We start from the raw sequence: 72089 nt of genomic DNA, 5'->3' as shown, positions 1-72089 counted from the left end.
TTCAATCTTGCGGTGTCCTTACCCAGTGACAGCAGGGGTTGCAAGGCACGTATTGTATTGTTGCCATCGAGGATAAAAAGATGAGGTTTATATCATATTGCATGAGTTTATCCCTCTAGATCATGTCATCTTGCTTAATGCGTTACTCTGTTCTTTGTGAACTTAATACTCTAGATGCAGGCAGGAGTCGGTCGATGTGTGGAGTAATAGTAGTAGATGCAGGCAGGAGTCAGTCTACTTGTTGCGGACGTGATGCCTATATACATGATCATGCCTAGATAATATCATAATTATTCGCTTTTCTATCAATTGCTTGACAGTATTTTGTTCACCCACCGTAATACTTATGCTATCTTGAGAGAAGCCTCTAGTGAAACCTATGGCCCCCGGGTCTATCTCTTATCATATTTGCTTCCAATTTACTTTTATTTGCATCTTTACTTTTTGCATCTATATTATAAAATACCAAAACTATATTTATCTTATCATACTATCTCTATTAGATCTCACTTTCGCAAGTGGCCGTGAAGGGATTGACAACCCCTTTATTGCGTTGGTTGCGAGTTCTTTGTTTGTTTGTGTATGTGCGTGGGACTTTTGAGGAGCCTCCTACTGGATTTATACCTTGGTTCTCAAAAATTGAGTGAAATACTTTCGCTACTATTGCTGCATCACCCTTTCCTCTTCAAGGAAAACCAACGCAAGCTCAAGACGTAGCAAGAAGGATTTCTGGCGCTGTTGCCGGGGAGGTCTTCGCTCAAGTCAAGACATACCAAGTACCCATCACAAACTCATCTCCCTTGCATTTACATTATTTGCCATTTGCCTCTCATTTTCCTCTCCCCCACTTCACCCTTGCCGTTTTATTCGCCCTCTCTTTCCCAATCTACTCCTCTCTTTTTTGCTTGCCTTTTTCTGTTTGCTTGTGTGTTGGATTACTTGTTGCCATGGCGCAAGATAATACCAAATTGTGTGATTTCTCGAATACCAACAATAATGATTTCCTTAGTACTCCGATTACTCCTCTTAATGATGTTGAGTCTTTTGAAATCAATATTGCTTTGCTGAATCCTGTTATGAAAGATCAATTCGCCGGCCTTCCTAGTGAAGATGCCGCTACTCATCTAAACAACTTTGTTGATTTATGTGATATGCAAAAGAAGAAAGACACGGATAACAATATTGTTAAATTGAATTTATTTCCGTTTTCAATTAGAGGTCGTGCTAAAGTTTGGTTTTCGTCTTTGCCTAAAAATAGTATTGATTCTTGGAACAAGTGCAAAGATGCTTTTATCTCTAAATATTTTCCTCCCGCTAAGATTATCACTCTTAGGAAAGATATTATGAATTTTAAACAACTTGATCATGAGCATGTTGCCCAATCTTGGGAAAGAATGAAATTGATGATTCGCAATTGCCCTACTCATGGTTTGAATTTATGGATGATCATACAAATTTTTTATGCCAGTTTGAACTTTGCTTCTAGAAATCTCTTAGATTCGGCCGCGGGAGGCACATTTATGGAAATTATGTTAGGAGATGCTACAAAACTCCTTGATAATATTATGGCTAATTATTCTCAATGGCACACCGAAAGATCTTCTAGTAAAAAAGTGCATGCTATAGAAGAAATCAATGTTTTGAGTGGAAACATGGATGAACTTATGAAGTTGTTTGCTACTAAAAATACTCCTCTTGATCCCAATGATATGCCTTTGTCTACTTTGATTGAGAATAATAATGAATCTATGGATGTGAATTTTGTTGGTAGGAATGGTTTTGGAAACAATGCTTATAGGGGAAACTTTAATGCTAGACCGTTCCCTAGTAATTTCTATAATAATTATGGAAATTCCTACAATAATTCTTATGGTAATTTTAATACGATGCCCTCTGATTTTGAGAATAGTGTGAAAGAATTTATGATTTCTCAAAAGAATTTTAATGCTTTGCTTGAAGAAAAATTGCTCAAAGTTGATGATTTGGCTAGGAACGTTGATAGACTTTCGCTTGATGTTGATTCTCTTAAACTTAGATCTTCTTCTCCTAAGCATGATATCAATGAGTCTCTTAAAGCAATGAGAATTTCCATTGATGAGTGCAAGGAAAGAACCGCTAGATTGCATGCAAAGAAAGATTGCTTTATAAAAGCGTGTTCTTCTAGTTTCCATGAAAATAATGATGAAGATCTTAAAGTTATTGATGCATCTCCTATTAGATCTTTGTTTTGTAATATGAATCTTGATAATTATGGGACTGATGATGATTCAATGTTACCTAGAAGCCGACCCAAGAATTCGGAGTTTTTAGATCTTGATGCTAATTTTAGTAAAAGTGGGATTAGAGAGGTCATGACTTTAAATAGTATTGAACCCACTATCTCGGATTTCAAGGAATTTGATTTTGATAATTGTTCTTTAGAAGGTTGTATTTCCTTGTTACAATCCGTTGTTAATTCTCCTCATGCTTATAGTCAAAATAAAGCTTTTACCAAACATATCGTTGATGCCTTGATGCAATCTTATGATGAAAAACTTAATTTGAAAGTTTTTATACCTAGACAACTTAATGATGAGTGGGAACCTACTATAAAGATTAGAATTAAAGATCATGAGTGTTTTTATTTGTGTGATTTGGGTGCTAGTGTTTTCACGATTCCGAAAACTTTATGTGATATTCTAGGCTTCCATGATCTTGATGATTGCTCTTTAAATTTGCACCTTGCGGATTCCACCATCAAAAAGCCAATGGGAAGGATCAATGATGTTCTCATTATTGCAAATAGAAATTTGGTGCCCGTAGATTTTATCGTTCTTGATACAGATTGCAATCTTTCTTTCCCTATTATTCTTGGTAGACCTTTCCTTAGAACGATTAGTGCGATTATTGATATGAAGGAAGGGAATATTAGATTCCAATTTCCAATAAAGAAAGGCATGGAGCACTTTCCAAGAAACAAAGTCAAATTACCTTATGAATCTATCATGCGAGCTACTTATGAATTGAGTGCCAAAGATGGCACTACTTAGATCTATCTTCGCTTTTATGCCTAGCTAGGGGCGTTAAACGGTAGCGCTAGTTGGGAGGCAACCCAATTTTCTTTGTGTTTTTTGTTTTTGTTCCTGTTTAGTAATAAATCTTGCATCTACCTTCTGTTTATATGTGTTTTTATCTTTTAATTAGTGTTTGTGCCAAGTAGAACCTATAGGATAACCTATGATGATAGTTGATTTGATTCTGCTGAAAAACACAAACTTTGCACGCACGAATTTAGTTTTGTTAAATCACAGAAATATGCTTTTGCGTTGATTCTTCTTGCTGCTGATCAATAGAAACATTTTCCAGGACTTCCTATTTTAGTAGGATTTTTAAAGTTCCAGAAGTTTGCGTTAGTTACAGATTGCTACAGACTGTTCTGTTTTTGATAGATTCTGTTTTTCGTGTGTTGTTTGCTTATTTTGATGCATCTATGGCTAGTAAAATAGTTTATAAACCATAGAGAAGTTGGAATACAGTAGGTTTAACACCAAATTAAATAAAGAATGAGTTCATTACAATACCTCATGTGGTGGTTTTGTTTTCTTTCACTAACGGAGCTTACAAGATTTCCTATTGAGTTTTGTGTTGTGAAGTTTTCAAGTTTTGGGTAAAGCTTTTATGGACTATGGAATAAGGAGTGGCAAGAGCCTAAGCTTAGGGATGCCCATGGAAACCCAAGATATTCAAGTATAGCCAAAAGCCTAGGCTTGGGGATGCCCCGGTAAGGCATCCCCTCTTTCGTCTTCGTTCATTGGTAACTTTACTTGGAGCTATATTTTTATTCACAACATGATATGTGTTTTGCTTGGAGCATCGTGTATTACATTAGTCTTTGCTTTTTAGTTTACCATAATCATCCTTGCTGTACACACCTTTTGGGAGAAGCCTACTTGATTAGGATTTGCTAGAATACTCTATGTGCTTCACTTATATCTTTTGAGCTTGATAGTTTTTGCTCTAGTGCTTCACTTATATATTTTTAGAGCACGGTGGTGACTTAATTTTGAAGAAATTGCTAGTCTCTCATGCTTCACTTATATCTTTTTGAGAGTCTTTTAGAACAGCATGGTATTTGCTATGGTTACAAAGTTGGTCCTAGAATGATGAGCATCCAAGTTGGGTATAATAAAAACTATCATAGAAAGGAATTGGATGCTACGATCAATTTGATGCTTGATAATTGTTTTGAGATATGGAGGTAGTGATATTAAAGTCATGCTAGTTGAGGTGATTATGAAAAATAATTGTGTTGAGGTTTGTGATTCCCGTAGCATGCACGTATGGTGAACCGCTTTGTGATGAAGTTGGAGCACAATTTTATTTATTAATTATCTTCATTATGAGTGGCGGTCGGGGACGAGCGATGGTCTTTTCCTACCAATCTATCCCCCTAGAAGCATGCGTATAGTGCTTTTGTTTTTGATGACTTCTAGATTTTTGCAATAAGTACATGAGTTCTTTTGACTAATGTTGAGTCCATGGATTATACGCACCTCACCCTTCCACCATTGCTAGCCTCTCTTGTGCCGTGCAACTTTCACCGGTACCATACACCCACCATATACCTTCCTCAAAATAGCCACCATACCTACCTATTATGGCATTTCCATAGCCATTCCGAGATATATTGCCATGCAACTTTCCACCATTCCGTTCATATGACACGCATTACTTTTGTCATATTGCTCTTTGCATGATCATGTAGTTGACATCGTATTTGTGGCAAGGCCACCTTCATAATTTTCATACATGTCGCTCTTGATTCATTGCATATCCCGGTACACCGCCGGAGGCATTCATATAGAGTCATATCTTTTTCTAGCTTTGAGTTGTAATTCTTGAGCTGTAAATCCATAAAAGTGTGATGATTTTCATTACTAGAGCATTGTCCTAGTGAGGGAAGGATGATGAAGACTATGACTCCCCCACAAGTCAGGATGAGAATTCGGACTTTACAAAAAGAAAGAAAGAAAGAAAAAAGAAAGGCCAAAAAAATAAGGGCCAAAGAAAAAAAAGAAAAAGAAATAAAGAAAAAAATAAAGAAAAAAAATAAAATGAGAGAAAGAGAGAGAAGGGACAATGATACTATCTCTTTTTCCACACTTGTGCTTCAAAGTAGCACCATGATCTTCATGATAGAGAGTCTCATATGTTGTCACTTTCATATACTAGTGGGAATTTTTCATTATAGAACTTGGCTTGTATATTCCAATGATGGGCTTCCTCAAAATGCCCTAGGTCTTCGTGAGCAAGCGAGTTGGATGCACACCCACTTAGTTTCTTTTGTTGAGCTTTCATATATTTATAGCTCTAGTGCATCCGTTGCATGGCAATCCCTACTCACTCACATTGATATCTATTAATGGGCATATCCATAGCCCGTTGATACGCCTAGTTGATGTGAGACTATCTTCTCCTTTTTGTCTTCTCCACAACCACCATTCTACTCCACATATAGTGCTATGTCCATGGCTCACGCTCATGTATTGCGTGAAAGTTGAAAGAGTTTGAGATTATTAAAGTATGAAACAATTGCTTGGCTTGTAATCGGGGTTGTGCATGATTAAATACTTTGTGTGATGAAGATAGAGCAACAGCCAGACTATATGATTTTGTAGGGATAACTTTCTTTGGCCATGTTATTTTGAGAAGACATGATTACTTTGATTAGTATGCTTGAAGTATCACCATTTCCATGTTAATATGAACTTTTATTTTGTATCATTTGGATCTGAACATTCATGCCACAATAAAGAAAATTACATTGAGAATTATGCTAGGTAGCATTCCACATCAAAAATTCTGTTTTTATAATTTACCTACTCGAGGACGAGCAGGAATTAAGCTTGGGGATGCTTGATACATCTCCAACATATCTATAATTTTTGATTGTTCCATGCTATTATATTACCCCTTTTGGATGTTTATGGGCTTTATTTTACACATTTATATCATTTTTGGGCCTAACCTACTAACCGGAGGCCCAGCCCGTATTGCTGTTTTTTTTGCCTATTTCAGTACTTCGAAGAAAAGGAATATCAAATGAAGTCCAAATGGAATGAAACCTTCGGGAGCGTGATTTTTGGAACGAACATGATCCATAGGACTTGGAGTGCAAGTCAAGAAGTAGCCGACGCGGCCACGAGAGGGTAGGGCGCGCCCCCCTATAGGGCGCGTCCCCCTGTCTTGTGGGCCCCTCGGGTGGCCATCGACGTACTTCTTCCTCCTATATAAGCCTACATACCCCAAAAACATCTAGGGAGCCAACGGAACACAATTTCCACCACCGTAACCTTCTGTATCCGCGAGATCCCATCTTGGAGCCTTCGTCGGTGCTATGCCGGAGGGGGAATCGACCGTGGAGGGCTTCTACATCAACACCATAGCCCCACCGATGCATTGTGAGTAGTTTACCACAGACCTTCGGGTCCATAATTATTAACTAGATGGCTTCTTCTCTCTTTTTGGATCTCAATACAATGTTCTCCCCCTCTCTTGTGGAGATCTATTCGATGTAAACTCTTTTTGTGGTGTGTTTGTCGAGATCCGATGAATTGTGGGTTTATGATCAAGTTTATTTATGAATAATATTTGAATCTCCTCTGAATTCTTTTATGTATGATTGAGTTATCTTTGCAAGTCTCTTCGAATTATCAGCTTGGTTTGGCCTACTAGATTGATCTTTCTTGCCATGGGAGAAGTGCTTAGCTTTGGGTTCAATCTTGTGGTGTCCTTACCCAATGACAGCAGGGGTTGCAAGGCACGTATTGTATTGTTGCCATCGAGGATAAAAATATGGGGTTTATATCATATTGCATGAGTTTATCCCTCTACATCATGTCATCTTGCTTAATGCGTTACTCTGTTTTTTGTGAACTTAATACTCTAGATGCAGGCGGGAGTCGGTTGATGTGTGGAGTAATAGTAGTAGATGCAGGAAGGAGTCGGTCTACTTGTTGCAGACGTGATGCATATATACATGATCATGCCTAGATAATCTCATAATTATTCGCTTTTATATCAATTACTCGACATTAATTTGTTCACCCACTGTAATACTTATGTTATCTTGAGAGAAGCCTCTAGTTAAACCTATGGCCCCCTGGTCTATCTCTTATCATATTTGCTTCCAATTTACTTTTATTTGCATCTTTACTTTTTGCATCTATATTATAAAATACCAAAAACATATTTATCTTATCATACTATCTCTATTAGATCTCACTTTCGCAAGTGGCCGTAAAGGGATTGACAACCCCTTTATTGCGTTGGTCGCAAGTTCTTTGTTTGTTTGTGTAGGTGTGTGGGACTTTTGAGGAGCCTCCTACTGGACTGATACCTTGGTTCTCAAAAACTGAGGGAAATACTTACGCTACTATTGCTGCATCACCCTTTCCTCTTCAAGGAAAACCAACGCAAGCTCAAGACGTAGCATATCCTCTTTCGATAAGTAAGAGTGTCGAACCCAACGAGGAGCTAAAGGTAGAACAAATATTCTCTCAAGTCCTATCTGCCACTGATACGACTCTACGCACGCTTAGCGTTCGCTTTGCCTAAAACAAATATGAAACTAGTAGTACTTTGTAGGTGTTGTTGGATAGTTTTGCAAGATAATAAAGAACACTTAAGTAAAAAGTAGGGGCTGTTTAGATAAAGAAGCAATAAAGTAAATATAGAGAGTGTGGAAAAGTGGTGGTAGAAGTTGTGGAATTGTCCCTAAGTAATTGACTACTTTACTAGACCGATAGCAAGTTTTATGTGGGAGAGGCATAAGCTAACATACATTCTCTTCTTGGATCATATGCACTTATGATTGGAACTCTAGCAAGCATCCACAACTACTAAAGATCATTAAGGTAAAACCCAACCATAGCATTAAAGCATCAAGTCCCCTTTTTCCCATACGCCACAACCCCCTTACTCGGGTTTATGCTTCTGCCACTCAAGCAACCCACTATAAGTGAATCATGATCGTATTGCAACACCCTACAGCAGGAATCCCTCACGCTTGCGCGACACGGAGGGCACAATAGGACAACAACATAACCACAAGCAAATTAAACTAATCATAGCAATTCACCAATCACCGATAGGACAATGAAAATCTACTCAGACATCATAGGATGGCAACACATCATTGGATAATAATATGAAGCATAAAGCACCATGTTCAAGTAGAGGGTGCAGCAGGTTGCAGGAGAGTGGACCGCTGAATATAGATGGGGGAAGATGATGGAGATGTTGGTGAAGATGATGGCGGTGTTGGTGTAGGTCGCGGTGATGATGATGGCCCCCGGCGGCGTTCCGGCGCCACCGGGAGCAAGGGGGAGAGAGCCCCCCTTCTTGTTCTTCTTCCTTGACCTTCTCCCTAGATGGGAGAAGGGTTTCCCCTCTGGTCCTTGGCTTGCATGGCGTGGGAGGGGCGAGAGCCCCTTCGAGATTGGATCTGTCTCTCTGTCTCTCTCTGTTTCTACATTCTTAGATTCTACCCTGGCACCGTTTCTTTTATATCCGGAGATCCGTAACTCCGATTGGATTGAAACCTTCGCCCAGATATTTTTCCAAAAGATAGCTTTCTTGCCGCCAAAGAAGAGCAGCAACTGCCTTACGAGGGGCCCACGAGGATCAGGGGGGCGCCCAGGGTAGGTAGGCGCGCCCCCTGCCTCGTGGCCACCTCGGGCACTGTCTCGCATTGATTCTTCCTCCCATTTTTCCCAAATATTCCAAAAATATTCTCCGTCTGTTTTTATCCCGTTTGGACTCTGTTTGATATGGGGTTTCTGTGAAACATAAAACATGCAACAAACAAGAACTGGCACTGGGCACTGGATCAATATGTTAGTCCCAAAAAATAGTATAAAAAGTTGCCAAAACTATATGAAAGTTGTAGAATATTGGCATGGAACAATAAAAAATTATAGATACGATGGAGACGTATCACTTGGGAGCTATTGTGGCACATCGCCTCCACCTTAACAGATTCAAGGGTAAAATACATGGGGGCATTTACGCTACTCGTTTGGCTACTCATTTCAATGTGCAGATACGCCAACATGATCACCCCTTGCCCAAGGTCTACCTTGACAGAGCATCTATGTTGGACCATCATTTTCTTGATGTCGATAGCCCTGATCTTAACTTACCTTATAATTTAGTTTTTAGTGAGACTACTCGTGATGTTATCCCTTTGCCTACACTTGCTTTGTTTGATTATGTTGCCAGGAATGGATACAGACTCATGCCTGAGTACATTGTCGCTTACCAGAACAACCTGGCGGCAGCACAGGCGGAGCCCCAGCTGTGGGACCCTATGGTGCCTGCTCCCCAGCACTTCAACATTGGACCTCACGACTTCTATGACTGGTGATTACCAAGCTAGGCTAAAAGCCTAAGCTTGGGGGAGTACGTATTCCCACCGACATTACATTCATGTTCACATATTTCATTCCAGTTGTCGATGTCCACACTTTTTCATTGTATCATCCATGTTTAATTTATTTTCTTGCTTTCTTCTTGTGCGTTTGAAAAACTTTGAGAAAATCCAAAAATATGTGTCTTGCTTCTTTTTAATCTGTCTTTTTAGTTTAAATTGCTATAGTACTAAAAATAAAACCCAAAAAGATTTCCTTGTTCTTCTTTTACTTGTTGGGAGCTTTCTCGTGTAAATAGTTTTTCTCGTTTTTGCTTTTCCTTTTTCGTTTGCTTGCTTTCGAAAAACCAAAAACTCCAAAAATAATTCAGTGTGTTTCTCTGAATTTCCTTTTCTTTTTATCGAGTCATACCGAGGAGAAGACCACGATGAAAATGTTGAGTGGCTCTCATTTGCATTATTGTTGATCTAACAAAGAGCCATAATACCTTGCCTTCTCCTCTTGAATAAAACGTTTGCAGATTCCAGCTTAGTCCACGACACTCTTGCACTATTATTATTTCAAATTGTTCGGTCGTGCAAGTGAAAGGCAATAATGACAATATTAGATGAATTGGCCGTGGTAGAGAGAAACGGGTATGGACTCGACTTGTTTTGTTTAGTAAATATGTTTAACCTAGTATCCATGTTTCAGCCTATTATGATTAAACATGTTTGCAATGACAATTAGAGATTATAGTTTCTCATGCCATGCATAAGTAGCTAGGAGTGAATAATGATTTATCTTGGATATCAACATTGTGTTAAAATGATTGTGATGTAATATGATCGTATGGTATCCTCCTCTGAATGTTCGAGTGGCTTGACTTGGCACATGTTCATGCATGTAGTTGAATCAAAACCAACATAGCCTCTATGGTATTTACGTTCATGGTGTTCATATTCTACTCATGCTAGTATCCGACGTTACTTATGCATAATGCACGTTATGACCGTTGTTGCTCTCTAGCTTGCCGCTTCTCAACCTATTTTCTAGCCTTCGCCTATACTAAGTGGGAACTCTGCTTGTACATCCAAAAACCTGAAACCCAAGTTATTCCAGATGAGTCCACCATACCTACCTATATGTGGTATTACCCTGCCGTCCTAAGTAAATTTGCATGTGCCACCTCTAAAAACTTCAAATAAATATCCTTTTTGTGTGCCCGGATCGTTCATGGAATGGCAGGAGGTGGTCGGTATCTTCCATGCTAAGCGGGTTATTCTCAGGTCGAGTGTTTATTTACTCGCCATCGCACGAGAAAAGAGTGGTAATAGGGATGCCCAATCCCAAACTGCAAAAAGAAAAGAGCTTACAAATAACCAAACAAAAACTCCCAATGGAGTCATAACCTTTATCTTTTCACTTGGGAACCGCCACTAGCGTGCTTAGCATGGAAGATATTGATAACTGATGGTCGTGAAGTGAATACGAAGGGTGCATGTCTCAAAATATCATTTACCTCTGTTTTAAAAACTTGAGCTCTGGCACCTCTACAAATCATTTACCTCTGTTTTAAAAACTTGAGCTCCGGCACCTCTACAAATCACTGCTTCCCTATGCGAAGGGACTATCTATTTACTTTTACGTTGTGTCATCACCTTCTCAAATAAGCGCCAGAACTTGAGAGCACTGCTGTCATGCTGATGCATTGTGTATAGCTAATGTTGGGTGCATCATGACTGGATCTTTTCTACCATGAATTACAATGTTTAGTCGTTGCTTGAACTTTGGGGGTGCTCTGCATTTATGTTTTGCGGTCTCAGACAGGGCTAGCGAGATACCACTATTGTCATATTATATCATGGTTGTTTTGACAACGTGTTGATATTTGAGATATTTTATTATTGCTCTCTAGTTGTTTATGTCATTGATATGAGTTAATATAATCTTTAAGAGTTATTGTCGACATGGTTAGTTATAATCTTTCCTGAAAACATGGGTGTTGTTTAACCTTATTTATGAAACAAGAGCAAAAGAGTTCATAAATGTTTTTCTTTTTCACTTTTAGTTTATCAACTGAATTGCTTGAGGACAAGCAAAGGTTTAAGCTTGGGGGAGTTGATACGTCTCCAATGTATCTACTGTTCCTAACGCTTTTCCTCTTGTTTTGGACTCTAATTTGCATGATTTGAATGAAACTAACTCCTGACTGGCGTTGTTTTGAGCAGAACTACCATGGTGTTGTTTTTGTGCAGAAATAAAAGTTCTCAGAATGGAACGAAACTTGCAAGGATTTTTTATACAATAAAAGAGAATTTCTAGAGCCAGGATGGACCTGAGGGGGCACCTGGGTGGGCACAACCCACCAGGGCACGCCCAGGTGGGTGATGCCCACCTGGTGGCCCTGCTGACCTCCAAACCTTTGCTATAAAATCCCATATTTCCATAAAAAATCAGGGAGAAAGAATTGTTGCATTTCACGAGACAGAGCCGCCGCCAAGCCCTGTTATTCCTCGGGAGGGCATATCTAGAGTCCGTTTGGGGCTCCGGAGAGGGGGGGGGGTCTTCGATCTTCGTCATCACCAACACATCTCCATCGCCAATTCCACGATGCTCCCCACCGAGAGTGAGTAATAACTTCGTAGGCTTGCTGGTCGGTGAGGAGTTGGATGAGATTCATCATGTAATCGAGTTAGTTTTGTTAGGGCCTGATCCCTAGTATTCGCTATGTTCTGAGATTGATGTTGCTATGACTTTGCCATGCTTAATGCTTGTCACTTTGGGCCCGGGTGCCATGATTTCTGATCTGAACCGTTTATGTTATCACCTTTATATCCATGTTCTAGATCCGATCTTGCAAGTTATAGTCACCTACTATGTGTTATGATCCGGCAACCCCAGAGTGACAATAGTGAGGACCACTCCCGGTGATGACCGTAGTTTGAGGAGTTCATGTATTCAGCAGGTGCTAATGCTTTGTTCCGGTTCTCTATTAAAAGGAGGCCTTAATATCCCTTAGTTTCCAATAGGACCCCGCTGCCACGGGAGGGTAGGATAAAAGATGTCATGCAAGTTCTTTCCCTAAGCACGTATGACTATTTACGGAATACATGCCTACATTATATTTATGAACTGGAGCTAGTGCCGTATCGCCTTAGGTTATAACTGTCTCATGATGAATATCATCCAACGAGTACCGATCAAATGCCTACGAATTTATCATATATTGTTCTTTCTAAGTTACTATTGTTGCTACTGCTACCATACCACTACTATCACTGTTACTATTACCGTTACTACTGCTGCTATCATCAAAACTATCATACTACTTTGCTACTAATCATTTCGCTGCAGATAATTAATCTCCAGGTGTGGTTGAATTGACAACTCAGCTGCTAATACCTTCAAATATTCTTTGGCTCCCCTTTTGTCGAATCCACAAATTTGGGTTGAATACTCTACCCTCGAAAACTTTTGCGACCCGTATACTTGTGGGTTATCAGCGACCAGAGCACAAACTGAAGAAGCCATCATAGAACCCGCGGTAGTATCTTCCATGCGTCCTTGAGTAGCGGCTATAGGCAACACATGCGCTGACCCACACACAGAGGAAGCTGCCCGCGAGACGCCTGCTTGAGTGCAGGCAATCCATGCATCAGAGGCAGCGTGTTCGTACATGGCTGCATGGGTGCACATGCAGCTGAGGACCGCACCCGAGTGGTTGGCTGCACATGCGATAGTGCTGCTTCAGTGGGCATAGCAGCCAACACAGCCCTCGCTGGCTCGGTAGCTGCCCCATCATGCATGTCTGTTGGTGCAACGTGCACATGCAACTATGCAGCTTCATGGCCAGAAGAAGCAGCAGTAGCTTGAGTAGTCTGCATAGGGGCCGCAGACATAGAATGAGCCCGAAGCGTTGTCTTATGACCCTTAGTTTGCACGATTTTTGCTCTCTTGCTCGCATCTTTATCTGGCATATCCGTATCTTGGTTAGCACCGTCATCATGCACGTCATCACGATTTTCCCAGATCCTAGTAATGAAGTCATCATCTTGTACAAATTCCTCCTGCTCTAGTACATACCAAAATGTATAGCCATTGAGCTTGACATAAACATCTAAACGGACTGAGGTTTCATTAGACCCATCATTTTTCATAAAAATATCCAAGGAGTGCATAGCCACCTGGATCCGCACAATATCGTGTCATCGCAAGCATACCAAGTCAACGTCCTGAGTGGCACCAATAACTGATCCTACCGCCCACAGACCAAGGAAATGGCGGAGGGGTGGGGGAACACCGATGACATGTACCGAAACAGACTGCAAGGGATGGAGCGATGAGATTTAACATGGACATCATAGTGGTGTTGGACGGCGCTGTCGTGACCTTGAGCCACCCCATGGCCAGGTGATCGCGGTTAGCTTCCATTCATCCCCCAATATCTCGATGTCCCTCTTCTTGTGTTCCTGGGTTTCCCCGGATTTCCCATTTGATTTTACCGCTTCCCAACCTGTGATTGTTCACTTGGATACATCGGGGTGGGCATCTGTGTCTCATTCCATCCCCCTTTCATCCTCTCCTCCGGTGAATTCATCGCAGGAGAGTCAGTTTCCCATGCGACCTATTGTTTTAGATCGGGTGGTGAAAAGTCAGAAATGCCTTGCACGTGGCCTGACTGCATCCTCACCGCTCGTTTGTGGTCATGTGGTTTGATTAAAAGAGGTTTCTCACTTCCTGTCTTCCGGGGGTGAAAATCTAGAGGCTGTAACTGAATTTTTTTGTCAACTTTGGTTGATCCCATTTCCTCCCATCCCCACAATCGTCCCTCCTCTCCAACCCTAGTGTGTCTTCTTCCTATTTTGGCCAACTTGTGTGGATCCATAAAGATATTTTTGCTACCCATTGCTTCTATGTCAAAGATTGTCATCATGTTGCTCGTCGGAGTCGATTTGACCCTACCTCGACACAATTTTGCATCTTGTGTCAAAAACTTTGGACCAGGGAGTTAGTCCTTCGTTGACATCGTCCACAAGCCTATAGCGCACAAGGGGGCATCTGCTGCTGGTGGTGGAGGTCAGGGACAACGTCCCTGCCCCAGGGGGAGAATAATATCAGGCCACATCTTCGCCAACCCCCAATTGACTGACAATCTCGCAAGCAACAAGTGAATGCTCCCCAGGTTCCTCATGTTACCTTATAGTTTCTTTTGAGGTTGAGCAACCATTAGACCTTAGGCATAAGGACATGCTTTTGTTTCAATTGTGGGTGACCTAGGCACTATGTTGGTAATTGTGTCAAGCCGAAGAAATGTTTTATCTGTGGATAGGTAGGGCATAACATTAACAATTGTGCGCCTGGTTCATATTCATCCCGTTGCAACATACTTTCGTAGTGTTGATGTCGGTCTCGGTTTTACATGTTGGGGGACATAGCATGCAATTTCAAAAAAAAATCCTACGATCATGCAAGATCTATCTAGGAAATGCATAGAAACGAGAGGGGGAGAGCGTGTCCACGTACCCTCGTAGATCGAAAGTGAAAGCGTTAGTTAACGCGGTTGATGTAGTCGAACGTCTTCACGATCCAACCGGTCCAAGTACCGAATGTACGGCACCTCCGTGTTCAGCACACGTTCAGCTCAATGACGTCGCTCGAACTCTTGATCCATTAGAGGGTCTAGGGAGAGATCCATCAGCACGACGGCGTGGTGACGGTGTTGATGATGTGATCCATGCAGGGCTTCACCTAAGCACTACGACGCTATGACCGAAGGAGGAAACTATGGAAGCGGGCACCACACACGGCTAAGAGAAATCTTGGTGTTCCTTTGGGGTGCCCCTGGCCACGTATATAAAGGAGGGGAAGGAGGAGGCCGGCGGCCAAGGACGGCGCGCCAAGGGGGGAGTCCTACTTGGACTAGAGTCCAAGTAGGATTCGGCCCCCCTCGTTCTAATCAACGTAGAGGGGAAAGGGGAAGGTAGAGAGGGAGAAGGAAAGAGGGGGGCCGCGCCCCCTCCCCTTGTCCAATTTGAAGGAAATATGCCCTAGAGGCAATAATAAAATTATTATTTATTTCCTCATATCATGATAAATGTTTATTATTCATGCTAGAATTGTAGTAACTGGAAACATAATACATGTGTGAATACATAAACAAACATGGTGTCACTAGTATGCCTCTACTTGACTAGCTCATTGATCAAACATGGTTGAGTTTCCTAACCATAGATAAGAGTTATCATTTGATCAATGGGATCACATCATTAGAAGAATGATGTGATTGACTTGACCCATTTTGTTAGCTTAGCACTTGATTGTTTAGTATGTTTCTATTGCTTTCTTCATGACTTATACATGTTCCTCTGACTATGAGATTATGTAACTCCCGCTTACCGAAGGAACATTTGTGTGCTACCAAACGTCACAACGTAACTGGGTGATTATAAAGGTGCTCTACAGGTGTCTCCGAAGGTACTTGTTGAGTTGACGTATTTCGAGATTAGGATTTGTCACTCCGATTGTCGGAGAGGTATCTCTGGGCCCTCCCGGTAATGCACATCATTATAAGCCTTGCAAGCAATGTAGCTAATGAGTTAGTTGCGGGATGATGCATTACGTAACGAGTAAAGAGACTTGCCGGTAACGAGATTGAACTAGGTATTGAGATACCGACGATCGAATCTCGGGCAAGTAACATACCGATGACAAAGGGAACAACGTATGTAGTTCTGCGGTTTGACCGATAAAGATCTTCATAGAATATGTGGGAACCAATATGAGCATCCAGGTTCCACTATTGGTTATTGACCGGAGACGTGTCTCGGTCATGTCTACATAGTTCTCGAACCCGTAGGGTCCGCACGCTTAAAGTTTGGTGACGATCGGTATCATGAGTTTTTGTGTTTTGATGTACCGAAGGTAGTTCGGAGTCCTGGATATGATCACGGACATGACGAGGAGTCTCGAAATGGTCGAGACATAAAGATTGATATATTGTATGACTATGTTCGGACACCGGAAGTGTTTCGGGAGGTTTCAGACATATACCGGAGTACTAGGGGGTTACCGGAACCCCCCAGGGGGTTTATTGGGCCTCATGGGCCCTGGTGGAGAAGAGGAGGGGTAGGAGTACTACTTGTGTTAAAAAAGAAAGGCGAGGCTTTCCTTCGCGGAATTGATCGATACAAATCCTCGTTTGATGTGTCAATTAATGCGTATTTTTTCTCCAACGCCCAAAGAGCTAACCATCTCACTCATCATCGCTTGATTAATGCAGCACCATGCAAACCAACCTTCTTACTTCGGCATGCATGCAAGGGTATATTAATGTCTTGGTAGCTAGTACGAGGAAAACCCCATCAATTTTGCCTCAATTAGTGTTAGTGGCCTTCTGCAAATTGTAATTTTGATATACTGGCCTTGTGTACAAAAAAATGGAAGTAGTAACTATTTGACTTCCTTCCCCATCGCGGTGACATCGACAATATCTCGAACTTTGTGGTTTGGCGAAGTGCATTCGACGGAGAACACCATTGAGGGAGACAATGGTAAGTCATTCACAAGTGCCGCCTGCAAGACGAGACAACCGCCTTATTTGCATCCAGGAAGTCCGTTGAACCAAAGGACGCGTAAATGTACTAGTACTACACAATAGCGTCGTCCGTCCAACTTAGTGTTGTAAGGTGGTTTATCGAAGAAGACGATGGATAAGTGGAGTCAGCGAAGAGTGAAATGATGGTTGCTTCATCCGTGCTTTGTGATTTGATGCCTCACTGCTTTGTGATTTGTGATAGAAGGGACAAGGGAGTAGACTCTATGCTCTATACTGTACATGCGTCCAAGCACTGGAAAAATAGGAGAGAGGTTGCATTTTTCTATTCCTTCAATCAATCAATTAGGGAGCTTTGGTTCCATCTTTTTGGCTTTGGCAGCACCATCCACAATGGTTCCCATCGATGCCAAAAGCTATTTTCACATTTGGCTACACATTGTGGATGCCCTTAACCGTACCACTTGGTTTTGCTCCTATGTGCTATCTATACAAATCTTGATTATATTGATCTAAAAAATTATAGTATCAGGATTAGTAAAAAGGAGGTGATTTTACCGCGTGGATGGCGGGGATGTTTCTTATTTTTAGAGGACGTTGGCCTGGCGGTTTGCTAACATGCGGTCCCATGTGTCAGTGCTTTACTAAGCCGATTCGTGTCCCACATGAGGCAGAACAATGGCAGAAGCAAGACATGGTTAACTTGAAGAAGATGAGGGAGAAGCGGATTCATCAACGAGTGAAATGATGGTTGCCTCGTCCCTCCAACTTTTTTTAGCATTATTACTTCGTCCCTCCAACTTAACTGCGGGAAAGGTGCAACTTTGTGATTTGACGCCTCATTGCTCATTACTACGACGGCGCCATGACTGGGGTGCTTCACCCCTGCTGCTCTGCACTATTATTTCGGTATGGCACGTGGACCCGGTTGCTTGATGTCCCACATGTCGGTGAAAGGGACTAGAACATTTATGAAAGCGAGTGCTCCACTCTTACGACGGAGGAGTACACGACACGATGGCCCAGTGAACTGTTACTTGTACTATAGTGCTACTATAGTTTTGCTGTTTCGCATGATCCATCGGTACAAACCCGATTAAACATGCAAGGGCAGGATTTTTCCTGCCTAGTAGATGATACTAGCCGTATATTTCAAAGGCAATTTTAATGTATGCAAACTGAATAATTAAGTAACAATATGAGATTTAGTAAAACTAAAAACACATATGATTTATTATGTTAGAGTGTAGTAGTAGTGTTGTATTGCATAGTTGTTAGATGTAACATGCGAGAACGTGTAGAGATGTACATTTAGAGGGCCTATAGAGAGAAATTGGGCATAAAGTGGATTCAAATATTTGTATTCGTATTCATTGCATTTGTAACTCATATCTACAGTTTGTACAGTAGACGTGAATGCTTGTTCTCTCTTACGAAACCAGTACAACAATAATGTGGTGGCGTGCACCAATTTAGTCACTTGTCACGTTGGCCTACTCGACTCCTCAGAGAGAGCGAGAGAAGAGATAAATACACGGGCGGTCAGTGTATTTCAAGCGAGAAGCGTAATACGGTCACCGGACTTCATAATACGCTTATTACGGTCACTATATACATTTTGTGGTGATTATATGGTCACTTGCTCACCGTTCGGCATCAGATTGCACTCTGTTGACATGCCAAATAGTCTATGTGGCACTATGTTGACTAGTTAAATTGACCAAGTTCCTTGTGGGTCCCACCTGTCAGTTTGCATAGGAAAAAGGTCAGATAAACATAAGTTTAGGTAGGCGCGACAAGACTCCAACCCGTGCGCGGGAACCACCTGGTTGTGTATGTGTCTGTCAGGGCCTGATGTGTGCGCTTGCACGTGTAGGTTGAGCACTTGAGCATGAGGGTGTGTGTTGGTCGTGTGGTGTGTGCATGCATGTGTGTGTGCGTGTGAGTGTTGCGTGCGTGCGTGGCTGTGTGTGTATGTGTGAGTGTTGCGTGCATGTGCGGCTGCGTGTGTTCGTGTGAGTGTTGCGTGCATGCATTTTGTGTGCATGCGTGCGTGTGTGTATAATCACCACACCAGCTCATGTGTGTTAAAACATACGGCTCAACATACCAATACAAGACCACCTTGTCCGCTGTGCCCACGGTCATGACTTCGAACCACCATCCAATATTTTTTATCGTTTGTTTTCATTCTTATACACGCCGACAAGTGGGCCCAATGGTAGTGAGATAATGTGATGCAACACTAGAGGTGCCACGTGGAGCGTTTAACTGGTCAACTAGTCGTGTCTTGAGCAAATACAGAGCTGTACAGTGAGCCCGTGATTGTATAATAACCACAAAACATAAATGGTGACTGTAATGAGTGGATTCTAAAGTCCAATGTACGTATCGTGCTTTCACTTCAAATACAATGATCGTCGCTGTATATATCGCGATAGAAAGATGAAATATGCATGATTGTGCTGGGGGCATACTTTTAGAGGATGAGGAGATAGTTTGTGTGCGTACGTGAAAGGGGCGTAAGGGGGTGTATGCGATGGAGAGAGAGATGCCCTTCGTTTCTCTTTATTATGACTAACTTTATATATAGTATAAAAATATAAAAAATCATAGTGCAGAATAAATATCATTGGGGACACCATGCAATGCAAATTAACGTTCAAACTCCTCCATATAACTTTGTAATGTTGTATATATGTAGAAATTCTAAAATATTTTTTTGGCCACACTTTGTGTAGTTTTATTCAAAAGGAATGTAGTATGCCAAATAAAAGTGAATAGAGGGCCTTTTAGATCAATGGGGTACGTGATGTAACATGTGTGAATGTGTAGTTGATGTATTTGGCAGGGCATAGAGAGGTATGTGTATGTATTACGTATTCGAGAGAGGCATGGATAGAGGGGCCGGCGGGGACGGGGGGCGGGGGAGAGATAGCACGAGAAATGAGAGAGAGAGAGAGAGAGAGAGAGAGAGAGAGAGAGAGAGAGAGAGAGAGAGAGAGAGACGAATAGGATATCATGGCGAGAGATGCCCTTGAGTGTGTATATGCAAGGGGGGAGGGGATAGAGGCACGAGGAGAAAATATTTTGTGTGGTGTCTGTGTTGGTATGTGTGAGTGTAAGAAGATAATGAGAGTTGGGGCAGAGGGTGTGTCACCGCGTGTGAGGTCCGGTGGGTCGAGGTGAGGCCCTTGGTTTGGTTCTGTCCTGCGCTGCATTGGTCGGCCTGTGACGCATTAAGGGAGACCCATGGAGGACTAGTCGTACAAGACAAAGATAGTAGACTCATGAAGGATCCTATGTCCACTGACAAAGCCGGCTAGGATTTGTAACCCTAGGTCCTCGGACTAAGGTAACCCCTTATCTCTGATATTACTATTCATCCAACCTAACTTTAAGGGGCATCCTACAGAATGCTCTGCTAGAATCATACTCGTCAATTAGGAAGAGAGGTGGAGACAATGCGTGATAGATAGGACTGAAGCTAATCTGCATGCGAGAGACACATAGGCAGGTCTATGTATATAGAAAGGGTCGATGGGGATTGTGCGTGTGTATGCTTGTGAGAGGAAGAGTGCTTGTGATAAAGGTTAGCGAAAACAGTCGTAAATGGTTACAATAGGGAGGGAGGAGTTATATCGAGAGCATGTCTGTAAGAAAGACACCTCGAGAGAGAGAGAGAGTGTGAGCATGTGTGAGAGACCACTGATGGATATACACCGTGTGCGCGTATGTGTGAGAGAGAAAGTCAGCATGTGTGTGAGGAGGGGCCTATGGAGAGTGAAACTACATGTAAAATACTGATGTACACATTGATTAAAAATATAAATTGTACCCAAATATTAGGATGGGATCATGATATTTGCAATTTGCATAAGGAATGGTCATTGATCCATCAAACATCTATATTTTATCGAATTTGAGCATGTCTATGTTAGTATTCGACATAATTGATCCATGGAGTTAGTATTTTGAACTCCAGATAATGCATTGCTTTAGCAATCGAATATAAACGTGCGTATACACTACTGCAGGATGCTGCTAAAACGTCACTACGATCAGAGACCCTTTGACGAAACTGTATGTGACGCATTAATCGCAGACGGGGATGTAAAAAAACGTCAAAGAGGTGCAAAACGTTTGTGATGGCGGAGCCATCAAACACGCTCCAGATTTTAGTTGCATGTGTGATGCACGGCACACGGTTAATCCATTCGAACTGGTCGCGATGTGGCAGAACAACGGAAACAAGCAGCCATATCAATGTGTGTGCGATATACGACATACAGTTTGCTCTGATGAACTGTTTGCTATTAGGGAGTGCAACAAAAACGGTTAGGCAGATCAAGGTGTGTGTGATATATGGCATATAGTTCACTCGGACGAACTGTTTTCGATTAGGGAACACAACAAAAATGGTTCAACTTAACAAGATGTCTGTGATACGTGGCAAACAGCCAACTCGGATGAACTGTTTGCGATGAGAAATACAACATAGACGGTTAATACAGTTAGTTCGTGTGCGATTCTGTGTGTACAGAAAACTTTGAAAAATGCAAACCAGTTGCTAGCGTTGAGTAGGGGTAACGCACACAATGTGTCTGCGAGTACTCGTGTGCGATGATTAGTAAGTTACACAAACGTTTCCTTATGTTAACACGTGTGTGATAAATAACACGTGGCACCGGATACGGTATTCGGGTTGTGTGTGTGCTCCACTTAGTCTTCCCGCACTCCAGCGAATGCTTCTCACGCTCCACATGTGTGAATTGTAAAATCCGTGCCTCTTCCCTCAACGGTTTCCCGCCACCAGCTAATGGCTTGTTGCATATAACCTAGGCGGCAACACACCGTCATGACACTCTGCACAGATCTAGTCCTCACCCATCTACCATTAGTTATTCCAAGCATGCCAGGAAATGACCAAAGCTTCGACATTGACGCCTACCTGTGTTACATCTTCAACGAGGAGAACGAGCCGGAGCAGGTCGGGGAGCATGAGCTTCATCGGCCGGTGCAGGCACCATGGCCCATCGGCAGCGATATCGGCATGATAGTCCTTGGGCGCACAATCGACATATTGCAGAAGAGGTGTGATGAGTAGTTTGCCATCCATCGTGCAAAATATCCAGAGCTGCTCGGCGGCATGATCGACGACCCACCCGAAGAGACGCCGTCACCAGTGCTCATCGAGATCCTGATACCCCGCAAGGAATGGGCAGAGGACCTCTGCGATTCGGTCAAGAGATAGGTAGCCTGCGGCTTCATCATTGCCCACGGCGGGCGTGTCAACCTCGATCCCGATGATGTGGTTGCCAGGCTCGAGTGTATCCTTGGTGGATTTGATGTCCCCGACGAAGTATAACATCGCCAATGTGATATCTTGAGGATGCAGGTGATGGACGGAATTTGCTACTAGGCCAGAGACATGGAAATGGAGCGGTTCCACGGAGATATCATGCGCGCGATTGCACGCTGTCAAGCTCTTCTCGAAGAGGCCCAGCAGCCCCAAGAGCCTCCCAGCGCCAGCAGCTCCGTAGGCGGAGGCGGGTCGGGACACTTGGAGTGAATGGCCGCAAGGGTGCTATGCTGATCATGGAGTCCAAGAAGACCGTCGTCGAAAGGCCGCCAGCTCAGCCTTTTAGCCTATATTTTATTGAAATTGTATGCATATGTAGGCCGTGACTGTTCTAGGCCTTACCGCATGTGGCATTTTAAATTATCCTGAATATGTAAGAAAATTATTAAGAATTATTAACCGTTGCCATTGTAAATTTGCCTCAACGGCGAGCAGAGCGCGCGTAGGGATGCCAGAGCGGAGCGCACCGCGGCCGCCTCAATGGTGAGAAAAATGCATGGACGGACGCGAGCAGAGCGCGCCACGGCCGCCTCAGCAGCGAGCAACCACGTGGTCAACCTTCTGCCATCAATAAATTTTGACCTTGTTTCTCGTCACATTGCAGATTACAACGCACTAAGTAATTGCAAATCTGTTCACACCTATCAAACTAATATGTGTTCACACTTAGCACCAGGCTATAAAAACTACCCACTCAAAAATTACTTCACAGTTCCTCTCCTCATCACCCACAAAATTGGTCTTTCCTGTCAAGTTGTTCCGCCATGACCGGTAGGAGGAGTTTCGGGTGGAAATATAACCAGGCAGCAAAGACCAAGGCCGCGGAAGCACTAAAGAGGCCCGCAGCAAAGCCGAAGCCATAGCAGAGATGTCCCTGCGCGTCGCGGAGCCCTCGAACAAGCTCTCACGGGCACGCAAAGGCTCTCACAAGCACACTCACGGTGTCGCCCATCGCTACAAGCTGGCGTTCCTGAAGTCCTTAGTTGGAGACGAAGACATTCTCGCTAGCGTCATTAAGCAGCAGGAGCTGGTCGATGGCTTGACGAAGCTGCTGAAGATCAGCGATGCCTCGGCTGACAAGGTGACCGGCCTCGTCAAGCAACTCATGGGTGACAATGCGAAGCTCCTCAAGGTGCTCTCCGAGAAGGAGGAGGAGGCCGCTGGCTGGAAGATGTTGCATGAGCAGAGCAGTGCCTCGAGGATGATGTTGAAAACGGTCGTCGAGGAACTGATGGGTGACTTGAGGAAGCTCCGGATCAAGCGCGAGCAGGAGGTGGAGGAATCCGTGGCTGCTTTCAAGCAAAGTCGGGAGGAATTGAAGGAGCTGGAGGATGGCGTCGCCCGGCGATCCATCGACGAGTAGAGATAGTAGCGACCCAGATCTTGTCTTCCATTTCCTTCTTCTCTTGCCCTCGTGTCTTCCGGGATTTGCCGCATGTGGCATTTTAAATTATCTAGAATATGTAAGACAATTATTATCCGCGCCATTGTAAATTTTTCGTCATATTATCTGTTGCCATTTTATTTGTCGTCATATTATCTGTTGCCATATATGGCAATTTAAATTAGGCCGGAATACGAGTTGAAAACATGAACAAAGCAAATGCTGCCATGGGATCACAAGCAAACACCCTCCGTCCAGGTGCTTTAATTAATCCATTAATGGAGAAGTTGTGAGCGAGGCGGGCGGCCGCTGGTGCATGGAGGTCAAAGAGCACGCTTCCCTTGAGAATGGGCGGCCTTGCTGCTCGCGCGTGTCCCGTCGAGCCCGCGAGGTGGACAGGATGCACATGTCCCATCAAGCCTGCATGGCGGACTGCTCGCACGCGTCACGTCAAGCCGGCACGGCGGACTTCTCGTGCTCGTCCCGTCTAATCAAACAGTTGCACGCACGCCACTGAGTATGGTTAAATTTTGACACGGTTCATATAATACAACCGTTTGTGATATTAACATGTCAACTATTTGTTTCAAAAAGGACTTCGTTAGCAATTAATGTGTGCGCCTTGTCTCAAACTGGACGATTTTTTTTACCACGGCATATATGTGCCATGTCATGAAACCATGCCAAGTTTCATGTTTTTTGGGTGAGTTTTTGATTTACTAGGATTTAAAAATCAAGATTCTCAATGTTTCAAGACGACGAGAAGTTTGTAATTCATTCCCATTCCTTGAATCAAACCTAAACATGCACCCAATGACACATGTACGATTTCCCACCCATTTTGCTTCACCGGAGCATGTGCTTGTAGTTCAAATTTGAATTATGCACTACATTAAATGCCTAGAAAACTTAATTAATATATATATAATGGCCAAACGAACCCTGAACAATTTCAAATTTCAGCATGACACTCCTATTGTTCTATGTTGCCTGTAGAAAACAAAGTTCAAGGCGAGAAGAGGCAACGATTATCGGTTCGCCCATAAGAGGGGCATGTTTCCCTACCGGAACCACGAGGGTTGCGACAGGATCCGGTTTGTAAGAGGCTTTTAATATAGCTTCGCCCAAATTGGACAATTATATGTACCATGTAGTGACACCATGCCAAGTTTCATCATTTCCTAGTGAGTTTTGGATTTACAAAGATTTAAAAACCGAGATTCGCAATGTTTGTGGCCAAGCCAGGATGGCGAGACGGTTGAATTCATTCCCATTCGTTCCATGGGACCTAAACATGCACCCCAAGGACACATGTACATTTTTTCTAGCCATTTTGGTGCATTGGAGCATGTATTTGTAGTTCAGATTTGAATTATGGACAATAAATGCCTAGAAAACTCAATTAATGAATAAAAAAGGACAAACGAACCCTGAATAATTTCAAAGTTCAGCGCGAATCTCCCGTTGTTCCGTGTTGCGTGTATAAGAAAATACGAGGCTAGAAGAGGGAGTGATTATTGTTTGGCCCACAAGGGGATACATTTCCCTATCGAAACCACGAGGGTTCTTGCGACAGGCTCTGGTTTGTAAGAGGTTTGTAATAAAGCTTGGCGCAAATTGGCAATGTTTCTACCATGACATATATGTGCCATGACATGACACCATGCCACCTTTGATGACTTTCTGGTGAGTTTTCGATTTATGGGGATTTAAAAACCGAGATTCAAAATGTTTGAGGACGAGCCAGGACGTCGGTACGGTTGTAATTCCTTCCTATTCCTGGCAGGGGACCTAAACATGCACCCAAGGACACATGTATAATTTTTCTAGCCATTTTGGTATACTAGAGCATGTATTTGTAGTTTAGATTTGAATTATGGACATTAAATGCCTAGGAAACTCAATTAGTGTATAAAAAGGCCAAACGATCCTTGAATAAGTTTAAGTTTCGGCACGGATATCCTGTCGTTCCATGTTGCCCGTTGAGAGACTCCTGGATTAGGGGGTCCTCGGAACTTATGCCGGACCATTGGACTATGAAGATACAAGATTGAAGACTTCGTCCCGTGTCCGGGTGGGACTCTCCTTTGCGTAGAAGGAAAGCTTGGCAATTCGTATATGTAGATTTCTTTTTGTGTAACCGACTCTGTGTAACCCTAGCCCCCTCCGATGTCTATATAAACCGGAGGGTTTAGTCCGTAGGACAAGAACAATCATAATCATAGGCTAGCTTCTAGGGTTTAGCCTCTACGATCTCGTGGTAGTCAGCTCTTGTAATACTCATATCATCAAGATCAATCAAGTAGGAAGTAGGGTATTACCTCCATAGAGAGGGCCCGAACCTGGGTAAACATTGTGTTCCCGCCTCCTGTTACCATTAGCCTTAGACGCACAGTTCGGGACCCCCTACCCGAGATCCGCCGGTTTTGACACTAACATTGGTGCTTTCATTGAGTGTTCCGCTGTGTCGTCACGATAAGGCTTGATGGCTCCTTCAATCATCCAAAAGGACGCGATCCAAGGTGAGTTTTTCCACCCCGGACAGATCTTCGTATTCGGCGGCTTCGCACTGCGGACCAACTCGCTTGGCCATCTGGAGCAGATCGATAGCTACGCCCCTGGCCATCAGGTCAGGTTTGGAAGCCTAAACTACACTGCCGACATCCGCAGAGACTTGATCTTCGACGGATTCGAGCCCATGACAGGTGCGCTGTACAGTCAGGATGAGCATGACTTAGATCTGCCATCAGACGGTGTTCAGGAGAACGCACCTGCAGCTGCCCTAGCCTTAGATCCGGAGTAGATCGTGCCATCCGAGGACGGGTGGATGGACCCCGCCACGATGGCCGCACACTCAGCAATGATAGAGCCGAGCACATATCCCACTCCTAAGGAGATCTGTGTCTTCGGACCCTCGGACTCGTCTCCGACCAGGGGCTCCGAACCGTGTACATCCGTGCCCATCGGACCTGACTGGGCACCGGTCATGGAGTTTAGCTCCGCGGATATCTTTCAGCACTCACCCTTGGGCGACGTGCTAAGCTCATTAAAATCTCTCTCCCTGTCAGGAGACTCATGGCCGAACTATGTCCGGCTGAGTGGGAAGCGGACAATGAAGAAATTTGTCTCCCACCCACCACTCACTTAATAGCCACTGTCGATGACTCAACCGACATGCTTAATTTTGACTCCGAAGACATCGATGGTATGAATGACGATGCCGGAGAAGAACAGGAACCATCGCCCACAGGGCGCTGGACATCCACCTCATCATATGATATATATATGGTGGACACACCCAAAGAAAACAATGGCGAGGAAAGAAAGGACGCAACGGAAGATGCTCTTGAGAAGCAACCAAAGCACTGACATCGGTGCCGCTCTAAATCCCGCCACAACAAAATAGCAATAACGGCACAAGAAAGAGTAATGCGCCGGTCGACTCCAAAGGTAACGACGACCCCATGGACCCAGCGATGGAGCAGGATGAGCCAGGGGACGGTGAACATAGTCCGGGGCCACTGTCCGATCATAGCGATGGCGGAGATAAAACTCATAAACCTGTCTCCGGAGAGGCGAACAGTCCGGACGACGATGCACTCATCATCCCAGAAAAGCACTTGGAACAAGAAAACTTGCATAAAAGTCTTATCGCCACCGCGAGGAGCTTGAAGAAGCAGAAGCAAAGGCTTAAGGCAGCGCAGGATACGCTCAACCATAGATGGAACAAAGTGCTCGACACTGGCGAAAAATACGGTGGCGATCGCCACACAAAGAGCTACCCAAAGCGCAAGCTGCTGCCCGAATTCGAGGACGAGGCCATAGATCCCATCCCGCCGAAAAACAATACGACCGATCTGCCGGACCGACCACCCCATGGCCGAGACAGAGTGGCTAATGACGCTGCACACAAGTCAGCACACGATCTACGTGAACACCTGGGCAAAAGAGCCGGTATGGCCAGGTCCATCTATGGATCTAGGAAGCGTGCTCCTACGCAGGATCACGGCCACCAAAATGACTATACTGATCGAATACTAGCTCCGAATCAACACTGAACACTACATCCATCGGAAGCATGCCACGACACATCCAAATGCAGGGGTGCCATGCACCCCCTGTGCTTCACCGATGAGGTGCTGGATCATGAATTTCCAGAGGGATTTAAGCCCGTAAACATAGAGGCATATGATGGAACGACAGACCCTGCAGTCTAGATTGAGGACTTTATTCTTCACATCCATATGGCTCGCGGAGAAGATCTCCACCCCATCAAATACCTGCCCCTCAAGTTGAAAGGACCAGCTCAACACTGGTTGAAAAGCCTCCCCGAAAATTCAATTAGAAGGTGGGAGAAACTTGAGGACGCTTTCAGGGCTAATTTTCAAGGGACCTATGTCCGACCTCCGAATGCAGACGATTTAAGTCACATAATCCAACAACCCGGAGAGTCAGCCCGTAAGCTTTGGAACATATTCCTCACCAAGAAGAACCAAATCATTGGCTGCCCGGACGCCGAAGCCTTAGCAGCTTTCAAACACAGTGTCCGGGACGAATGGCTCGCAAGACACCTCGGCCAGGAAAAACCGAGGACAATGGTACCCCTAACAAGCCTTATGACCCGCTTTTGCACGGGCGAGGACAGTTGGTTGGCCCGCAGCGGCACCAGCGACCCAGGCACATCCGAAATCAGGGATGACAATGGGAAGCCGCGATGGAATAAAAACAAGCGTCGGAATAATCAAGACAACCCAGACAACATAGAGGTAAACGCTGGATTCAGGGGCTCTTGACCCGGTCAACGTAAAAAGTCATTTAAAGGCAGCAGATATGGACCGTCCAGCCTAAACAAAATTCTAGACAGATCATGTCAGATTCATGGCACCCTCGAGAAACTTGCGAATCATACCAACAGAGAATGCTGGGTCTTTAAGCAGGCCGGCAAGCTAAACGCCGAACACAAGGGGTGGGAGCCGCCAAGTGAAGACGAGGACGAACCTCGCCAGCCGAACACTGGGGGACAGAAAAAAATTCCACCAGAGGTCAAGACAGTGAACATGATCTACATCACCCACGTACCAAAGAGGAAGCGCAAACGCGCACTCCGAGACGTAAACGCTGTAGAGCCCGTCACCCCCAAATTCAACCCATGGTCGGCCTACCCGATCACTTTCGATCGCAGGGATCATCTGACTAGTATCCGGCGTGGATGTTCGGCTGCCTTGGTACTCGACCCAATAATTGACGGATACCATCTTACCCGAGTCCTAATGGATGGCGGCAGTAGTCTTAATCTAATATATTAGGACACTGTCCGTAAAATGGGGATAGACCCATCAAGAAATTGCCAAAGCAGTACTACCTTTAAAGGAGTAATACCAGGCGTAGAGGCCCACTGTACGGGCTCTCTAACATTAGAGGTTGGTTCTCCCAACAACTTTTGAAGCGAAGAACTAATCTTCGACATCGCTCCATTTTGAAGCGGCTATCACGCACTACTCGGAAGAATGGCCTTTGCTCGTTTCAATGCAGTACCGCATTACTCTTATCTTAAACTTAAGATGCCTGGTCCACATGGCGTCATCACAATTAGCGGAAATACAGAGTGCTCCCTGCGTGCGGAAGAATATGTGGCGGCTCTTGCAGCCAAACCACTGACCGGCCTCGCCAACCCAAGTAACTAATCGGTCATCGAAGACCAAGGACACGGCTAGATGTGTTCGGCGCACCACTATTTGTAGCAGCCCAGATAAACCTGAGCTTGACTAACGGATATATCCCCATATGTGGTATGCATGACTACTTAACTAGGGGATTCACCGCAAATACTACTTTGGCTCATTATTGCCGCGACAATGGCCTACTTCTTTCGTAGATCCATTGTAATCTTGAAATTCTATAAAAATGGTGCTAGGGGCTGCCCGCACGAGAAGAATCCATAGTTCGGTTGGATCCTATTTACACTCAAGAAATTGAATTCTCATGGTTCATTAAGAGTAACCAACTTTTCGCACGGTCACACCAGTCTCTTTCACCTGGGCTTTTCCTTTTTTCTTTTGAGATGACCATGGTGCTACACTCTTCCAGGATATGGCACAATGGAGACAAAGGCGCAGACGTGCAGCAAGGCCTCGTTCAAATGTTTCTTTTTAGACTAAGACCTTGTGTAAACCTTTTTTTCATCTCTTGTTGGTTCAAACCCTCTTGGTCGGCGTTATTGGCAAATTTATTATTCGCCGATCTAAAATAGACGTTTCAAGGGAAGCAACCAATGTGTTTTTGAGAACTATGCTCTCACCATAGCCGCTCTTTTATCACGCCAGACTAATGCACGTACCTGGAAATTTAGGGTTCATTATCGAGGGCGGTATGTAGCCCAGTATATGTTTTAAAGTCCGAATACCTTCGGGAGTGTTGGTGTTGCGACTTTGGCCTTATATGCATCAGCTCCGAATCATGTCTTTGGTCAATAGTTGGGTTTGCCCGGCTCCCATGTTTTGCTACCTTACGTTCCGCTCTATCGGCTAAGGTGGCATCGGGAGAACTACTGTGATTGTGCCCTGGTTCATCTGGATGAGCACCTCAGTAGAGAGAGCCAAAAACTGACTGTCATGATAAAGCGAGAGACTGGTCAACCACTTGATGACACAACGGAATCTTTGTGATTCCTCCGCATTAATGAAGGACCGGTTTCCCGGTCACGTATGTACACGCACTGTATTCGGATGAGCGCGGACATACCAGGGGCTATATAGTAGCCCCACCGTCAAACTCTGATGGCTAAGTGAAAGTGTGAAAGCTATATAGTCTGATTGCCTTGTTCGCCGCGCTATCACCTCCTTAATGGCTGTCGGTGTCAAAACCGGCGGATCTCGGGTAGGGGGTCCCGAACTGTGCGTCTAGGCGGATGGTAACAGGAGACAAGGGACACGATGTTTTACCCAGGTTCGGGCCCTCTTGATGGAGGTAAAACCCTACGTCCTGCTTGATTGATATTGATATTGTGGATGTTTACAAGAGTGGATCTACCACGAGATCAAGGAGGATAAACCCTAGAAGCTAGCCTATGGTATGATTGTAATGGTTGTTGTTGTGTCGTACGGACTAGAGCCATCCGGTTTATATAGACATCGGAGAGGGCTAGGGTTACATAGAGTCGGTTACAATGGTAGGAGATCTACGTATCCGTATCGCCAAGCTTGCCTTCCACGCCAAGGAAAGTCCCATCCGGACACGGGACGAAGTCTTCAATCTTGTATCTTCATAGTCTTGGAGTCCGGTCGATGATGATAGTCCGGTCGATGATGATAGTCCGGCCGATGATAGTTCGGCTGATGATGGTAGTCCGGCTATCCGGACACCCCCAAATCCAGGACTCCCTCAGTAGCCCCTGAACCAGGCTTCAATGACGATAAGTCCGGCGCGTATATTTCTTGGCATTGCAAGGCGGGTTCCTCCTCCAAATGATAGAAGATTGTGAACACCAGGATAGTGTCCGGCTCTGCAAAATAAATTCCACATTCCACCGTAGAGAGAATAATATATACACAAGTTCAATCTGCTGACGTTTTTTGCGGCATGACGTCACGCCACTACCAAGCCATTACTTGAATCATTTTTTACTCTACCACCTCAGTGCATTTAGCGAAGCGGTTTCCTTGGCACGTCTTGTCGAAGCAGAGATCGTGTTCCCCCTTAATCCGGGATTCTCATCAATAAGGACGTGGGTAACCCAACCGCGCCATTGATGGTGACGCTTGGGGGATAGGCGAGTTTTACCAGGCCGGTGGGGGACGCGTAGACTTCGCCCGCCCATATAAGGGATAAGGATTCACCTTTTCACCTACGCCTTCTTCCTCCTTTGCTTATCCATCTCCGTGCACTCGAGCTCCAGCGCCCAAGCCCGCACATCTCGTCTCAACCTTCCCCAGTTATGTCCGGAGCGGGAGGCAAGTGGATGACCTCCTCCGTTACGGAGGAGCACATCGAAAGACTGCGCAGCGCCGGCTACCTGTCCGGCGACATCGCGCACCGGCTGCCCGACGAGGGGAAGCTCATCCCCACCCCCAGGCCCCATGAGAGGGTCATTTTTCTTCCCCACTTCCTCCGCGGACTGGGTTTTCCACTTCACCCCTTTGTCCGGGGGCTCATGTTCTACTACGGCCTGGATTTCCATGATCTGGCGCCGAACTTCATCCTCAACATCTCGGCGTTTATCGTCGTCTGCGAGGCCTTCCTCTGCATCCAGCCCCACTTTGGCTTGTGGCTCAAGACCTTCAATGTCAAGCCGAAGGTAGTGAAGGGCACTCAAGCGGAGTGCGGAGGCGCCATGTTGGGCAAGATGCCCAATGTCCTTTGGTTCGAAGGGGCCTTCGTGGAATCCGTCAAGGGGTGGCAATCGGGGTGGTTCTATATCACCGAGCCGCGCGACCCTAAGTGGGCGGCGGCCCCCGAGTTCAGATCTGGTATCCCCATGCAGCTTACCTCCTGGAAAGAGAAGGGCTTGCTGTGGGGTAGTTCGGAGGAGCTGACGGGACTCCAAGCCTGTATCCAGAAGCTGGTGAAGAAGCTCAGGCTGGTTAACATGGTCCAAGTCATGCTCGTCCGCCGGATTCTCCCATGCCAAGAGCGGGCATTCAATCTGTGGGAGTTCAATCCGGAACAACACCAGGCACTGAGCGGGCTCTTCGACACGATGTACGAAGGCGCCTGGAGGGTGCTGTTTAAGGGCGCCAAAGCACCCGCATCCGCGACTGAAGATCGCGGATTTCGCTCGCAGCGCCAACCCGACGAGGTAAGTGATTCTACCCCTTTACGGGACACTTGCTTTTCATAGTTTGACTCTATGCGGGTTTTAATTTCCCCTTTTCCTTTGACAGGACTGGATGAGGAAGGCGGAGCAGATTATCTGCCCGGCTCCCATGCCAGAAAACCCAGTAGACGCCCATCTAGCGAGGCTGCTGGTTCCGGTACCGCACGTGGTGCCGGAGAAGAAGGCCAAGAAGGAGGCCACAGGTGCTCGAAAGAGTTCCCGTTTTCAGGTGTCCGACGACTCCGGGGCGGACTCCTCCCCCGAAAACGAGGAGGAGAAAGAGGACTCTCTCCCAGAGGAGGGAGAGAGGAAGAGGAAGGCTTCCCCAACAAGGGAGGCCGAAGGGTCCATGAGGGGAAGGACTATTCCCCCGGACAGCTCCGCCAACATCAACGTTGGCGAGGAAGAATGGCCTTCAAGGGCCAGGCCTCCAGCGAGATCGTAAGTATCCAGATTCCTGAGTGATTTATAATTTCTTTTTCTGTGTCACATAGTGTCATTCTGATGCCGCATGCTGCCTGTAGTCCGGCCAATGATGATCTCCCCGCTTCATCGAGCGGGTCGTTGGCTCCGTCGGATGTAGATTCCATCCCGACCGCCTCCACCCCTCGCAACACCGAGGACGCTGAGGTGGGATCCCAAGAAGGGACCCATCAGGGGGAGGCTCCGGAGGCGCCACAAGGCGTCCTCCCGGACTTTGCGCCGGACTCCATATCAGAACCGGCAGTGGTTCCGGAGTCCGGCCAGCGGCCCCTTCGCACGAAGGGCAAGACCGTGACGCCGGCGGCTTCCGTCCAACCGGAGGCGCCGAACAATTTGTTGGAGGCGCTGCAGAGCGCTTCCATCGAGGAAGAACACTGCACTATTATGAGTGCGGTGATTCAGAAGGTACAGCTTGCCAAGAGCGGGCCGACCGAAGTCTGCAGTAGCCTTCTATCAGGCTTTGAGGTAAGAAGTTAAAAAATATGCAATGTAATACCGCATAGACAGTAGCCCCTGATGCTCGGTTCGGTGTTCGGAAAGAAAAGCCGGACTGAGGATCTGAAAAAAAAAGATATACACAGGGTTGCTAAAAAATTATGTCAATATGGGTTGCAGGCTGCGCTGCTGACCTCTGCCGCACTGACTGCGGAGGTCGGTGCTTTGAAGCAGGAGCTCGAGCGGTCCGAGCAAGAGCTCGGCCCGCCAAGAAGCAGCTCCAGGACAAAGAAGGTGAGTGACACCACTTTGAACTTGTACCTTACAGAAAAGGATTTAGGTTGCAACAAAAAATAACAAGGATAACATGGGTACTGCAGGGGCCACGAACGAGGTGGCGACCCTGAAGGAGGCCGTGTCTGCGGCCGAACGCAATGCGGCCGGGGAACGGGCAGAGCGAGAAAAGCAGGAGGCGCGGGTGGCGGTGGTTCAGCAAGAGCTCCAGGCTCTCATGGAAAAGCATGAGAGTTTGGAGCGTGACTCAAAGACTCGAGAGTCCGAGCTTGCCTCGGCTCTCAAAAGTGCCAAGACTGCCAAGGCCGATGCCCATAAGTCCCTTCAGGAGATTGAGTTGGTGAGGAAGATAGCGGCGGGTAAGGCATTTTTCATGCAAAGCAAGCATGTGAATGTAAATTACGTGTTACTTACCCGAATTCGGAGCTCTCCAGGGGCGTTTGCAGATCTGCCTCGCAGCGTGTGTGATGCCGCTGCATTCTATCGAGCCGAGGAGGGGAGCTCGACGGAGAAGGTCTTCTGGTCTCAGTATGCTGAGGCCGGCCATCCGGTGCCCCCTAGCGACCAGCTGAAGCAGCTGGTCGATCTCCACAAGGTGGCTGAGCAGGCCATGAAGGGCCTCATAGTCCGGCTGTGGCCTGGAGAGGCCATGCCTGGGAGCTACTTCGGTCTCGTGCGACGGTTGGTGGATGCATGCCCTTGGGTGGAGGTTATCAAGCGCTCCGCCTGTATTGAAGGTGCTCGTCGGGGCCTTGCCCGCGCAAAGGTGCATTGGGGCAAGCTGGATGCGGAGAAGCTAATCACTGACGCGCCACCAGCGGGCAAGGAATATCGTACGCCCGAGATGTACTATAAGACTGTCCTGAAGGGTGCCCGCAAAATTGCGGATGAGTGCCCCAGGGATGTAATTATTGAGTAAATTCGCAATGTGTTATCTTGTGCGCTGAAAACTTTGTTCATATGCGCTAAGCAACGCTTGTTAATTTAAAATATTACCTTCTGTGCGGCCGTTTATTAAATCTGAGAGATGGCAAGTCGTCGGCTTCAGCCCCCATGCCACGAGTGCTGGGGTGTTCGGGATAAACTTGAGCGCTCTTGTTCCCATTTTTGGGCCCATCTAGGGAGGCACTCAACACAATGAACAAGGCAACCGGACTTATAGTGCTTGAACACTCTCACTTAGCCATAGAATTCTATAATTTTAAATTTCGGCGAAGCCCCTAGTATTCGGAAGACCGAATTCGGGGCGCTATCCACGCCTTCGTCGGACATTATCCAGAACTTCGCTCGAAGCGGCGTAGGTCTTTAAGGACCCGAAAGGACCTCTCGAACAGCGACCAGTCTCTCGCCTTATCATGATAGTCAGTTTTAGCTTTCTCCACTGAGGCGTTAACCCGGCTCAACCGGGGCGCAATCGCAGTGGTTCTCCCAGTGCTACCTTAGCTGATAGAACGGAACGTAAGGTGCCAAACATGGGAGCCGGGCAAACCCAACTATTGACCCAAGACATGATTCAGAGCCGATTCATATAATGCTATAAGTTCGGGGTGCCGCACTTGTGAAAGTGTTCGGACTTTATCACACCATAATGCGGGGAACATAAGCCCCTGGTGTATTTGGCCGTACCAAAATGTGTGGATGCAACATATCATAAATGAACATATATATATATATAAGGTAATGCAATTATGGGCAAAAAGTGCTGCATTTTATTCGAGAAGAGCTGCTATGAGTGCGGAATGATACAAATAGTGCGGGAAGCAAGGGATTGGACGAATTAAAGGCGTCTCCCTCCAGGGGTAGGCCGCGGAATGGTGTATTTAACAAATTTAATGCTCGTAATGGAGACCACCTGAGTGTTCGTCGCGGCCTTTGTCCCTCCCTGGCTGTTGCATCATGAGTTCGGTAGGTTCGCCGCCGGATAGAGTTCTGTATAAAAAAGAGAGAAATAAAAGATAAAAAGAGCGACACACTTGGGAGCCCCTGGTGTGGTCGAACCGCACTCTGGGTCTGTTGTGGTTGTGCCTCTCCCCCTATGCCCATGGTATCTCCAGGGCGTAATTATGTACGTGGAGAGTTTGTCTTACAATTGTGCGAGGGCTGGGGTTGAGGCCGCATTGCTACGCGTGCTCGGAACGTGCCAGGTGGTCTTGGTTGATGTTGCTCCGGGCGCGTTTGGCCGTGTCCGATCGTTTAACGGCTGGACTCGAAAATTGCCTTAAAAGGTTGCTCTGTACTTCTGCCGCGAGAGCTGCTGTATGTTCCTCCGTTCGGAGGGAGCGTTCCGTGTTTCCATTGACCGTGATGACTCCACGAGGGCCTGGCATCTTGAGCTTAAGATATGCATAATGCGGCACCGCGTTGAATTTTGCGAACGCGGTTTGTCACGACCGGGTTTTCTGGGTAATAAATTTCCAGAAAAGACTGTCGTTCTCATCAGCCCCAGGATTACTGTTAGCTGATGAGGCTCCAACTTGATACAGAAATTCCAAGCAAAATACAAAATATGTAGTACAAGACCATTCTGGCCTGTGAGTACAACAAATGGTTTCTAGTGGTTGATGGCGGAAGCGGGTTGTGAAGCATCAGTGTCTATGGGACTCCATTTCCCACGAGAACAGCTGACCAGGTTAATTCCTATCTTCGCGAGGCTGCTATCTCCATTGCGTGGGTTCCGGCGCTGGCATCGCGTCGCTCCTCTCCGTGCAGGAAAATCTGTCCAAGACAATAGCCAGGGACAAGCCAGTGAGTACTTTGAATGTACTCGCAAACATTATGAACACAGGTATAATATAACAATGATGTGCTGAAGAATATTTTATGCTCATGACGTCAGCCACAAAAGATAAGTAACTCTCGGATGCGTGCAAGCAAGTTATTTATAAAATTGCAATAACAGAATAGTATAAAAGAAATTTATGAAATAAATAACAAATAATGCCACAGTCGGGTGTCTGAGCGACGCCACATAAAGGGCTTTAAAAGAAATGCCACAGTCGGGCGTCTGAGCGACGCCACATAAAGGGCTTTAAAAGAAATGCCACAGTCGGGTGTCTGAGCGACACCACAAAAAGGGCTTTAAAAGAAATGCCACAGTCGGGCGTCTGAGCGACACCACAAAAAGGGCTTTAAAAGAAATGCCACAGTCGGGCGTCTGAGCGACACCACATAAAGGGCTTTAAAAGAAATACCACAGTCAGGCATCTGAGCGACACCACATAAAGGGCTTTAAAAGAAACAATCAAAGTGAATATCCCGGAGTTAGAACCATCCCAGAGATACACGATAATAACAACAATATCATGGTTTAGTCAAATAATAATAATCATAGTTATCACCAGTCACAAGTAGTAATTCCATTTCTGGATTAATAGTTTCACCTCCGAAGACCGACACTAAGACCGATACTTGACCCATCCCAGACTGTAATCCTTAACCATGGACACGGCTATTCGAATAGGTTTATTCTCTGCAGAGGGTGTACTCTTTACCCACGAGTAACGGATTTCTTTAGTCCATCGAGACTAATTCCATCTACGGTCTTTTTGTTGAAAACACACCTAACTTGCACACACCGGTTTATCACACATGTGTCTGGAATCACCCACGACACCTGTTAAGCAAACTCTAAGTGGGGAGGCTACAACCTCGCGTAGCATGGGATCAAATTTATATCGCGCGCTCTAAGGGGTGGCCTCCCCTCTCGGTCCCAACCGGAAACACCCATGCTCCCGGACCAGGTGGCCTGCCTACCAGTTACAACCAGTATCTTCCACCATGGCCTCTCTGTACGGTGTGTGCTAGAAAGAGGTTGACAACTTACTGAACCGTACTCTACTTGCTGTAGAGACGAGTGGTAGTACGAAACAAGTATGGGGTTACTGGAACAAGACTCGATCTACGGTCGACTCAGGAGGTTCAAGTATTCCCTGCATGATTAGTATAACAAATATATTTCATCAAACAGAGTCACCACTCATATCACCTTACCATGCCATACCAGACAGAACCGTCCCGACGGAGACCGGCGACAAACTCATACCTACCCAAGGTATAGGTCTTCCCGGTTTCCTGCCGGTATGCATGTTAAGCTCATGAGGTTGATTATCATCACAAGTGTGTCCATTACCAACAGCATGGAAATCAGTAACATGCACCCATGCATATGATCATATCACATGAAATAACAAGTCCTTCGAAATGCGGTGGTGTTATAAATGCATCAACGATCACTCCAAAATTATTATGCCGGGGTTCAGAATGCTTGCCTTCAATGTGTGGAAAGGCAGGGTGCTCTCCAAACTTTTGAAAGTTTCTTCTCTCTCCCAAAAATCCTATTTGAAAATATATTTGAATTAACACACATTTCAAAAACAGAACCAAAAAGTTGTTTGAAATTTTTTCAAATAAATCTTAAAATAAACTAGATCAAATATGAGGAAGGTAGGAAAAAGAATCAACTCATTTGGACTTATATTTAAAAAGTTATAGCCAGTCAAAGATTTGGTCAAAATCTGTTTTTAAAATAAAACAGAAAAAGAAAACGTTTTCGGAGGGGAATACGCTTTCGGAGCGGGGAAAGCGTACTAGGGATAATACGTCTTCACTTAATCTGACGTGGACAGTGCGGGGTCACTGACAGTGGGCCCGCCTGGCCCACTGGTCATGTTTGACCAGTCGCCGCGCATCGTCTCCCTCCTCTGTCCGAGCGGAGCGGGGCTCCGGCGATCGTCGCCGGCGTTTGGCTGCTCCTCGCGGGCTCCAGAGGTTAGGGATGGATCCGCACGGCCGGAGCGGTTCTCCCGGTGGTCGTGGGGTTGTCGGAGGTGGAGGGAGCTGCCGGCGACGAGCTCCGCGGCGGAGGAAAGTTTCGGTGGCGAAGTGACTATGTGGCGGCGATGGTTCCCGATCAAAATCAAGTAGTGGGTTGGGTTCACAGGCGGATGAGGAAGTTCCTGGCGAAGAGAACGGAGAGGGGGAGATGCTGGAGGTGCCGGATTGGCCGGGGCGGTGACGGCGGCAGGAGTTGCCGGAGATGATGAAGAAGACCTCCCCGGGTCGAATGCGAGGCAGGGGAGCGCCATGGGGGTAGTATGAGGTCGCGTGCGTGCTCAGAGGGGCTCGGGGTGTCCATTTATAGCACGCCGAGGTCGGTTCCGCGGCGGTGGGGATAAGCTCTCCGGCGAACCGCCTCTCTGTAGCTAGGGCGACGTGGCGGCGACGAACGCTAGCGGACACCCGTGTGGATGAGCTCGGGCTGTGCCGGGGCCAGGTGGCGAGTCGGGGTGGCTTGGGCGGTGCTGAACGGAGCAGGGGCTGTCGGGCGGCGGCGGCGGCTAGCTCTTGGCCTGCCGGGCGCGGCGGGGGCTGCTTGGCGCGTTGCTGCGAGGAGGGGAGCGCGTGGCGTGGTGCTGCAGAGCGGGCCAAAGCCGTGGGGGCCAGCGTGTCGGCTCGGGCGCGCGGCTGCAATACGCGCGCTCTGGGCGCGTCCAGTGCATGCACTGAGTGTGCTCGACGAAATGCCAGAGCATGCTAGAGGTCGCGGTTGAGGCTGGCAAATAACAGACCCAGGTTAGGAGCAACTGGAATCCTAGTGGACATGCTAGTATGATCCGAGGTGCAAGGTCACAATGCAAAGACAAAAACATGTCAAAACTGGCCATGCACACCAGGTGTTTGACAAAATGCCAAGGGCACTTAGGCATTTCTTGGAGTGGCCAAAATCTCCAGATCAGTGTCTCTGTGGATGAAAAAGAGAGTGGTGATGTTAGTTGGCCAAAAGCAGAAACTTGTTAGTGCAAGATTTACAAAACTTCAATTCTGGACAGGAAATAAATGACATTATTCCATGAACCAAAAATGATCTAAATGGTGCATGCTCCTGGACTTAAGGGTTTAACATGGGGGACTACAAGTAGGAGAAATAGTTAAGGGTATAGGAGCAACTAAAATGGTGGTTGCTGTACAAATCCTCAAGTTGGTCCTGAATGGAAATGAGGTTGATTCACTCAAATTTTTCAAAGAACATAATTAGGTTTTTGCACAAAGAGGGATAACAGGCTCCTACTGACCTCCCTTAATTTTGGTAGAAGTTTTAAAGAAATACTTAAATAGGTTGTAGTGCAAAAATGCACTCTGGACCAGAGAAGAAAAATAGAGAGTAGGGCTCAAAATATTTAGTGAATGAAATATATTTTTGCATAAAAGTGATTTAAAAACATCACATGACATCTCCAAATTTTTGTGGAAATTTTAAGTGAAACTATCAAATGGTTGTAGTTCAAATATGGCCATTTAACCTTGAGAAAATTATTTTCAAGAAAGTAAAGATCAAGCAATTAAGTTAGTTAATTAGTTATACTGATAAAAGGAAAGTTTTTCTTGAGAGGTTAAACAAGTCCAATAACATATTTGAAAAGTTTTCTCTTTAAAAAAAACTCAACATAACAGGGAAGGAAATGATTTAAAAAAAATCAAAAAGGAGCTCAGAAATCCAAAGTTTTAATTCCTGAAAAAAAAATAATTTAATAAAACAAGGCCAAAATTTTTGGGGTGTCACAATACTATCCCCCTTAAGAAAAATCTCGTCCTCGAGATTTGCTGAAAGCGGTGTTAAGAGAATATTTACGCAATAAAGATGTAGCTACAGTGAGAGGGCAATAAGTGGTGAAAAACCACCGTGTGAAAACTGGTGCTGCGCGGAAAAGTCTACGGTCCGAGACAAAAACGGGCGATTTCTACGCTGGATATAAATTTAGGATAACTCCTAGATTTAGATATACGCTGATCGCACCCGAGAGCATAGTGCTCTCTCTGGCTGACAGGTGGACCCGGGGTCCACTGTCAGTCTCCTCTTCTTCTCCCTCTGGACCTTTCTTCCTCCTCTCTCCCGCGCGCTTTCTCCACCGGCGACGCCTAGTGTGTAGGGCATCTAGGCCGTACCGTGGTAGTGCGCGGCGTGCTAGCTGCTGGTGCAGCGTGCACTCACCTCGCGGGCCAGTGCGCTATCGGCACTGCTCGCGGATTCGACTCCGAACACCGGCGATCGGCGACGAGCGGCGTTGGTGGACTTCGCCCACCGTACACCGAGCTCGAGCTATAAAAACGGCTGGGGTGCCTCTCTTCTTCCTCACATCTGGCCTCGCTTCTCCTCCTCCTTTCTCCATTACTGCTTACGGAAGCTCGGTCGAGGCTCTAATGGCGGAGGCGATGCCGGACTGGTTTGTGATCCTGATATGCGGAGGGCTGGCGATGCTGCTGGGGCTCTCTGTGCTCCTGTGCGCGATGATCTTCGACGAGTATCGCGATGCTGCGGCTCGGGTGTTGGTTCTCCGCGGTGGTGGTGATCATGAGGAGTAGATGGAGTGTGTCGGGTGCTAACTGTAGTTAAGGGGTGAAGGATTAGCTGGATGTAACACCGTTGCAAGGTTTTGCAAACAGAGTATGTGTCTGAATGATTATGGTTGTGAGTCTGCTGCGTAGTGCTGTGTGAAATTAATCCGCGTCGTGAGAAGGGGCAGGTGTAGCAACTCAAGGAAAAGAAAATCTCACTCCAGGGTTTTGCGAGGGGAAAACAGTTAATTTAAAGGAGCATAAACCACAACAAAAACTACACACATTAGCAAAAGCCAAATAATTGACTTGCCGCACAAATTCAGGGTATCACGCATAAGTCACACACATAAATATACGCTGCAAGGAACAAATACAATAGTGACGTCTAAAATGAAAACGGTAACTGGACGGAATCTTGATAAAATGTCTCTGGTAAAGGAATACACTCTTCTTCTATTGGAGGAAGTGGATTGACCAGTCGATGTATGCGTCTCTCCGTGTCGGGTCTCAGTGGTCTGCCGATGGCGATCTGAGGATTTAAATCTGCAAGGCTCTGGAGATAATCCATCACTTGCTGGTTCAAATGCTCTTGAGCAATGATGTACTGGATATGGTTGGCCAGAACTGGGTCTCTCTCAATACGTCCACCGGGAAAAGATGTTACTTCTCCGGGTGCTGCACGGCTTGGAAAGTAATAATATCCTCGTTCGCGGGCATAGGGTACTGCGGATCGAAGACGAGCAATCGCTTCTTTCGCAGTAGCTTCTATGGCCAAGTGTGGGGTTGGCATAGATTTCCCCACGAAGGAAACTTCTATTGGATCTTGGTTGGGGTCTACAGGGGGAATGTGTACTGCTGCCCAATATTACGAGGTGGATGGGGTGATCCTTGATTTGAACAGCTCGTACTGGGGTGGCTGGGTAGAACCCATGGTACTGCGGGTAAAATCCCACAATAATTTGACAAAGCTACCTGGGGTTGCATCTGGGGTTCTCAGATGAATGCTGGGGTTCGGCATGACAGGAAGAAGCGTGAGTGTTGTGCGCAAAGTGAGGGTTGTTGGGTAAGGTCACAAGGTGGCCTTTATATAGCAAAGGAGCCGGATCGTTTTACCGTGGCGAAAAGTAATAAATTTGCCAGTTTGGCCCCAAAGGTCAGGTCAGTGTCAGAGATACACATATCTCATAAAGAGATGTGTTACTGTGGTTGTTGTCGGGCTGGTTTTGGTAGTTGTGCCCGGAAGAATATGCAGCTATGCGCTGACCAAACAGGCAAGGCTATTATTAAAATAGAGGCGCAAAGACAGGCTGCGTTAATATAAGCGGTCGCATGATTACAAAGCTAGGATACATTGAAACTTAGTACTACTCATACGGCTCAGTCTACCTCGTTTATGTCTAAACGGGCGTGCCTGGCGGATGTCGAGGCTTCTCCACGTGTCTCTCTGCCGGGATTAGTCGGAGATGGCGGAGGAACTGCAGGGTCGGGGTAGTGAGAATGACCATTGCGGGGATTGTTGGCCACAACCCCGTTGGAGTGTGCTCCCAATATGCTACGAAGCACTTCTGGGGTTATCGCAGCACCTTGGCCGATGGCTGGGGCAGATCTCGGGGTCTCGATCGGTTGTCCAAACAGCACGACTGGGTTGTTGGTGTTGGGCTCGTTTTCTTCTCTCGCCGGGGCTCGACGAACCAGCTCTCCACGAGCTGCTATCAGATCAATAGTGATCTGGTCGAACAGTGCCTCTAGTGCACTTACATAGCGCACTAGGTGCAACAATGCGGGGTCCGTCTCGTGGTCTCCATTGGCGACTTGGGGTGGTCTACCATACCCTTCTCGTCTGGGGTAGTAGTGGAACGAGCGACAGTTAACTCTGGGCGACAAGTGCCTGAGATGAACTATAGCCTCTCGAGCGGCTAGCTGGATGGCTTGTGGCTCAAAGGAAGTTGTTCTTCCGGTGAACCGGTAGGGGCGTTCGGGTGCTAGACTCCTACCGTAAATGTGCACAGTGGCCCAGAATTGGCGGTCTTCACCGCTCATGGGTCCTTGATACACAACATATTTTGGTGGCTCCTCTAACGCGTAGGCACGACGGGTGAGGTTTGCGAGGATGGTCACAAAACCTCCAAGGTTGGTTGCTGTGGTTTCGTTGTGCACTATAGGTCCAGGCATTGTGGCTCGGTTTGGGGGGTAGCGGCTGTGCTGTGCTGGGTTGCGGCTAGCGCGCCCTTTTTATAGGGAAAAGGGGACGGAATCTTCCTTCGCACGCTTGCGAGAAAAGACTATTTAGGGGCCGGTCACTGGCGCATGAGTGACAGGTTAGGTTGATAGGTTGGGCACCGACTGCCAAAAGTGTTGGGTCACTGTGTGGCTATCTTGCACGAGAAGCTTGTCTGGGGTTTGGTTAAGGTCTGGTGGGTTGGTTTGCCTAGTCTATTGACCTGGCTAAGATAGGATTAGCCAATGGTCAGCCTGGCTCTGATACCAAGCCTGTCACGACCGGGTTTTCTGGGTAATAAATTTCCAGAAAAGACTGTCGTTCTCATCAGCCCCAGGATTACTGTTAGCTGATGAGGCTCCAACTTGATACAGAAATTCCAAGCAAAATACAAAATATGTAGTACAAGACCATTCTGGCCTGTGAGTACAACAAATGGTTTCTAGTGGTTGATGGCGGAAGCGGGTTGTGAAGCATCAGTGTCTATGGGACTCCATTTCCCACGGGAACAGCTGACCAGGTTAATTCCTATCTTCGCGAGGCTGCTATCTCCATTGCGTGGGTTCCGGGGCTGGCATCGCGTCGCTCCTCTCCGTGCAGGAAAATCTGGCCAAGACAATAGCCAGGGACAAGCCAGTGAGTACTTTGAATGTACTCGCAAACATTATGAACACAGGTATAATATAACAATGATGTGCTGAAGAATATTTTATGCTCATGACGTCAGCCACAAAAGATAAGTAACTCTCGGATGCGTGCAAGCAAGTTATTTATAAAATTGCAATAACAGAATAGTATAAAAGAAATTTATGAAATAAATAACAAATAATGCCACAGTCGGGTGTCTGAGCGACGCCACATAAAGGGCTTTAAAAGAAATGCCACAGTCGGGCGTCTGAGCGACGCCACATAAAGGGCTTTAAAAGAAATGCCACAGTCGGGCGTCTGAGCGACACCACAAAAAGGGCTTTAAAAGAAATGCCACAGTCGGGCGTCTGAGTGACACCACAAAAAGGGCTTTAAAAGAAATGCCACAGTCGGGCGTCTGAGCGACACCACATAAAGGGCTTTAAAAGAAATACCACAGTCAGGCGTCTGAGCGACACCACATAAAGGGCTTTAAAAGAAACAATCAAAGTGAATATCCCGGAGTTAGAACCATCCCAGAGATACACGATAATAACAACAATATCATGGTTTAGTCAAATAATAATAATCATAGTTATCACCAGTCACAAGTAGTAATTCCATTTCTGGATTAATAGTTTCACCTCCGAAGACCGACACTAAGACCGATACTTGACCCATCCCAGACTGTAATCCTTAACCATGGACACGGCTATTCGAATAGGTTTATTCTCTGCAGAGGGTGTACTCTTTACCCACGAGTAACGGATTTCTTTAGTCCATCGGGACTAATTCCATCTACGGTCTTTTTGTTGAAAACACACCTAACTTGCACACACCAGTTTATCACACACGTGTCTGGAATCACCCACGACACCTGTTAAGCAAACTCTAAGTGGGGAGGCTACAACCTCGCGTAGCATGGGATCAAATTTATATCGCGCGCTCTAAGGGGTGGCCTCCCCTCTCGGTCCCAACCGGAAACACCCATGCTCCCGGACCAGGTGGCCTGCCTACCAGTTACAACCAGTATCTTCCACCATGGCCTCTCTGTACGGTGTGTGCTAGAAAGAGGTTGACAACTTACTGAACCGTACTCTACTTGCTGTAGAGACGAGTGGTAGTACGAAACAAGTATGGGGTTACTGGAACAAGACTCGATCTACAGTCGACTCAGGAGGTTCAAGTATTCCCTTCATGATTAGTATAACAAATATATTTCATCAAACAGAGTCACCACTCATATCACCTTACCATGCCATACCAGACAGAACCGTCCCGACGGAGACCGGCGACAAACTCATACCTACCCAAGGTATAGGTCTTCCCGGTTTCCTGCCGGTATGCATGTAAAGCTCATGAGGTTGATTATCATCACAAGTGTGTCCATTACCAACAGCATGGAAATCAGTAACATGCACCCATGCATATGATCATATCACATGAAATAACAAGTCCTTCGAAATGCGGTGGTGTTATAAATGCATCAACGATCACTCCAAAATTATTATGACGGGGTTCAGAATGCTTGCCTTCAATGAGTGGAAAGGCAGGGTGCTCTCCAAACTTTTGAAAGTTTCTTCTCTCTCCCAAAAATCCTATTTGAAAATATATTTGAATTAACACACATTTCAAAAACAGAACCAAAAATTTGTTTGAAATTTTTTCAAATAAATCTTAAAATAAACTAGATCAAATATGAGGAAGGTAGGAAAAAGAATCAACTCATTTGGACTTATATTTAAAAAGTTATAGCCAGTCAAAGATTTGGTCAAAATCTGTTTTTAAAATAAAACAGAAAAAGAAAACGTTTTCGGAGGGGAATACACTTTCGGAGCGGGGAAAGCGTACTAGGGATAATACGTCTTCACTTAATCTGACGTGGACAGTGCGGGGTCACTGACAGTGGGCCCGCCTGGCCCACTGGTCATGTTTGACCAGTCGCCGCGCGTCGTCTCCCTCCTCTGTCCGAGCGGAGCGGGGCTCCGGCGATCGTCGCCGGTGTTTGGCTGCTCCTCGCGGGCTCCAGAGGTTAGGGATGGATCCGCACGGCCGGAGCGGTTCTCCCGGTGGTCGTGGGGTTGTCGGAGGTGGAGGGAGCTGCCGGCGGCGAGCTCCGCGGCGGAGGAAAGTTTCGGTGGCGAAGTGACTATGTGGCGGCGATGGTTCCCGATCAAAATCAAGTAGTGGGTTGGGTTCACAGGCGGATGAGGAAGTTCCTGGCGAAGAGAATGGAGAGGGGGAGGTGCTGGAGGTGCCGGATTGGCCGGGGCGGTGGCGGCGGCAGGAGTTGCCGGAGATGATGAAGAAGACCTCCCCGGGTCGAATGCGAGGCAGGGGAGCACCATGGGGGTAGTATGAGGTCGCGTGCGTGCTCAGAGGGGCTCGGGGTGTCCATTTATAGCACGCCGAGGTCGGTTCCGCGGCGGTGGGGATAAGCTCTCCGGCGAACCGCCTCTCTGTAGCTAGGGCGACGTGGCGGCGACGAACGCTAGCGGACACCCGTGTGGATGAGCTCGGGCTGTGCCGGGGCCAGGTGGCGAGCCGGGGTGGCTTGGGCGGTGCTGAACGGAGCAGGGGCTGTCGGGCGGCGGCGGCGGCTAGCTCTTGGCCTGCCGGGCGCGGCGGGGGCTGCTTGGCGCGTTGCTGCGAGGAGGGGAGCGCGTGGCGTGGTGCTGCAGAGCGGGCCAAAGCCGTGGGGGCCAGCGTGTCGGCTCGGGCGCGCGGCTGCAATACGTGCGCTCTGGGCGCGTCCAGTGCACGCACTGAGTGTGCTCGACGAAATGCCAGAGCATGCTAGAGGTCGCGGTTGAGGCTGGCAAATAACAGACCCAGGTTAGGAGCAACTGGAATCCTAGTGGACATGCTAGTATGATCCGAGGTGCAAGGTCACAATGCAAAGACAAAAACATGTCAAAGCTGGCCATGCACACCAGGTGTTTGACAAAATGCCAAGGGCACTTAGGCATTTCTTGGAGTGGCCAAAATCTCCAGATCAGTGTCTCTGTGGATGAAAAAGAGAGTGGTGATGTTAGTTGGCCAAAAGCAGAAACTTGTTAGTGCAAGATTTACAAAACTTCAATTCTGGATAGGAAATAAATGACATTATTCCATGAACCAAAAATGATCTAAATGGTGCATGCTCCTGGACTTAAGGGTTTAACATGGGGGACTACAAGTAGGAGAAATAGTTAAGGGTATAGGAGCAACTAAAATGGTGGTTGCTGTACAAATCCTCAAGTTGGTCCTGAATGGAAATGAGGTTGATTCACTCAATTTTTTCAAAGAACATAATCAGGTTTTTGCACAAAGAGGGATAACAGGCTCCTACTGACCTCCCTTAATTTTGGTAGAAGTTTTAAAGAAATACTTAAATAGGCTGTAGTGCAAAAATGCACTCTGGACCAGAGAAGAAAAATAGAGAGTAGGGCTCAAAATATTTAGTGAATGAAATATATTTTTGCATAAAAGTGATTTAAAAACATCACATGACATCTCCAAATTTTTGTGGAAATTTTAAGTGAAACTATCAAATGGTTGTAGTTCAAATATGGCCATTTAACCTTGAAAAAATTATTTTCAAGAAAGTAAAGATCAAGCAATTAAGTTAGTTAATTAGTTATACTGATAAAAGGAAAGTTTTTCTTGAGAGGTTAAACAAGTCCAATAACATATTTGAAAAGTTTTCTCTTTAAAAAAAACTCAACATAACAGGGAAGGAAATGATTTAAAAAAATCAAAAAGGAGCTCAGAAATCCAAAGTTTTAATTCCTGAAAAAAAAAATTAATAAAACAAGGCCAAAATTTTTGGGGTGTTACAATACTATGTCGAAGATTAACTCCTCGCTTCAGAAATTATCCGGGGATCCGAAGACCACTTCCAGTGTGACTGAGCCTGTACAACTGGCCTCGACACCTGGTATGACGCCTTTGAAGGTTGTCTTTGTAGGTTTAATCCTTGAAGGGTCTATGCCCATCTTGCGCACTGTATCCTGATAAAGCAGGTTCAGGCTACTGCCGCCGTCCATCAGGACTCTCGTGAGGTGAAATCCATCGACGATTGGGTCTAAAACCAATGCGGCGAATTCGCCATGGCGGATACTGGTCGGATGGTCTCTTCGATCAAAAGTGATCGGCAAGAGGACCATGGGTTGAATTTTGGGGCGACTGGCTCCATCGCGTATACGTCCCTTAGTGCACGCTTCCGCTCCCTCTTGGGGATATGCGTTGCGTATATCATGTTTACCGTCCGAACTTGAGGGGGGAATCCCTTTTGTCCTATGTTGTTTGGCGGCCGGGTCTCTTCCTCGTCATCGCTGTGTAGCCCCTTGTCATTGTTTTCGGCGATTAATTTGCCTGCCTTCTTGAATACCCAACAATCTCTGTTGGTGTGGTTAGCTGGCTTTTCGGGGGTTCCATGTATTTGACAGGAGCGGTCGAGTATTCGGTCCAAATGGGACGGGCCCGGAGTGGTTCTTTTGAATGGCTTCTTCCGTTGACCGGGCTTGGAGCCTCGGAATCCGGCGTTGACTGTCGTATCCTCATTGCTGTCGCCGTTAATGCGGCGTTTGTTTTTGTTTTGACGCGACCTGCCATTGCAGTCCTTGGTATCCGGACTGCCAGCGTTTTTGCTGAGGTTGTTGCTGCGAGCTAGCCAGCTATCCTCTCCCGCACAAAAGCGGGTCATGAGTGATGTGAGGGCTGCCATGGATTTTGGCTTTTCCTGTCCTAGGTGCCGGGCCAGCCACTCGTCGCGGATGTTATGTTTGAAGGCAGCGAGGGCCTCTGCATCCGGACAGTCGACGATTTGATTTTTCTTTGTTAAGAACCGTGTCCAGAATTGCCTGGCCGATTCGTCTGGCTGCTGGATTATGTGGCTTAGGTCATCTGCGTCCGGTGGTCGCACATACGTGCCCTGGAAGTTGTCGAGGAATGCGGCTTCCAGGTCTTCCCAGCATCCAATTGACTCTGCGGGCAGGCTGTTAAGCCAATGCCGAGCTGGTCCTTTAAGCTTGAGCGGGAGATATTTGATGGCGTGAAGATCGTCGCCGCGGGCCATATGTATATGGAGGAGATAATCCTCAATCCAAACCGCGGGGTCTGTTGTGCCATCGTAGCATTCGATATTAACGGGTTTAAACCCTTCAGGGATTTGATGATCCATTACTTTGTCAGTGAAGCATAGTGGGTGTGCGGCGCCTCTGTATTGAGCAATATCGCGACGTAGCTCGAGAGAGCGTTATCTGCTGTGTTCGGCCCGGCCGGAGTAGTTGTATCCGACGCGACGGTATTCGTCGTGGGTCTTGGGGCGCCCACGTGATCCATAGATAGATCTGGATTGTCTCGCCTTGTCCTCCAATATATCCCGCAAGTCCTGCGCGTTCCCCCGTGGCTTCATGCTTTTTGAGCGATGCCGGGGTACGGTTTTGGTGGAGGGCTTGCATGCCTCTCTGTCGCGGCCACGAGGTGGTCGGTCTGCCGTATTGTGCGCTGGTGATGCAGGTTTGTACGCTTCCTCCTCTAGTCGGGGGAGCAACTTGCGTTTTGGGTAACTTTTGGAGGGGCGTTCGAGTTCATACTCTTCGGCCGCGAGGACCTCGGTCCATCTGTCGGCCAGTAGGTCTTGATCAGCTTGAAGCTGTTGCTGCTTTTTCTTTAGGCTGTTTGCCGTGGCCATTAGCCTGCGTCTGAAACGCTCTTGTTCGACGGGATCCTCAGGCACGACGAATTCGTCGTCGTCGAGGCTTGCCTCATCTCCGGAGGGAGGTAAGTAATTATCATCCTCGACCTCTTCGTCTGCCTCCCTCTCGTGAGGGCTTGCTTCTGCCTCCTCCTGCGCTGGATCGTGCTGGAGGGGGTTGTCTTCGGCACTTTCTGGGGTGTTATTATCTCCTGTGCCGGAATCTCTATTCTTGTTGTGGCGGGATTTAGAGCGGCGCCGCTGATGCCGGCGCTTGGGCTGTTTCTTTAAGGAATCGGCCTCCGTTGCTTCTTCGCCGTCCCCATCTTTTGGGGTGTCCAACATATATATGTCGTATAATGAGGCCACGGGGAGGCACTGGTTCTTGATAGTCTCCGGCATCGTCGTGCATACCGTCGATGTCTCCGGCATCGTCGTGCATACCGTCGATGTCTTCGGAGTCGTAGTCGAGTACGTCGGTTAGATCATCGATGGTGGCTATTAAGTGGGTGGTGGGTGGGCCCTGAATTTCTTCGTCGTCCGCCTCCCAACCATCCTGGCCATAGTTCGGCCAAGGCTCTCCGGATAGCGAGAGATGCTTCAGCGAATTTAAGTTATCGCCGAAGGGTGAGTGCTGAAAGATGTCCGCAGCGGTGAATTCCATGATCGGCGCCCAGTCGGATTCGACCGGCAGGGGCGCAGGAGGTTCGGAGTCCGGCAGAGAGTCCGGCACCTCGGACTCATGAGCTTTATGCGGGACAAGGTAAGTGTTCGGCTCTATCGCTGTAGAAGTTGCAGCTCCCGAGGCGGTGTCCAGCCATCCGTCCTCGATCTGAGCGATCGGCTTCGGACTATGGGTCGGAGCGGATTCATGTGCGGCCTCCAAGGTGCTGTCGGCGGCAGAGTTAGGTCGTGCCCATCGCGACAGCGCGGCACGCTCGGCTGTGGCTCAGATCCATCGAAGATCAAGTCCCCGCGGATATCGGCCGTGAAGTTTAGGCTTCCAAACCTGACCTGACGGCCAGGGGTGTAGCTTTCGATCTTCTCCAGATGGCCAAGTGAGTTGGCCCGCAGTGCGAAGCCGCCGAATACGAAGATCTGTCCGGGGAGAAAAGTCTCACCCAGGACTGCGTCGTTGTCGATTGAAGAGGCCATCAAGCCTATCGGTGACGACATAGAGGAACTCTCAATGAAAGCACCAATGTCGGTGTCAAAATCGGCGGATCTCGGGTAGGGGGTCCCGAACTGTGCGTCTAGGCGGATGGTAACAGGAGACAAGGGACACGATGTTTTACCCAGGTTCGGGCCCTCTTGATGGAGGTAAAACCCTACGTCCTGCTTGATTGATATTGATATTGTGGATGTTTACAAGAGTGGATCTACCACGAGATCAAGGAGGCTAAACCCTAGAAGCTAGCCTATGGTATGATTGTAATGGTTCTTGTTGTGTCCTACAGACTAGAGCCATCCGGTTTATATAGACACCGGAGAGGGCTAGGGTTACATAGAGTCGGTTACAATGGTAGGAGATCTACGTATCCGTATCGCCAAGCTTGCCTTCCACGCCAAGGAAAGTCCCATCCGGACACGGGACGAAGTCTTCAATCTTGTATCTTCATAGTCTTGGAGTCCGGTCGATGATGATAGTCCGGCCGATGATAGTTCGGCTGATGATGGTAGTCTGGCTATCCGGACACCCCCTAATCCAGGACTCCCTCAACGGCCCAAGACGTTAGATCAAGTGTGATTACGCGCTTTGTCGAACACCCCCGCATTATATGGTGGGGGCTGAAGCCGACGACTGCAAACTTTCAGGTTATATACATACATACATACATAAACGGCCGCACAGGAGGCACTGCAATACTTTACGGGCAAAAGTATAAATATAGCCTTTACTATCAAAAGCATTGTTTTTACAATCAAGATACATGTCACTGGAACATAGTATTCTTTGAGCACTGAGCCTCTATTAATCGGGCACCTTCTAGGACTTCTTCAAAATAGTGCTCGGGCGAGTTCTGACCCCCGGGCGGACCCCTGGTTGCAATATCGGTGGCCTCCATCTTCGCCCAATATGTCTTAACACGGGCAAGAGCCATTCGTGCACCCTCTATGCATGCCGACCTCTTGACAGCGTCGATATGCAGCACAACACGAAGAAATTGTTGCACCAAACCAAAATAACTACTCGGGCTCGGCTCCTTCGGCCACAAATGATCCACAACGGCCTTCATGGCAAGCCCGGACAACCTATGGAGCTCGGCCCACTCGGCCATTTGTTAATTCAATAGCAGCGGACGCTTTGGAGCACTGAACTGCGACCAGAACAATCTTTCCACCTCATGATCTTCACGATCCTTGAAATACTCCTTTGCATCAGCAACACTCTTTGCTAAATACAAGTATGCGTATGCAGAACTCCACAATTGATCAAGAGAGGCATATTTCGGATCGCCGAACTTCGTTCGCAGTAAAAAGGGCTTCCCAGCCGCGATATCACCGGCTTGCCGAAGCTCCTCCCGCACCGCTCTGATTTCTGAGCGAGTTTCCTTTGCTGCTTGCAAGGCCTTCTCTATGTCAGCCATTTTCGTTTAGTTATCCCTTTCGAGAAGCTCATATCGGCTGGCGACATTTTGTAGCTCAATAGCCATGTTGGCTATTTTAACCTCACTTTGGCGATGCGCAGCCTGTTCGGCTTTTAATTCTTCGGCTGCCTTCAGGGCGGCCGCATCACTTCTCATGGCTTGCTCCTTGGCTCGGTCAACTTCTGCCCGAAGGGTCTCCACGGCGGCAGCTCCATTTGCAGTCAAAGCATATTATAAATACTAGCATCATGCTCCTCTTAATATTTTCTGTCACCCGAATATACATACCCTGTGCCTCGTCAAGCCGCTTGTTCACAAGCGTGATGTCCACATCCGCCACGTCAAGTTGCCGGCTCAATTCGGCAAAATCAGCAGTTCGGTCAGCCCCTGGATCTGCAGCCACCTGCGCATCAAAGCAATGCCATTATTACGTGAGACTATGATCCTCTGCTCGCCGCGTCTGGACGGCAACCAGAGTCTCAGGGGCTACTATCTATACAAAGCACACCTTGCATGTGCGGTACAGTCAAATATATATATATATATATATATATATATATATATATATATATATATATATATATATATATATATTACTTTGCGTACCTCAAAGCCTCTTAGCAGGCTCGTAAATGCTTCAATCTACCCGCTTTTTGCGGATGAAATCCTCTCAACCACCGTACCCATTAAGGTACGGTGTGCCTCTGAGATAGCCGCTTGCTCTAGAAGACCCATCAATGTGTCCGATTGTACATGAGACAATCCCGGGCTTTTTCTGGCGGTCTCCTTAGGAACCGAGAACTCTGGACTTTGGGCGGCCGAAGAGTTACCTTCTGTCCTTTGCGGATCAGGAGAAATCCTCCGGGACGACACCTCAGGGTCGTCCGCCTCATGAGGCGGGGAAGCAGGAGGAGGCGTTTCACTCTTCATCATCTCCGGAAGAAGATCCCCCGAAGACGAACATTGTTGAGAAGGGCTATGAGCCGGACTGCAAAACATATGTCTTGGTTGTTATTCTTAGAAAAGAGCAGGGCGTATTTATTAAAGTGCCTTTGTTCACTCACGACTCGGTTGACGGCTGGCCCCCTTGTGGGTGTTGTGCAGTAAGGATGCACTCCAGGGCAGGGCCCCCTGGTGAAGGTTTCTTCCCTCGTTTGGAAACCTCCATTTCCAAGTTTTCAGGGGTGATCCTTTTCTTCCCGTGGGGAGAGGGGATTCTAGATTCACCTCCCCGATCATCCTCCAACACAGAGGCACTAATTCCCCCAGGTAGGATATGTAACGTATGAAGCCCGCTTTTGGCTTCTCCACTCCACCCCTCATCTTCTCCTGAGGGCACTTGATAAGGTGCACGAGCCAGCATCCTGGTTAGAACGGAATCCGGCGAGCCTTCGAGAAGAGGGGACGAACACCTGATTCTCTCCGCCTTTCTTATCCAGTCCTAGCCGAGGATAATTTTTCAGAATAATGTTGTAACAAATATAATGACATCATGTTCGGCCGCGGAGTTACTTACTTGGGTATTTGGATGGTTGCAATTGAGACCCACATCCTTGACAGTTTCCGGACACTTTATTCGTGATCCGAAGAATAAATGATACATTCCTTCGAGCGTCACGCCGAAGAAGTCTTGAATGGTTCGCGGTCCTTCCGGGTTGAACTCCCACATATGGAGAGATCCACATTGGCATGGCAGGACCCGACAAACTAACATTACTTGAATTACTTTGACGAGACAGATATCCCTCTTGAGGAGATCTCGGATGCGACTTTGCAATGTCAGCATGTCATTAACTAGTCCCCAGTCCAGCCCCTTGTTGACCCATGATGCAAGTTGTGGCGGAGGGGTAGATCGGAAGGCTGGGGGGCCACCCGCTTTGTGCCTCGAGGTGCTGTGATATAGAACCACTCCCGTTGCCATAGGTCGGACACCTCCGGGAAGGAACCCTTTGGCCATAAGGCGTCGGTGCCTTTGCTTATTATAGCGCCTCCACACTCCGCGTGTCGCCCATCGATCATCTTCGGCTTCACACTGAAGGTCTTGAGCCATAAGCCGAAGTGTGGGGTAATGCGGAGGAAGGCCTCACACACGACGATAAACGACGAGATTTGAAGGAAGGAATCTGGAGCTAGATCATGAAAATCTAGCCCGTAATAGAACATGATCCCTCTAACGAAGGGATCAAGACTAAAGCCTACCCCCGGAGGAAGTGGGAGATGAATACGACACTCTCGTTGGGTTCAGGAGTGGGGATAACCTGCCCTTGAGCAGGTACCTGTGAAGGATTTCGGCGGTCAGATACCTAGCCTCCCTAAGCTTCTTGATGTCCTCCTCTATGAAGGAAGAGGCCATCCACTGGCCTTGAAGGTTGGATCCGGACATGGTTGAAGGCCTAGAGCGCTTAGACTGAACTTGGGTGCTGGAACTCGAGGTAGGGGAAGGGAAGGATCGGGCGTGGAAAGAAAAGGACAGGTCTTGACCTCTTTATAAAGAGGGTGAATATCAAGCGTCCTCCGCGTGGCCGTTTGGAACTTGCCTAAAACCAAGGAGTCATACTAATGGCACGGTTGGGTTACCCACACCCGTATTGATGAGAATCCCGTGATAAGGGGAACACAATCTCTGCTTTGACAAGACGTGCCAATAAAACCGCCTCGCAAGACTGCAACAACAGGTTGAGAACAACGGTTCGTATAATGACCGGGCCACGGCGTGATGCCACGCTATGAAAAGTTGTCAGCAGATTAGATTTGTGGGATATTGTGCTATCTACGGTACATGGGATTTGTTTTGCAGAGCCGGACATGATTCATGTGTTCAAAATCTACCTTGGAGTATTCGGAGAAGGAACCCGCCTTGCAATTCCGAAGACAATCTGCGCGCCGGACTCATCGTCATTGAAGCCTGGTTCAGGGGCTACTGAGGGAGTCCTGGATTAGGAGGTCCTCGGATAGCCGGACTATGTACTTATGCCATACTGTTGGACTATGAAGATAAAAGATTGAAGACTTCGTCCCGTGTCCGGGTGGGACTCTCCTTTGCGTGGAAGGCAAGCTTGGTAATTCAGATATGTAGCTTTCCTTCTCTGTAACCGACTCTGTGTAACCCTAGCCCCCTCCGGTGTCTATATAAACCGGAGGTTCTAGTCTGTAGGACAAGGACAATCATAATCATAGGCTAGCTTCTAGGGTTTAGCCTCTACGATCTCGTGGTAGATCAAGTCTTGTAATACTCATATCATCAAGATCAATCAAGCAGGAAGTAGGGTATTACCTCCATAGAGAGGGCCCGAACCTCGGTAAACATTGTGTCCCCCGCCTCCTGTTACCATTAGCCGTAGACGCACAGTTCGGGACCCCCTACCCGAGATCCGCCGGTTTTGACACCGACACCCGTAGAAGAAAATACAAGGCGTAAAGAGGAAGTGATTACGTTTCGCCCACAAGGGAACACTTTTCCCTATCGGAACCACGAGGCTTCTTTTAGAGAAGCCCCGATTTGTAAGAGGTTCATAAGAAAGCTTGGCCCAAATTGGACAATGTTTTTACCACGACATATATGTGCCATGTCGTGACACCATGCCACCTTTGATGACTTTCTGGTGAGTTTTTGATTTATGGGGATTTAAAAACCTAGATTCGAAATGTTTGAGGACGAGCCAGGACGTCGGTACGGTTGTAATTCCTTCCTATTCCTGGTAGGAGACCTAAACATGCACCCAAGGACACATGTATAAATGTTCTAGCCATTTTGGTGAACTGGAGCATGTATTTGAAGTTCATATTTGAATTATGGACATTAGATGCCTAGGAAACTCAATTAGTGTATAAAAAGGCCAAACGAACCCTGAATAAGTTTAAATTTCAGCACGGATATAATGTCGTTCCATGTTGCCCATAGAAGAAAATACAAGGCGAAAATAGGGAGTGATTACGTTTTGCCCACAAGGGGGACATGTTTCCCTATCCTAACCATTAGGCTTCTTTGATGGAAGCTCCATTTTGTAAGAGGCTTGTAATAAAACTTGCGCCAAAGTGGACGAAAAAAAATTCCTTGACATGTATGTGCCATGGCGTGACACCATGCTAGGTTTCACAATTTTGGGTGAGTTTTGGCCTTACGGGGATTTAAAAACCGAAGTTCTTCTCACGAAATGTTTTCAAATAGCACACCGTTCACTCACGAAAGCCGTGTGCCTACCAAACCATGGCCAATGCCCCCCTCCACCTGCCGCGCCGCGATCTGAGTCATGCATTCTGATTGGCCAGAACCTAAACCCCACATATCATATGTGTGCACCATTGGATGCTCCCAGATCGAACGACAACCCTCAGCCCTTTCGACAACACATGCAGTACATGGGTAAGTACTATGAGCATGCGTCGTGCTAGCTCCACTTCCTTCTCTACTATGTTTTCTAAACAGGCTATTGTTTCCCACCACTCCTCTCACCGATTTCCCGCCTCTTATCCCATCATTTTCCCACTACCAGTGCCAGTGCTCATTGAAGGCTAGTGGTGACACACCGGCCATGTAAATATCGCACACAGTTTCTAAAAGAACAAATGTGTGTGATAGGAGGGAGTAGGTCCCGTAGGGTGACCAATGTGAAACGCCTTAACGGCAAGGAGGCAATTCCTATCAGAAAGGGGCGGCTTCCTATCCACTAGCCTAGTCGAATAGAACACAGAAGTTAAGCATGCTCGGGCTGGAGTAGTCCGTGGATGGGTGACCCGGTGGGAAGTTGCATATCTCAAGCTTCATTTAAATGCCATGACACAGTCATTATAGAGATAAATATCTCTATAGTGACCTATCATGGCAATTATATAAGGGTCTTTTACATCTGTGTCGCTAACTCGAACCCACTACTCAGATTTGCCCCTAATTCAAAAGCCTGCTAAAAAATGCCCCTCCGCCGTTATGTGCACTTATAGAAATGCCCTTTTGTGTCGTTACCGTCCGGTCAAAGGCCTTTAGCCATCAACAGGACGTTTTCTGGACATTTCTACCCCTCCCTCCATGTGTCACTTACGTGTGGGACCCACTCAAACAAAAATAAAAAGAAAAGACTCTCTCTCTTATCTATGCCTGTCTCACCTACATGTGGGACCAAAATGAAATCTCTCTCTCCCTCTCTCTCTTAATCCTTACATGTAGGACCCACCCTAAAAAAATCATTGCTGCCTCTCTCTCTCAACTCCGGCAGGGGCGCACGCAACTAGTAGCAGCCTCGCCGGCGTGAGGTGCTGCACGGCTTCGGTCCCTTATAACCTCCTCAATCTACCCCCCTCCCCCGCACCCTATTTTCTCTCTGCCATGCGACGAAGACGTGGTCCGCGGGAATCATGGTCGTCCGCCTCGGTGCTGCTCATCGTGTAGGCAGCCAACGAGAACCCCACGACCGGTAGCCTTTTCCAAGGGATCCGCCTGTTCGTCCTCGACTTCCACACCGAATTAATTTAAGTATAACGCCTCAAGTCGGTGTGGTTGATGCCATATTCTCCCCATCCGGTGATGCTTTGCCATGCCTCGATCTCCACTGCTACTCTGTCCCTATGCTCTATCGTGGCTCCCTCGTGGACATCTAGTGCTTCTAGACCCTGTGGACCCCTTGCCGCGGAGCCTTTCATTCCTGAGCCACCGTGTCAGCGTCACCTCGCTCCGCCGTCCACCGTGGACGACAAGGTCGTCACTCTGGTGAATCCCAAGCCTCCTGGATCATGCCCTCGTCAAATAAGTGAGCCACTTATGTGTTTGCTCACGTTCTTTAGCTTGCCCGTGCCTAGCGCCTTCCGCCGTTGCCACGGGACCTCATCGCCGGTGAGCTTCCCGCATGCTCTACAAACTCCCAGTGCCCTTGCAAACCACCCTGTGAACCCACCTTGCCCAGAACCGTTCACAGCTCGCCCTAGCGTGCTCCAGCACAGTCCCGAGCCAACACCGAAGCGCCCGTGCTCGTCGTGGTTCAAGCTGTGTCATGTAGATGAGAGTGGGCCCGCCCCTAAAATAAATCAGTGAGTACCATTTCAGAAAACAATAAAACAATGACATGTGGGCCCCATGTGAAATTGATATTTCTTTCTTTTCAGTCCCACGTGTAAGTGAGACAGGAGGAGAGAGCTTTTTCTTGTTATTTTTGTTTGAGTGGGTCCCACACGTAAGTGACACACGGAGGGAGGGGTAGAAATGTACAGAAAACGTCCCGTTGATGGTCAAAGGCCTTTGACCAGATGGTAACGGCACAGAAGGCCATTTTGAGTGCACATAATGGTGGAGGGGCATTTTTGAGCAGGCTTTTGAGTTAGGAGTATATCTGCTTAGGTGGTTCGAGTTAGGGACAGAAATGCAAATGGCCCATTATATAAACCTTGAGATCCTTGTTTTGCTAATTTGCAAACTATGTTTTTACTGGTTAATTTTCTCTTGAAAAAAATTAAAGAATGACTGACTTGACCTGTTCATGGCGATTATATAAACCTTTTTCAGGCCGCATGCAGGGTATAGGGGGCAGGGTGTTCTTATCGAGCATGTCCCCCTTGTGCGGCTTATAGACGCTGCACATATCTCCATAGTGACCTATCATGGCAATTATATAAACCTTGGGATCCTTGCTTTGCTAACTTGTAAACTATGTTTTTATTGGTTATTTTTTGCTCTAAAAAATTAAAGAATGATTGACTTGACGTGTCATGGCGATTATATAAACCTTTTCAGGTCGCATGCAGGGTATAGGGGTAGGGTCTTCTTATCGAGCATGTCTCCCTTGTGCGGCTTATAGACGCTACACATATATGTGGGTCCCCGAGGTATATACACTATCCTTTAACGACAATGAGGGGGCCCCACACAATCTATCCCTTTGACCCAACAATGAGAAGGGTTTGACCATGATGATTTCCTATTGATACTAATAAGGTACACGTGCATTGCACGCATGAGATTTGGTAACCAAATTATGAATAAATACCACACTATATCATGTAAGCTTTGAGTCATATATGCATGATAAAGATGTTCGTTCAATTCTTATAGTCCATTCATTCAAAGTCAATTAGTTTTATAAAAATATATTTTAAGATTCATGGAATTGTGCATTGTAAAGCATAAAGTAAAAACAAATAGTGACAATTCATTTAGAAAAAAAGTTTGGGCAATTAAGATATGGAAGATTCTAGAACAAAGGAGAAGTGCTTGTGTTCTGAGGTTTGTGCATTATTCTTAAGTTCAACCATGGAGTCTTCTAGATTGTACATGTGGCAGAATCTAGTGGAATGTAGATGATATCCAACGGCTAGTAGTGCTCGGATTTGCCATGTTTGTACCGTCGGATTGGCTTCATCCAACAATCAACTTTCAAAGTTATTCGCACACTATATAAGGGTATAGATGTGTGCCATGCTAGACCAAATAAAATTTGAGCGCATGCGTGGGACGACCCCCCCCCCCCCCGTCGCCTTGAAGTTGGGAAACCGACATCGTATGTATTGAACCAGGCTTGGAGTCGGGTACGGTGTTTGGTTTGTAATGTAGTTGGTGGCCCATCGAAGTTGTGCATTCGGGATTTAAACACATCACACACCACCATACCCGTACATATTTTCGGGCTGCATGCAGTGTATACTGGGTCTTCCAATCTACCACGTCTCCCTTGTGCGGTTTTTTGTGACGACATGCATATCTGTGGTCTCCCCGAGTGTATATATATATATCATCCCTTTGACCGATAACGAGGGGTATGTGTTGGCCATGAATGGATTCCTCCTAGTTCGTGTTAGAGCCGGTCACCATCACATGTCGCTCAACCAAAGCTCGAGCTCATGCGTTGTCAGGATTCCCTCCCACATGCTTGGATTGCTGGGTTCGACCTACATCGCACCCTGCGTATCTCGTCCTTGACTACCTTGCCTTCATGGTTGTTGTCTGTATCGAGAGGTAGGCACCACATCTAAATTGTACATTATTTTATATTGAAAACAGACATCACCCCTTCCCAACGTACAACATTTTGGGTCGCATGCAAGAGGTGCTGGTTTTGTGGTCCCTCTCATGCGATTTTTATGATGGTTCAATCCATTGGCCCAAGCGGTTTATCGACAACAACAGTTGTCGTTTTACCAAACGATAGATTCATTGGTCCGTCTATGGTAGGTCATGGCGACATGCATGTATGACCAAAGTATCATTATGTGCATCTACCCCGCTCACACGAAGTGGGAGGTGGTGGGCCATGCATCCTAGCTAGAGCTACGTCATTATGTCATTATAGATATATCCAAGGGTGCTTTCGGGTTTGCGAGGCAGGTGCCACCAAAGTTATGCATTGTGTATTTAAAGTTTTAAACATCACACCCAATATTCCTACATATATTTGGCCACTTCTAGGTAGTTCTTGACTTCTGGCCCCTCTCATCGATCTTCGACGACGTGCCCAACCATGGGCCCACGCGGTCAAAGTTGTGAATTGGAATTTTGAACATCACATACCACCCTTTTCACTCATATACATTTGGGCCATATGCTGGTGTGACTGTCTTCTGACCCTCTCTAACATTTTTTTGCTGCAAAGACTCTGATGACACTCAACGGACACATGTATAATATCTTAACCGTGTGCGATGCAAGTGCGCTATGAATCACAACAACTGTGCAAGCGCGAGTGAAGGTGGAGGTACTGGCTCAACCGCGTGCGATGCAAGTGCGTTGTAAAATCACCACGACTGTGCAAGCGCTAGCAAAGGGTGGAGGTACTGGCTTAACTGTGTGCGATGCAAGTGCATTGTAAAATCAGCACATGTGCAAGCCTAAGGTGGACGCTCAACGGACACATGTATAATATCTTAACCGTGTGTGATGCAAGTGCGTTGTGAATCACGATGAGTATGCAAGCGCGAGTGAATATGGAGGTACTGGCTCAACCGTGTGCGATGCAAGTGCGCTGTAAAATCACCATGCCTATGCAAGCACGAGCAAAGGGTGGAGGTACTGGCTAAACCGTGTGCGATGCAAGTGCGCTATAAAATAACCACCTGCTCAAGCTAAAGGCGGGTAAGTTTATTTGGAAATTAGGACGAACCGTGTGTGATAGACCAGCTAGCTAGAAATATAAAAACAAACTACCCGCCTTGAGTGTTGCAAAAATCGGCGGTTCTGCCACTTTTCCTTATTATCATACACGCATATTCTTATTGGACCGTGCGTGATCTTGGGCACTCCCGCCCCACATCAATTACTTTACCCAAATTTTAGTAGCTGTCGTACTTCAACCGTCGCCCACACTAACCTTATAGTAAAATTGCAATAGCGGAGGCATTTGAACCGTCGCCATCCCTCGTCCACCACCATCTCCACCCACCATTACTAAAATTTTCAGTAGTCGCGGCATATCCTCAAACACCCCCCCCTCCACAGTCCCCCACCCGGCCCCCTTCCCCTCTCGAACCCTAGCTCGCAGTCTCCGCTGGCGCCACCGGTGCCGCCGCCAACCCCTGACGGTCTGCCCGTTCCTCCTAGCTTAGATAATAAAGTTCAGGTTACCCAGCGATTCCTATACCGTCGCCCCAGTCCCCTGAGTTTTTAGATGAGGCCTTCAGTGTCCTTCCCGCCAGATCCACATCCCCTGCTCCAGAATGTTGTAGCCTAAGCTCGACAGCCTATCCCGGGGAGCCCGACGAGCGTTCGGCCAAGAAGAGGTTTATCATGGCCTCTCTGGCGGACGTTGGTGAGGTGGCCGCCGTTCGCCCCGACCTGTCGATCCTGGAGCAACACGTCACTGCGGAAGCCGGTGAAGACGTTGACTATGTTGCCATGCCGAAGGCTTCATGTCAGCGGGCTAGCATATTACTGTATCTCGGGAAAGCTGGCTACGATGGCAAGCTCGTCGACAGCGACGGCTTCATGCAGGCCATGTCACAGGTTAAGTGGTCCATCCCCAACCCCTCTGGTTTAACCGCCAACGATCTCTTCGATGGCCCTGCCGTTGATCTCCTCCGCCAAGCGGTCAAGGATTTGTGATCCTTATACGCCATCGAGCCCATTTTGTCATTTCTGAAGTACACATTGTACGGCGGCAAGTTGGGATCCTCAATTGCCAAGTCAGATTTCATCAACAATGACCACAACCACGAGGAGGGCACCCACGAAGGTTCTTCCAAGGTGAAACAACCCATCTGTGACATCAGAGAGCGCACCATGGGTCTGTGCTCTTCCAACTGGAAGGATCATGTCCGTGAAATGTGAGGCAACATCCTATCAGCAAATCTTACCTTTTCTAGCTTGCCAACCCGTACCCTTTGTTGTAGCAGCATTTGTCGTGTAGTGCTTTAACTGTGCCATGTTTAATTATTTCAGTTATGCAAAAATGTATTGTTCAATAGGGTTATGTGATGTTTAAGTATGATTTTTCCACTTCAGTTTCATGAATGGCTATATTTGGTCATTTATAGTAAGTAGATGCCTTGTTTATCTGTATTTGGTTGTTAGATTGGTTGCAGTGAGCATATTTTCAGTTATCGAGCAGATGCCTTGTTTATATGTATTTGGTTCTTAGTTTGGTTGCAGTGAGCATTTCTCCAGTTATCAAGCAGATGCCTTGTTTATCTGTATTTGGTTGTTAGGTTGCTTTTTTTAGCATCTGTCCAGTTTCAAGCAGATGCCTTGTTTATCTGTATTTGCTTGTTAGGTTGGTTGCTATGAGCATTTGTCCAGTTTTCAAGCATATGCCTTGTTTATCTGTATTTGCTTGTTAGGTTGGTTGTAGTGAGACTCTGTCCAGTTTTCAATGGCTATATTTGGTTGTTATACTGATCATTTATGCCTTGTTCATTTCAGTCATTCACAATGTGTTGTTCATTATGTGCAAGTCAGAACTGTGCCGCTCGACTTCATCAATACCAGTTTGAACGGCTATATTTGGTTCCAGTTATGCCTGGTGTAGTTAACACATGCCCTTTATTTCAATTTTACACATTTATCCAGTGTGATGTTTAAGCATTACCTACGGTCTATTCATTCAATATTTGATGGCTGTTAAGCCTGCTGTCGGTAACATTGCCTTCCATTTTATATTTGCTTTAACAGCATGCTGAAACCAACACATTCAAGCCATCATTTGGAGATGATGTTGTTTATCTTTTCTATATTTGTTTGATGTTAAGGTTGCTATACTTATCATGCCTTTCCACTACTTATGCATGACAACAACGGGAGTGGCCACCATTTTCCGCCGAGGTTAGCTTCATCTCTCGGCTTGTACTCCCCCTGTAATTCCATAATGCAGTGCATATAGATCTAGGCCTGGACACTTGTTAGCTTCTAATATTGACTTGTTGCTTGTAGGTACATATGCCCTTGGCAAGGATCCATGCATCATCCCTTTTTGCGTATGGGGCAATGAGATATTCATGAACAAGCATCAAGTGAGGCAACTGATAAGGATTATTAGCAAAAAGATACGAATGGTGGCAAGCAAATTATTTGTTTATGCTCTATCCAACACAACAGTGAGCTATAGGATGGTAACTACAAACTCTGCAGCCTTCCCCTTTGCCGACAGACGGCCACCGCAACACAGTCAACAATTTGGCCATGGGTTCATCCAAGGCTCCACCCTCCTCAAAATATCGGTTCCCCTGGTAAAAAGAAGAGAATCGTGGTGACATCAGGAGTACACAGCACTGACAACCGGAAATGGTACTCCTCTTCCCTTATTCGTGCAAATCTTATGTGTCTGCTTGCACGGTATTCATGCCACAGAAGAAACTAGTTGACCGCTTCTTCCTGATACTAGATGTTCCTAGAAACTCGCGATGCACAAGGTTTCTCCTCATATACTATTTCACCTTAGCTAGAGGTCCGTCGACCCCTAGATTTCAATTTCTGGTCAGTTAATTCCCAATTAAAGGAAGCATTCCCCAGCGTAACAGGCACTAGTCTGCCTAACTTCTTCTTGAATACCCATTTGCACCCTATAGGTTTGCACCCATAAGGACGATCAGTTATCTCCCAAGTTTCACTTGCCAAGATAGAATACATCTCACTAAGGACCCTCCTTCTAGTAGCCAACATCTTTAGATGCATAGGCCTCTGAAATAGAACTAGGAGTGTCATCTATGAGATACACAAGAAAATCATCACCAAAGGACTTTGCAGTCCTCTATCTCTTGCTCATAGTAGGAACTTCATTGGTTTCCTCCACAAGATTTTCAAAATGTTCCATCGAAATGGTAGGTTCAGTAATTGTAACTAATTCCTGATACGATGAACTAGGCATCTCCTGATTTGATGAGCTAGCCATATGCTTCATGGGAAAGATATCTTCAAAGAAAGTCACATCATTCGACTCCATGATTGTACCGACATGCATGTTAGATACCTCAGATTTTACAACCAAGAATCTATAGCCAATGCTATGAAAAGCATATCCCAGGAAAACGCAATCCATAGTTTTTGGTCCAAGTTTGCGCTTGTTTGAAATTGGCACATTGACTTTCGCCAAACAACCCCAGGTTCGTAGGTAAGAGAGTTTTAACCTTTTCTTCTCCCATTCATCGAATGAAGTTATCTCTTTGTTCTTTGTGGTAACTCGGTTCAGGACATGACATGCAGTCAAAATCGCCTCCCCCCACCATGCCTTGGAGAGACCCGATGTGTCTAACATGGTGTTAACCAAAATAGTTAGAGGATGGTTTTTTCTTTCGGCTACCCCATTTGAATGAGGTGAATAGGGAGGTGTCCTCTCATGGATTATACCTTGTTCCACACAAAAATAATCGAGTCCATTTGAGAAATACTCTCCACCACGATCCAACCTAAGCCTTTTGATTTTTCAATCAAGTTGATTTTCCACTTCAGCTTTATAGATCCTGAAAAAGTTCAAACCCTCATCCTTCAATTTCAGAAGATACACATGGCAGTATCTAGTGGAGTCATCAATTAACATCATGAAATATTTCTTTCCACCTTTTGTCAAAACACCATTCATTTCACACAGATCTGAATGTATGAGCTTTAGTGGTGCAAGATTTCTTGATTCCGCAGTCGTGTGAGACTTACGAGGTTGCTTAGGTTGCACACAAACTTTAAACTTAGATCGCTTGACAGTGGTGAAACTAGGGATATAAGTTCAATTTGGCTAGTCGCGAAATGCAACCAAAGTTAACATGGCAGAGACGTGAATGCCACACATTTGATTCACTATTGTTGCAAACATGATTAACAACTTTATTGCAAACATATGACAGGGATAAATGGAACATGCCTCCTGACTCATAGCCTTTACCAATAAAAGTTCCATACTTGGATATTACAAAATTATTTAACTCAAATACAAGCTTTTAGCCATCTCTAGACAAAAGAGATCCGCTAACAAGTTTTTTGTTGACAGAGGGGACATAATGCATGTTCTTCAGTCGCACGATCTTCCTCGAAGTAAACTTCAGATTGACCGTGCCAACACCACGAACAGAAGCACTTGAACCATTTCCCATTAGCATAGTTGAAGTCCATGCGGTTTGACAAGACGAAAACATGGAAATATCACCACATACATGCACATTAGCACCCATGTCACTCAACCAATCAGGAGAATGACATACTGAAAGAATAGTGGAAAATATGCCATACCCAACATCCTTCATGTCAATGTCACCAACGACAACATCGTTCTTGCCGCCTTTCCCAAGATGACGCTTGTCATAATGGTTAGGGCAACTAGGAGTCCAACGATCAGGATCTCCACACACATGACAAACACCTTTCTTCTTGTCATTCTTCTTCTTGAAGTTGATGTGTTGTACAACCTTGTTATTCCCATCAAACTTTCCCTTGTTCTTGAACTTGTGGGACTAGAAGTTGTTCTTCTGTAGCAGGTTGGCAGTAGATCCTCCCTCAATACCTCGAGCATGTGTGTCTTTTTCTCTCGCCTTTTCTTCCACATCAAGAGTACCGATGAGATCCGAAACGAAAAACTCCTGTCTCTTGAGTTTCAAGGAGGTAGCAAAGTTCCTCCACGAGGGAGGAAGCTTAGTGATGATGCCTCCGGCAACAAACTTGTCCAGTAACATACAATTGAAGTGCTCAAGTTCTCTAGCAAATGATTGTATTTCCCGATCTTGCTCAACCACGGAGCGCTCATCAGTCATCCTGTAGTCATAAAATTGTTCCATGAAGTACATCTCACAGCCGGCATCCGAGACCCCAAACTTGGCCTCGAGTGCGTCCCACATATCATTTCCATTATCAATTGATGCATAAGTGTCAACTATGTTCTCACCAAGAACACTCAAGAGGGCATCCTTAAACGGGGTATCCTTTTTCTGAAAAGCTTGTTCCTATTGAGGATCAAGAATTCCTTAAGGTTTGCCAAGAGTGGCGTCATAGCAACTCATGGTTTGAAACCATAAGACTGCTCTCATGCGCCACCTCTTATAGTGAACACCTCAAACATAGGAGGCTTCATGGATGCAGCAAAACCACTTAGGGTAAATTGCCTATAATATGGTTTTTGAATTGTTGGAAATATGAGCAATTTACCATATGATTTTATTAATGGAAATAGTAGATAAAACATGACTATTATAGTAGAGATGAAACAAGTCATGTAATCTAGCAGAGTGAAGAAACTAGAGCAAGAAACTATGGCATGATCTTAAACAGAGAGAACACGAAGATGTACGGAGTAGCGGCAGAAGCAACGGTCTTGGGGTCGGTGTCATCGGTGTCTGGGGCGTCTGTGAACCTTATCTCTGGAGAGGAGCGACCTCCTGGGAAAAAAATTAGACATCGGCTCGGCTCAATCCTGCAACACGCATCGTGGCGTGGCGTGGCGTGCGTTGCAGGCGGCGGAGGAGGAGCGCGTGTGATGTCCCTCTTGTTCTCATGCTCATACATGTGGGGAAACAATCTCCCTTATAAGGAGGTCCAACTTCTACCAAACTAGCAATGTGAGACTAAACTTTAGTAGCACCCTTGCCTTGCACAAATGGGCCAAGTGGGCCTCTAGGATTTATTAGGAATTTCTGAAATTGCTATTGGGCTGTCCCAAAATAGACTAAATTCCAGCAAAAAGTACATGAAAAAGAAAGGAGGTAGATTTTATTGGGGATTTATGGTTAAAAAAGAAAAAGAAGAAAACATGGGTTATGTTGAATTTCAAGTATCCCGTTTCACAAATAAGATATAGAGACTTGCTTCACATACACAAAAAACATTATTCATCAGAAAGAGGTATACAAAGCTTGCCTCATGTTTTTTAATTCATGCATTCACTCAATGTTGCGCTTATCTCATAAAGGTTGCACGTGTTGCCGAGATGTACTATAGGACCGAAGGCAGACCATTCATGTTGAAGGAAATATGACCTAGAGGCAATAATAAAATTGTTATTTTATATTTCCTTATTCATGATAAAGGTTTATTATTCATGCTAGAATTGTAATGATCGAAAACTTAAATACATGTGTAAATACATAAAAAAATACCGTGTCCCTAATGAGCCTCTACTAGACTAGCTCGTTGATCAAAGATGGTTAAGGTTTCCTAACCATAGACATGTGTTATCATTTGATAACGGGTTCACATCATTAGGAGAATGATGTGATCGACAAGACCCAGCCGTTAGCTTAGCATAATGATCGTTCAGTTTTATTGCTCTTGCTTTCTTCATGTCAAATACATATTCCTTCGACTATGATATTATGCAACTCCCGGATACCGGAGAAATGCCTTGTGTGCAATCAAACATCACAATATAACTGGGTGATTATAAAGATGCTCTACAGGTATCTCCGAAGGTGTTTGTTGAGTTGGCATAGATCGAGATTAGGATTTGTCAGTCCGAGTATTGGAGAGGTATCTCTGGGCCCTCTCGGCAATACACATCATAAGCTTGCAAGCAAATGACTAAGGAGTTAGTCATGAGGTGATGTATTATGGAACAAGTAAAGAGACTTGCCAGTAACGAGACTGAACTAGGTATAGAGATACCGACGATCGAATCTCGGGCTAGTATCATACCGATGGACAAAGGGAATTACATATGTTGTCATAACGGTTCGACCGATAAAGATCTTCATAGAATATGTAGGAGCTAATATGAGCATCTAGGTTCCGCTATTAGTTATTGACTGGAGAGGTGTCTCGGTCATGTCTATGTACTTCTCGAATCCGTAGGGTCCGCACGGTTAAAGTTTGATGACGATATAGTATTATATGAGTTATGTGATTTGGTTAACGAATGTTTTTCGGAGTCCCGGATGAGATCACTTACACGACGGGGAGTATCGAAATGGTCGATAGGTAAATATTGACATATAGGATGATGGTATTCAGACACCGAAAGTGTTTCAGGTACTTATCGGGTCACCGGAAGGGGTTCAGGGCACCCCCGGCAAAAGATATGGGCCTTATGGGCCAAGAGGGGAAACACACCAGCCACAAGGGGCTGGTATGCCCCCCATATGGGTCGGCCTAGGAGGTGATGGAAAGAGGGGAAGGGAAAGGAAAGAGTGGAATAGGATTCCCCCTTCCTTCCCTCTCCCCCCTTCTTTCCTTCCCCCTCGGTGATATATGGCAGGGAGGGGGCACGGTTTGGGAGGGACTCCAAGTAGGATTCCTCCTATTTGGGCACCTCCTATGGCTGCTCCTCCCTGCCTCCTACCTATATATACGTGGGAGGGGGCGCCTAGCACACCCAGATCAATTGTTAGCCATGTGTGGTGTCCCCTCCACCATTTACACCTCCGGTCATATTTTCATAGTGCTTAGGCGAAGCCCTACGAGGATCACTTCAGCATCACCGTCACCATACCATCATGCTGACGGAACTCATCTACTACCTCGACAACTTGCTGGATCAAGAAGGCGAGGGACGTCACCGAGCTGAACATGTGCAGAACGCGGAAGTGTCGTGCGTTCGGTACTTGATCGGTTGACGTCAGAAGAAGTTCGACTACATCAACTGCGTTGTGAAATGCTTCCGCTTACGGTCTACGAGGGTACGTAGACACACTCTCCCCCTCGTTGCTATGCATCTCCATGGATATCATTGCGTGTGCGTAGAAATTTTTTGTTTTCCATGCTACATTTCCCAACAGTGGCATCATGAGCCCGGTTTATGTGTAGATGATATGCACAAGTAGAACACAAAGGGTTGTGGGCGGTGATAGTCATACTTCTTACCACCAACGCCTTATTTTGATTCGGCGGTACTGTGGGATGAAGCGGCCCGGACCAACCTTACATGTCCACGGCTCCACGCACATGAGACCGGTTCCACCGATAGACATGCAACTAGTTTTACATAAAGGTGGCTGGCGGGTGTCTGTTTCTCCTACTTTAGTTGAATCAAATTTGACTGCGGTAGGTCCTTGAAGAAGGTTAAAACAGCAAACTTGATGAAACACCCTTGTGGTTTATTATTATTTTGCGTAGGTAAGAATGGGTCTTTCTAGAAGCCCGTAGCAGCCACGTAAAACCTTCAATAACAAAGTAGAGGACATCTAACTTGTTTTTGCAGGGCATGTTGTGATGTGAGATGGCCAAGACATGATGTGATATACGTTATTGTATGAGATGATCATGTTTTGTAAAGTTATCGGCAACCGGTAGGAGCCTTATGGTTGTCTCTTTATTGTATGAAATGCAAACGCCATGTAGTTGCTTTACTTTATCTCTATGCGTTAGTTATAGTTGTAGAAGCAGTAGTTGGCGAGACAACCACGACGCAACAATGGAGATCAAGATGTCGAGTCAATGATGATGGAGATCATGACGGTGCTTTGGAGATGGATACCAAAAGCACAAGATGATGATGGCCATATCATGTCACATATTTTGATTGCATGTGATGTTTTATCTTTTATGCATCTTATTTTGCTTAGTATGGCGGTAGCATTATAAGATGATCCCTTCACTAAATTTCAAGGTAAAAGTGTTCTCCCTGAGTATGCACCGTTGCTACAATTCGTCATGTTGAGACACCACATGATGATCGGGTGTTATAGACTCTACGTTCACATACAATGGGTGCAAGACAGTTTTGCACATGAAGAATACTTGGGTTAAACTTGACGAGCCTAGCATGTACATACATGGCCTCGGAACACTGGATACCGAAAGATCGAATGTGAATCATATAGTAGATATGATCAACATAGAGATGTTCACCATTGATGACTGCCCCATCTCACGTGATGATCGGACATGGGTTAGTTGATTTGGATCATGTATCACTTAGACAACTTGAGGGATGTTGATTTAAGTGGGAGTTCATTAGTAATTTTATTAGTTGAACTTTAATTTATCATGAACTTAGTCCTGATAGTATTTGCAAATTATGCTGCAGATCAATAGCTCGTGTTGTAGCTCTCCAATGTTTTTGTTACATTTCTGGAGAAGGAGTTTCTCTCGAAATAAGTGAGTTGGAGGAAAGTAGAACTTGATGAGGTAATTGTACCTTCTCTCAATTTGGAAAGTAGCACATCATAGAAATCCGTTCCCGTGATGCCTACACCAACTAGAGATGAAGCTAATGATGATGATCACAAAACTTCAGATCAAGTTGCTACTGAACCTGATAGGTCGACCAGAACGCGTACCGCACCAGAGTGGTACGGTAACCCTGTCCTGGAAGTCATGTTGTTAGACAACAGCGAACCTACGAACTATGAAGAAGCTATGATGAGCCCATATTCTGACAGATGGTTTGAGGCCATGAAATCTGAGATAGGATCCATGTATGAGAACAAAGTGTGGACTTTGGTGGACTTGCCCGTTGATCATCAAGCCATTGAGAATAAATGGATCTTCAAGAAGAAGATAGACGTTGATGGCAATATTACTGTCTATAAAGCACGACTTGTCGCAAAAGGTTTTCGACAAGTTCAAAGGGTTGACTACGACTTTCTCACCCGTAGTGATGCTTAAGTCCGTCTAAATCATGTTAGCAATTGCCACATTTTATGATTATGAAATCTGGCAAAGGATGTCAAAACTACATTCCTTAATGGATATCTTAAAGAAGAGTTGTTTATGATGCAACCAGAAGGTTTTGTTGATCCTAAAGGTGCTAACAAAGTGTGCAAGCTCCAGCGATCCATCTATGGACTGGTGCAAGCATCTCGGAGTTGGAATATACGCTTTGATGAGTTGATCAAAGCATATGATTTTATACAAACTTACGGTGAAGCCTGTATTTACAAGAAAGTGAGTGGGAGCTCTGTAGCATTTCTGAAAGTATATGTGGATGACATATTATTGATTGGAAATGATATAGAATTTTTGGATAGCATAAAAGGATACCTGAATAAGAATTTTTCAATGAAAGACCTTAGTGAAGCTACTTACATATTGGGCATCAATATCTATAGGGATAGATCAAGACACTAATAGGACTTTCACAAAGTATATACCTTAGCAAAATTTCAAAGAAAGTTCAAAATGGATCAGTCAATGAAAGGGTTCTTGTCTGTGTTGCAAGGTGTGAAGTTGAGTAAGACTCGAAACCCGACCACGACAGAAGATAGAGAGAGAATGAAATTCATTCCTGATGCCTCAGCCATTGGTTCTATAAAGTATGCCATGCTGTGTACCAGACCTATTGTGTACCTTGCCATGAGTTTGGTAAAGGGGTACAATAGTGATCCAGGAGTAGATCACTGGACAACGGTCAAAATTATCCTTAGGTACCTAAAGAGGAATAAGGAAATGTTTCTCGGTTATGGAGGTGACAAAGAGTTCGTTGTAAAGGGTTACGTCGATGCAAGCTTTGACACTGATCCGGATGACTCCGAGTCTCAATCTGGATACATATTGGAAGTGGGAGCAATAAGCTAGAGTAGCTCCGTGCAAAGCATTGTAGACATAGAAATTTGCAAAATACATACGGATCTGAATGTGCCAGACCTGTTGACTAAACCTCTCTCACAA

Source organism: Triticum dicoccoides, chromosome 2B (genome assembly GCF_002162155.2).
Source record: "Triticum dicoccoides isolate Atlit2015 ecotype Zavitan chromosome 2B, WEW_v2.0, whole genome shotgun sequence".
Lineage (NCBI taxonomy): Eukaryota > Viridiplantae > Streptophyta > Magnoliopsida > Poales > Poaceae > Triticum > Triticum dicoccoides.
The sequence above is the reverse complement of the archived record's forward strand: the minus strand, read 5'-3'. Positions refer to the sequence as shown.